Source organism: Gorilla gorilla, chromosome 7 (genome assembly GCF_029281585.2).
Source record: "Gorilla gorilla gorilla isolate KB3781 chromosome 7, NHGRI_mGorGor1-v2.1_pri, whole genome shotgun sequence".
Taxonomy (NCBI): domain Eukaryota; kingdom Metazoa; phylum Chordata; class Mammalia; order Primates; family Hominidae; genus Gorilla; species Gorilla gorilla.
Window position 1 is genome coordinate 125,243,100 of NC_073231.2, and position 57,919 is coordinate 125,301,018.

A 57,919-nucleotide genomic window follows, 5' to 3' on the forward strand; every position below is an offset into this window, starting at 1 on the left:
AGAGACAACAAAAAAAGAAAATTTCAGCCCAATATCCCTGATGAACATCAATGCGAAAATCCTCGATAAAATACTGGCAAACTGAATCCAGCAGCACATCAAAAAGCTTATCCACCACGATCAAGTCGGCTTCATCCCTGGGATGCAAGGCTGGTTCCACATATGCAAATCAATAAATGTAATCCATCACATGAACAGAACCACATGACAAAAACCACATGATTATCTGAATAGATGCAGAAAAGGCCTTTGATAAAATTCAACACCCCTTCATGCCAAAAACTCTCAATAAACTAGATATTGATGGAACAGATCTCAAAATAATAAGAGCTATTTATGACAAACCCACAGCCAATATTATACTGAATGGGCAAAAACTGGAATCATTCCCTTTGAAAACCGGCACAAGACAAGGATACCCTCTCTCACCACTCTGATTCAACATAGTATTGGAAGTTCCAGCCAGGGCAATCAGGCAAGAGAAAGAAATAAAAGGTATTCAAATAGGAAGAGAGGAACTCAAGTTGTCTCTGTTTGCAGATCACATGATTGTATATTTAGAAAACCCCATCATCTCAGCCCAAAATCTCCTTAAGCTGATAAGCAACTTCAGCAAAGTCTCAGGATACAAAATCAATAAGAAAAAAATCAGAAGCATTCCTATACACCAATAACAGACAAACAGAGAGCCAAGTCACGAGTGAACTCCCATTCACAATTGCTACAAAGAGAATAAAATACCTAGGAATACAACTTACAAGGGATATGAAGAATCTCTCTAAGAAGAACTACAAACCACTGCTCAAGGAAATAAGAGAAGACACAAACAAATGAAAAAACATTCCATGCTCATGGAAAGGAAGAATCAATATTATGAAAATGGCCATACTGCCCAAAGTAATTTACAGATTCAATGCTATCCCCATCAAGCTACCACTGACTTTCTTCTCAGAATTGGAAAAAAACTACTTTAAACTTCATATGCAACCACAAAAGAGCCTGCATAGCCAAGACAACCCTGGGCAAGAAGAACAAAGCTGGAGGCATCACGCTGACTTCAAACAATACCACAAGGCTACAGTAACCAAAACAGCATGGTACTGGTACCAAAACGGAGATACAGACCAATGGAACAGAACAAAGGCCTCAGAAATAACACTACACATCTACAACTATCTGATCTTTGACAAACTGGACACAAACAAGCAATGGGGAAAAGATTACCTATTTAATAAATGGTGTTGGGAGAACTGGCTAGCCATAAGCAGAAAACTGAAACTGGACCCCTTTCTTATACCTTATACAAAAATCAACTCAAGATGGATCAAAGACTTAATCATAAGACCTAGGACCAAAAAAATCCTAGAAGAAAACCTGGGCAATACCATTCAGGACATAGGCATGGGCAAAGACTTCATGTCTAAAACACCAAAAGCAATGGCAACAAAAGCCAAAATTGACAAATGGGATCTAATTAAGCTAAAAAGCTTCTGCACAGCAAAAGAAACTACCATCAGAGTGAACAGGCAACCTGCAGAATGGGAGAAAATTTTTGCAATCTAGCCACCTGACAGAGGGCTAATATCCAGAACCTACAAAGAACTTAAACAAATTTACAAGAAAAAAACAAACAATCAGCCGGGTGTGGTGGCTCATGCCTGTAATCCCAGCACTTTGGGAGGCCAAGGCAGGTGGATCGCGAGGTCAGCAGATCGAGACCATCCTGGCTAATGCGGTGAAACCCCATCTCTACTAAAAATAAAAATAAAAATAAAAATCCATTAAAAAGTGGTCAAAGGATACGAACAGACACTTCTCAAAAGAAGACATTTATGCAGCCAACGGACATATGAAAAAATGCTCATCATCACTGTTCATTAGAGAAATGCAAATCAAAACAACAATGAGATACCATCTCATGCCAGTCAGACTGGCGATCATTAAAAAGTCAGGAAACAACAGATGCTGGAGAGGATGTGGAGAAATAAGAACGCTTTTACACTGTTGGTGGGAGTATAAATTAGTTCAACCGTTGTGGAAGACAGTGTGGTGATTTCTCAATCAGAACTGGAAATACCATTTGACCAAGCAATCTCATTACTGGGCATATACCCAAAGGATTATAAATCATGCTACTATAAAGACACATGCACACATATGTTTATCGCAGCACTATTCACACTAGCAAAGACTTGGAACCAACCCAAATGTCCATCAATAATAGACTGGATAAATAAACTGTGGCTCATATACACCATGGAATACTGTGCAGCCATGAAAAATGATGAGTCCATGTCCTTTGCAGGGACATGGATGAAACTGGAAACCATCATTCTCAGTAAACTATCACAAGAACAGAAAACCAAACACCGCATATTCTCATTCATAAGTGGGAGTTGAACAATGAGAACGCATGGACACAGGGAAGGGAACATCACACACTGGTGCCTGTCAGGGGGTGGGGGGCTAGGGGAGGCATAACATTAGGAGAAATACCCAACATAGATGATGGGTTGATGGGTGCAGCAAACCACCATGGCCCATGTATACCTATGTAACAAAATTGCGCATTCTGCACATGTACCCCAGAACTTAAAGTATAATATACATATGTTGTAAATTTTTTTGCAATGTGTTTAAAAATATAGACTAGTTACAAACTCTTACAAATGAAGATTTTATATATATCTTTTATGTACATAAAAGATATATGTGTACGTATATATATATCATATATATATCTTATATATCATATATAAAGATATATGTGTGTGTGCATATATATATATATAATGTCTTGGAAGCACGAAAGATTTGGCAAAACTGAACCATTTTCCTCCATGGCAATAATCTTCCAGTGTTAACTCTCCCCAGTTCCCACCTAGCCAGCCTCACACTTTTGATACCTGTCTACCCCCATGATTCCAAATTGTAGCAATGAGTACTCATAACCTCTGCACAGCATGATTAATTTCTACATTCTAAAATTTTATCATTATTTTGTATCAACAGTCAGAGTCAAGAGTAATGCCACTTATGTTGCAGTAAGTAGAATTCAAAAATGCAATCCCCTGCCCAAGATTTTCTACCCTAATTCCCAGGACTGTGAAAATGATTATGTAAAGAGATTTTGCAAATGTAGTCAGAGGTTACCAATCAGCTGACTCTGAGTTAGTTGAAGGAAAAATTATTCTAGCAGGCCCAATCTAATCACACAAGTCTTTTTAAATCGGAGTATTTATCTGACTGGTAGTAGAAAGTAAAAAGATTCCACATAGGGAAAGGATTTGTTGTGCTGTTGCTGGCTTTGAAGATGAATAGGGGCACTGCAAGGACCAGCCTTGAGGAGCTGAGAGTGACCTTGGCAGAGAGTCAAAAAAGAAAGGGACCTCAATCACTCAGCTGTAAGGAACTGCATTCTGCCAACAGCCTGAATGCCTTTGGAAATGGATTCTTCCTCACAGCCTCCATATAAGAGCCCAGCATTGATGACACTTTGATTTCTGCCTTTTGGGACGTTAAGGAGGAAGCCCAGCTGAGCTCCCCTAGACTCTTGACCTGCAGAGATGAGCTAATACGTGGGTGTTGGTATAAGCTGCTAAGTTTATGGTAACATGTTCTAATAGCAATAGAAAATTGATATATACTGTAGAAGATACAATCGAGAAAAATTTTATCCTTGCTGCCAAGATGGAGAAGTAGAGGAATCTGTCATCTGGGGGAATCTGGCTGTCTCCTAAGAGGTCTCTCTAAGTGGAATCTATTACACAAGAAAATTTGCCATAATTCAGCATCTGCAGTCTGAGACTTGTAGGCTCAGAAACATGTTTACTTTCAATAAACTGAGATATATCTCAGGGGAAGACTCAAATTATCCAAGCTCTTGGTGCTGAGGTATAAAACCAAAATATCTTGTAATGATTCACAGTGACCTTAGTAAGACCCAAGATAACTAAAATACAAATGGCATCATGACCACCACAGTCATTTGGGAAATAGAATTGTAATTCCACTTACAAACCACACTTTGATTAAGGTTCTTACAGTTAAAACTTTGGGTACAAATTATAAATTCCTTGAATTGAAATTCCTGGGATAAAGCATAAGTACACATTTTTGGTTTTTGATGAATACTGTCAAATTGCTTTCCAGAAAGTGGTACCCATGTATAACCTGTGGTACATAGAGGTGTCGCTTCCAAAACTTTATCAACACTGGTGATCTTTTCCCCAGATTTATGGAAATATAATTGACAAATAAAAGCTGTATATATATATATAAGTGTACAGCATGATGGTTTGATATATGTATACATTGTGAAATGATTACCACAATCAAGCTAATTAACATATCTGTCACCTCATATAGTTACATTCTTTTTATTGTGGTAAGAATACTTAAGATATACTCTTTTAGCAAATTTCAAGCATACAATACATTACTATTAACCATAGCCACCATGCTGTACATGAGGTTTCCAGAGCCTACTCAGCTTATAACAAAGTGTGCACCCTGGAAATGAAAAATTGCTGGTGATTTTTTTAATGTTTGTCAACTTAAAAAGCAAAAATTATATTTTAATAGACAATTTTTAAATTATTGATTGTAACTTTTTTCATATTTGTATTGGTGATTTGTCCTTCTTTTTTGAAATGGATATCTATGCCCTTGATCCATTTTTTGATTGGTTTCTCTATGTTTTTCTTCCTAACTTACTGGACTATCTCACATGTTAAGAATATTAACACCTAGTAAAGAGAAAAGGAAAAAAGAATATATTTTGCAAGTAGCATTACAAGTTGTTTTTCTCTTTCGTTCATTAATATTTTTAAATAGGGCAGGTTTTTTCTTATTTTTGTAAGAGTAAGTCTTTTATCAATTCCCTTTTTTGAGTGGCGTGCTTAGAAAATGTTGCTCCAGGCCGGGCGCGGTGGCTCACGCCTGTAATCCCAGCACTTTGGGAGGCCAAGGTGGGCGGATCACGAGGTCAGGAGATTGAGACCATCCTGGCTAACACGGTGCAACCCCATCTTTGCTAAAAATACAAAAAATTAGCTGGGCGTGGTGGCAGGCGCCTGTAGTCCCAGCTACTCGGGAGGCTGAGGCAGGAGAATGGGGTGAACCCGGGAGGCGGAGCTTGCAGTGAGCCAAGCTCGCACCACTGCACTCCAGTCTGGGCAACAGAGCTAGACTCTGTCTCAAAAAAAAAAAAAAAAGAAAGAAAGAAAGAAAAACAAAATGTTGCTCCAAGGTCACACATTCATCCCTCCCTATTTTCCTTTAAAATTTGATGGTTGTATTTTTTCCATTTACACATTTAATCTATCTGGAATCCATTTTACTATATGATGTTTAATAGGGATATACTCTATTTTTCCAAATTATTAGCAAACTGTACCAATACCGTGTACAGAATAAATCAAAAGCATCTTAAGATCTAATATCTGAGTTCATGCACACAATATGGTAGACATTTGGCTATTTTTCTCCCAGTGGTGGTGCCCCCTTCATTCTCATGTACCCAGTCTCCTCATCCATTCCCTCTCCTTCTACTAAAAACTGCTCCCAGGAAAGTGTCTTATAAACTCATTTTCAATAAGGCACTGATACTTATAATTCATTTAAATCCCCAACTATTGAATACCTTCTATTGGTCAGGCTCTAAGCTAGGCTTTCGGGGATATAGGACTGAATCAGCCACAGAGTTTATCTGAGAAAGGCGTATTAGTTTAGTGGTAAGATACACAATCAAAAGCAGTAAGAGTTTGTAGGTGCAACAATAATAATATTTGCAACAATTCATTAAGTACTTAACTATGTGCCTCTCAGTGAACAAAGCGCTTCATAATCATCTCATTTCACCTTCAGAACAATGTAAGCACTACGTTCTCATGTTTCACCACTCACGCTCCATTTATGAGTGGTTAAAGGAGCATATGTTTCAGATGTTGAAACTAGCATGGTGCCATTTTTAGTCTAAGCCACAGTCCAATATAGTATATAAAACTGAGCCACACAAATAAATTGCTTGGAGTCAATAGGGTGAGGGAAGAGATCTGTAGGTCATCTCTGCTAGTAAGCCCCAACCTTGGATGACCTGCAGATGTTAAATGCTGCATGCAAAACAACTACACAGAATTCAGAGAATAGGGAGTGCTGGATGGGACCCTGACTGTTGATGTACTGAAACCTTTTCTTCAGCTGACTCATATGGTATCATTTAGAAATAAATCCTTTTGTTGGTGGTAGAAAGAATCTCTTGCTTAAGTGGCAAATGATTGGAGCTGTTCATTTTGGGGCTTTCGACCAAAACGCAAAAGACAATGATCAACCTAAATAATCTAGGAAGAAGCGAATGCACAATTCTAAGACTGGGATCTAACTCCTTGATAGCCAGTCAATGACATGATAGGATAAATGTTCTATGAGTTTGGATTGAGTCTGTGGTTCCAGTATGAACCCATTGTTGGATGACTGGATGATCAATGGAACAGCCATAAAAATGGGAAAATAGAAAAAGGAGCAGAGGAAAAATAATGAATGTACTTTTGTAAATGCTGTTTGTAGGGTATCTGTGGTCACTGAGGTAAAAGTATCTAGGGGGCACAAATAGGAATGGCTTTCAAAAGACAGAGCTAGACTAGAGATGTAAATCATAGTAGTAATATTTATCTAGAATGAGCATATAAGGAGAGAAAGAAGGAGTAAGAGTAAACCACAGAAATTGCAAAAATTTAAAAAGCAAAGGAAAGACTCTTTTGAACAGATGGAAACAGACACAACACAGAAATATTTTTAAAATAATAATGAGAAAAAGGGCTGTCAAGGAAATAAATGGAAATGAAAATTTCAAAAAGGATGAAAATAACCATTAATTTGTTCTCAAGATATTTTATTATTCATATCTTAAAAATCCGATTTATACTTTATTACATACAAAAAAAATAAATTTCAGGTTGATGAAAAACTAAAATATGAAAGGCACTGATATGGTTTGGCTCTGTGTCTCCACCCAAACCTAATCTCAAATTGTAATCCCCACATGTTGGAGGAAGGTCCTGGTGGGAGATAATTGGATCACGGGGGTGGATTTCTTCCTTGCTGTTCTTGTGATAGTGAGTGAGTTCTCACAAGAGCTGATGGTTTTAATGTGTGCCACTACCTGCCCCCCTCCTGCCACCATGTAAGATGTACTTTGCTTCCCTTTCACCTTCCGCCATGATTATAAGTTTCCTGAGGCCCCCCAAGCCATGCAGAACTGTGATTCAATTAAACCTCTTTTCTTTAGAAATGACCAAATCTCAGGTAGTTTTTCATAGCAGTGTGAAAATGAAGTAATAACAGGCACTACTTAAGAAACTTTACAAAGAAAACAGCTTTATAAATTGTAGATACAAGATACAAGAAATCACAAGCTACACGGATTAATTGATTTGTCACAATAAAGTTTAAAATACATTTTCAAAAAAATAGAAAACAAAAGCATAAATAAAAAGACAAGCCCAAGACTTGGAAAACATACATTTAATGCATGTATCCAAAAAACTGAGTATTTAAAATATATAAAGAACTCACACACACACACGCACACACACAAACACAATCAAAAACAAAATAATCAATAGAAAAGTAGTCAAAAGATATGAGCAGAAAATCCATAAGAAAATCTGAATCGCTAATATAAACACTTGAAAAACACTTTAAACTTCAATGAAATGAACAATTTAAGCATTTAGATATTATTTCACACTCATCAGATTGGCCAAACTATAAAACAATGACAGTGCCCACTGCAAAGAGGTAAAGCAGTGTTTCCCAAGCTGGACACTTGTCACTGGGGGCCAGATAATTCTGTAGTGTGGTGGATGTCCCACACATTGTAAGATGTTTAGCAAATGGTAATTACCAAGATTTTTAGAATGCAGTTTCTCATTTGCCATGGACATGACCATAAAATAATTTCCCACTAGATTTTTTTTTATCTGTTACCTTGCTAGCAAGCAGTCTATTGGGAACATTTTATTAACCCTTTATTAAACTGCTACTTGTTTTGCTTCCATTACCTAGATGAGCAGTATCCAATAGAAATACAACAGAAGCCACAGGTGATTTTCTAATAGCTATTTCATTGATAATCAATGAGATTTTACAACAGCTACATTTCAAATTCTCCCTGACAAGAGTACATGCATAGATCTCTTGAGCCTTGCAAATGTGCTTTGCCTGGTGAATACACATTGTAACCCTTCTGGGTTGCTAATAACCAAGTGGTTTGTATATAGTGGAGCTAACTTAGGGAGGCTGGTTCCAAGACTCATTCATATTCATTATATGAACATCTCTGGAAATGTAAACTTATGTTTATATGATCGTTATCTAGAAATTTAAAAAGAAAGAAAAGGATGTTTAGCAGTATATTCCTTGCCTTTTCCCACTAGATGCCAATAGAATGACCCCACCCCCACTGGTTGTGACAACTAAAAATATCTCTACACATTACCAAATGTCACCTAGAGGGCAAAATCACCCCCCACCTCCATTGAGAAGCACCAGTGTCAAACACTGCTGGTGAAAGTGTAAATTGTTACAATTTTCAGAAGTAAACTGGCAATAACTAGTAAAACTGAAGAGGTACAGAATCTATGATCAAATAAGGTATTTTTAATTCTATAGCTTGGAGAAATCTCACCTAAGTGCTCCAAAAGACATGTCCAAAAATGTTGCAGCATTGATTGACTATTGAAAATTTGAGAACAATCTAAATATTGATCAAGGAGAATAGAGAAACTGTGCCAAATTCTTCAATGCAATACTATGCAAAATAAAACAACACAAATAACAACAATAATTATCAACATAGTTAAACTTCACAAACATAACATGAAAGGGGAAAATGTTACAGTAGGACAGATAGATGATGCCATTAATGGAAAGCTTGAAAACATGAAATACAATTTCACATATTGTTTATGGATGCATATACATGTAGTAAGTCACGGTTGATGGCAGGTGATATTCCAAATGCTTTGAAAGGCAAAAGAGAAGAAACAGACTTATTGCTCCAAAGGTCAGTGTAAAAGTGTACACTCCAAAGATCAGTGAAAAAAGAAGCCACTACATCTCATTCACGTTGTTGTGACTGTTGCTGGCCTTGTTGGCATAGAGCAGCAGCCTGGCCTGCAGCTTCTCCAGGCGTGCAGCTTCTCTAGGTGTACAGCTTTTCCGGGTCCACAGATCCTCCAACAGCTTCTCTGAGTACAATGCCAAGTGTGTGTGCTGCTCCATGGCAAAGGGTACCCAGCTTCTTTTACATTACCTTCATCATTGAGGTTGGAGGCAGTGAAATACTGACTTATGTTCCATTTTATTCTCACTCTGCCCCACTTCATGTCTATCTTGTCTTCTTCACTACTGACCTTACTAAACTATAGTAATTTCAGGCCCACGACCAGAGGCAGAGGCAATAGTCTTTCACTTCTTCGACAGCTTCTACAATCGTGTAAAACCTAATCTCCATCACACATCCCTTATTTCATATCACTCAAAGTGGTTCTGCTTTCCTGCTGGAACACTAACTGGTACAATATGTTTGAATGTTAAATAACATACATAGATTAGCAGTAGCCTCTGGGGATGGAGGGAGGAGAATGGATTAGCTGTGGCTCACCAAGGTCTTCAACATTATTTATATACTAAATTATAAATGTGTCCATAGTTTATTCTTTATAGTAAATTATAAAATTGTATATGTTATAATGAACTTTCACGTGTGAATTTCTTAAGCCAGTTGCTAAGTGCCCAATAACTGAATGGACAAATGAGCGAAATTGGGCAATTAACTGAACCTCTCATTTTTTATTTCCTTATCTGCAAAATAATAGAATTAAATTATGTTTATGTGCCATCCAGGTCTAAAAGTTCTTGAGCTCCATTAGTACAATCTATTGATATATAACATGTCAAGAAATAAAATACCTGTTTTCAAATATTTGAACGCCATCATGGAAGATGGTGATTTTTTCTACCCTATATTGTTTTTAAGAGTACTACAAGAAACAATTGCCTACCAATTAAAATTGCCCGCCAAAGGCAGAAGAGAACTTTAAAAGTAATGTGTTCACTCATCCTGGGACAATACAGGCAAAAGACAGATGAGGACTTATCATGGGGATACAGAAGAACTTACCATCTTGGGAAAGTGATAAAGCTGGATGGTCTCTAACATTTCCCTAAACTTGAATTGGCTATTTTTTGTACATACATTTTCCATTTCAACTATTAGCTTAGAAGGTTACAAAAGAACAGTCCAGTTTTTTTTTTCTATTATAACAGATACAGCATTACCATTTGCAATCATTGATCAAGGCATAAGCAATTTCTTGCTTGTCAATTTGAACATCTAGCCAGGAATAAATAGCACACAGTATGTGTAATGCAATCTTCAAAGCGTTTTATTGGAACGGTTCTTAGACCTCATACAAGGAAATAAAAAAATAAGAAATGTAAATGAATGTGATGTCAGACTGAGGAAGCAAGTCTCTAGAGATCCCTGGAAGTTAGAATGGATTTTAAAATTCATTATGATTGAATTATAAAATAAATGAAAACCAGCAGGGTTAAATATGAGGTTGATGGGAGCGAGAAAAGAAAGTTATTTGGATACCCATGGCAGGGAGCTTGCAAGTTCAGGTTCACCTCTAGGGCAAGGAAGAATTTTCTTCAAGGTTCTTCTCTTTCAGTGTTTACTCTGTAGCAGGCACTGTGACTGTGCGAGTCACTTGAAATGCAAAGTCTGAGAAAATAGGGTATTGACTGTTCAGAAGCTCATGCTTTTGGAGTGGGGGTTGGGGGGAGCAGACATATGCAACTGAGAGCAAATAATAATAGTAAAGTAATAGCTAAAATCTGCTAGACACTAACCATGTGCCATATACTATCCTATGTATTTTACATACATTAGCGCATTTCATTCTCACATCAACCCTATAAGATAGGTACTGTTATTATTCCTGTTTTATAGTTACTAAACATGAGGAACAGATGAGTTAAGGATCTTATTTAGGTCACACAGCTTGTAAGTGGCAGAGCCAGGATTCAGACCGAAGTAGATCTAGATCCAGAGTCTGTGCTCCTGACAAAATAACGTATTGTCTCTTTCAATATTATAATGTTTGAGGGCTAAGAAGTCTGAAGATTGGTACTTCAAAAATCTTTACACGTATTCTTATTGTTTTAATAATATATTCTTTAATAGCCCTGAAATACAGATTTTTAGTCCTAAGTGGAAATAAGACAGAGACATTGCATAAAATTTAGCACAGATTAAGGCAGAGACATATATTTATCTGATAGTTCAGGCCCCAAGACGCTTATTAATGCCAAACAGGGCCTGTATTAGGCCATTCTTGCATTGCTATAAAGAAATACCTGAGACTGAGTAATTTGTAAAGAAAAGAGGTTTAATTGGCTTACAGTTCTGCAGCCTGTACAAGCACATCATGGACATTTCCCAACTTCTGAGGAGCAATGCAGACAGAAAGCCAGCACATCACATGGCGGAAGCAGGAGCGAGAGAGAGAGACAGTGGGGAGTGATATGTCACACACTTTTAAACCACCAAATCGCTCAAGAATTCAATCACTATCACACGAACAGCACCAAAGGGATGGTGCTAAACCATTTATGAGAAATCCAGCCCCATGATTCAATTACCTCCCACCAGGCCCCACTTCCAACATTGGGGATTACAATTCAACATGATATCTGGGTGGTGAAAATATCCAAACTATATCAAGGCCCATGACCTGTTTCCATTTTATGTTGGAAATACTTATTGAATGTCAAAACTATAGCACGCACTTCTATAAAAGAGGGGAGGAGAGACATGAGAGACTTTTCCTGAACTTAAGAAGCTTAAACCCTAATAGGTGAGATAAGCTAAGTACACAAATAACCACAGTAGAGGGCAGGTTGTGACAAGAGCCTTAAAAGGGGTGCAAAGTGTTAGATGAGTTGAGAAAAGGAAATTTTCATTCAGTGAGAGAATCAGGAAAGTCTTTCTGGAGGTGGTGACATCTTGAGTGCTTATGTAGGATTTTGATAGAGGAGGATGAATAAAGGGTTAAAGTATCCTAACAAAGGAAAGAGGAGAATGACAAACAGAAAAGAAACCAAAGAAGCATCCTTAGTAATGATTAATTATGCTGATTGATTGAGCAGAGTTGAAGTCGTGGATGAAAAAGTGGGTTGGGTCACTGTGGAATGGCCCCTAACGAGACAACAACTCAGAACTTTCATGATAAAAGGTCTCGTTTATTGGAGCCAGTTCATATTTATGCCCATGCTAGTTTATCATTTTTCTACCATTTTTGTTTAATCTTACTTTTGTCTCTCTTTTTCTCTCTCTCGCTTTTCTCTCGTTCCTCCTCTTTCTTCTTTCTCTCTTTTTTCTTCCTTTCAGAGCCTAGAGTGCCTAGATAACAGGGTCACTATCTCAATTGAAATCTTGCACGATTACAATGCTTCTTTATTTTTTCTGTAGAACTCACATAAACATCTCTGTGACTAGAGAAAAAAACAAAACTGTAAAAATGTACTTATGCATAATTGTGTAAGATATTAAAATCTGTGCATAACTTAAAATAGTCATCTTATGATTTGATTATTCATTTAATAAATCTTCCCTAGGAACAACTACACACCCACTATACAAAAAGTTCAGAAAATTCTGAAGTGAATAAATAAAAATTCATGCTTTCCAGATGTTCACAAAGTATGGGGTAAATAGGCAAGAGTGAGTCATACACCATAGAGGTACGACACAGGGCTGTGAAGGAAAGGCCAGCTGCCTGGGTGACCTGTGAGTTCAGAGAAATTTGCCAGGTTGACTAAGGGAAAACAGCCTCTTTGCAAACAGAACAGCTTGTACAGAAACACATGAAGGAAGGCCTAGCTTATTTGAGGAATGGCAAGAAGTAACTGGGACATAAGATGCAGAAAGGGCCTGGCGCGGTGGCTCACGCCTGTAATCCCAGCATTTTGGGAGGTCGAGGTGGGTGGATCACCTGAGGTCACAAGTTTGAGACCAACCTGGCCAACATGGTGAAACCCTGTCTCTACTAAAAATACAAAAAGTAGCTGGGCGTAGTGGTGCATGCCTGTAGTCCCAACTACTCAGGAGGCTGAGGCAGGAGAATGGCATGAACCTGGGAGGCAGAGCTTGCCATGAGCCGAGATAGCGCCACTGCACTCCAGCCTGGGTGACAGAGCAAGACAATGTCAAAAAAAAAAAAAAAAAAAAAAGGAAGGAAGATAGATGCAGAAAGGAAAGTGACAAGAATGTGACTGTGAATGTAAATTGGAACCAGTTATAAAAGGCCTGGAATAGCCAGTGAAGGATATTGAACTTTGAGCTTGAAGCCATTGAAAGCCAGCGGAGGCAAGGACAGACTTATTTCAGTTTTCAGGTAGATAACTGTGTTGGCAACATAAAGGGTGAGTTGAACTGGGAAAAATGCTATCAGTATAAAATCTAGTTAGAAGGTTATTGGAATAGTCCAGACCATAGATGGCAATGTCTAGGATTTTAAAATGCAAGTGAACAAATATTTACGTAAAAATAGTAAATGTCAAGCAGAGTGCTAAAGAACCAATATCAACAAAAATGTGACCACTGCTCTCAAGAAAATGAATAGTAAGCCTTGAACTAAGCTGTGGGTGATAGGGAATCAAAGTGAAGATTCTAGGATGGGAAAGCAGGGAAAATTCTGAGGTTTCTAGGGTGGTAGAATGGCCTTCTGCAGGTACCACTTACCAAGACAGGGAAAACAGAGGTTAGTCTGGGAGAAAGATGATAGCTTCAGCTCTGCATACGTGCCTGCCAAATTTTTAGTGTATAATTGAGAAACACTTTTTAAATTAATTAAGATGAGACAGAATTAAGTGGCACAGGTATTCAGTAGAACAGAAAATCCCTTGGGAATATTCAAACATCACCATTTCCTCAAAATTATCATCTGACCTTTTGAATATCACATTTCAATAATCAGCAGCCTTAGATTTCATCTTATGGTAAAATTTATCAAACAACCAGATGCCAACTTACCACACTCTTTTCACATTATGTTAGAGATTCTCCTTATATAGGTTTCTTTTTCTCCAATAATTCAATGTTCTTCAGTTACCTTTGTATTACTTCCTAACTTCACAATATAAATTGTGTTAATAATGCAAGCAAAATATGGGAACAATGAAAACTAAGGACAAGGGCTCCTGGTATGAAGAAAAGGATAGAGTTAAGTCATTTAAAAGCTTGATCAATTGGTCTTGGGAACCAATGAGAAATACTAGGAGTTGTGGAGAAGAAAGACTAGTATGTTTTCAAAGTTTCTGACTTAGGCGAGCATATTGATGATAGAATTATACATGTAAATAAGGATTATTGAGAAGTATCTTTGGAGGGGGAAGAAAAATAATAAGTTTTAGATTGGGTCATATTGACCTTGAGATTTTTATGGGGCACCATGGTATCTAAGAGACAGAAATATAAACAACTAGGTCATAAATTAAGACAATTTAGGTATTACTTGAAATTTTTGGCTTGGATAAAATTAATGAAGAGCAAGTATAACAGTGTGTTCAAGAAACAAATTCTGAATAATGTGATAATTGAAAACATAACTGCAAAAAAGGATATCTGAAAAGATTAAGAAGTACATAGAGATGCAGGAAAAGGTAGAAATAAGGAAACCAAGGGAGAGGAAGAGCTTCAGGAAGAAAAGAAAAGCAAACATGGCCTGATGGTCTGAAGCATCAATCAGTCAAAACTAAGAAGGATTTGTTGGGGTTTTTAGCGGTTCAGGCTTTCAAATGGCTTCCACAAAACAGCTGCAGAGAAACAGTGAAATGAGGTGATGGTGAATCCAGGAGAAAACTGTAGGTGGTAAGTTGTAACCTCAAGTAGACACGATTCTTTCAAGAACCTTGGTTAAGAAAGAGGTAAGGAGAGAATGGGAATAGCTCAAGTGGGCTTCAGATTTAATTTTCGGGGAAATAACAAAAGCACTGCTTTGGAAATCAAATGCATTTGTCGCTTTTTCCTTTAGGCCATATATGTAAAGTATACTTTTTTCTGTGCTTATGAAGAAATTTCTGAAGTGAAGATTCCTGAAAAATTTGTGTGTGATCTAACCATCATAATTCCAATTAATATATATCATTATAAAATATCTTCTCCCTGATTTCCACTTGATCAAATTTACTAGAACCCTAAAATTATGTTTACCTGGTATTTCATCAACATAATTTGAATTTATTTATTTGAAATATCTGTTAAATGATATCTGTTAATATCATTAAATTAAATACCCAGAGACACAATACAAACCAAAGCTTACATGCTTACATTTTTGAGCATTTACACTATGACAGGCACTGTTATAAGTGCTATTATCTTATTTATGTTTACCTCTCTTTAGAAGAGCCCATGAAGTAGGTCCTGTTTGTTTTCTCCACTTCACAGAGGCACAGAGGCTTTCCAATATCACACAGCTAATAGGTGGCAGATCTCGATTCAAACCCAGAAGACACAAGAGCCCATGATTTTAACCACCATGCCCCCTTGACTCTTGGTAACAAATTGTGACTATCTTTCCATATAAAGGGATATCTCAGATGACTTTGGGTAATATCTTGTTTCCCTACTTCTGTCTTCACTAACTTTCAGGGCATTATTTCTCCCTCCTGAATTCAACTTAGTAAAAAGGATAGCTAAGTCATTCATGTAATTATACTAGTATTCAGACAAATTCAAATGTGGATATGTTTATCCTTCTGTTTGAGAAGGTTTCTTAGCTACTCCAGCTCACCCTCCAGCTGGGAACTGAGGAAGTATCCAACTGGCATGAAAAGGTCATGGCCATCAGGCCACTGGGCAAGGTATGTAATTGGAAGGTTTCAAAATGGTTTCTGATTGTCAAAGTTAGGACTGAGATCCAGGGGAAGAGCAAAATTTATTTTACATGAAAATCATTCAAGACATTGATACCAAAAAAATTGTGAAGAACAAAACTCTTCCCTCAGACATGGGATCCAAATGTTAAGAAGCCTTCAAAAATAAGAATAAAACTAATGGGGAGCTGCTTCTGTCTCAGCTCACATTAAATGGATGGGTCACAGTTTGCAGTATGATTGCACACATATTTTTTCAATTTTCTTATTATGAGCTAACAGCAACACAAAATAAAATGAAGTTAAAAAATAAATGAAGCTCTCCAGCTAAAACTAGAAAAATATACAAGTAAATGGATGTATGGATATTATGGTAAGGAGAGGGATTCGATAGCTTTCTATACTCCTCATAATTGTAAATGCATAGTGTGGTAAGAAATATGGGTATTCCTACAACCATTCATAGATACACTATTTGAAGTAATTCATAAACCTGACATCAAATTAGCATTGAACAAGATCTAATCTAAATACAATTAGCCCCTTCCCACGGAGTGTTTAGAATCTAGTAAATAAAGAAAAACATTATATATATGTACAGAGAGAATGAGAGAGAGAAAGAGAGAGACATGGAGTTTCACTCTTGTCGCCCAGGCTGGAGTGCAATGGCACAATCTCAGCTCACTGCAACCTCTGCCCCCCAGGTTAAAGTGATTCTCCTGCCTCAGCCTCCTGAGTAGCTGGGATTACAGGTGCAAACCACCATGCTCGGCTAATTTTTGTATTTTTAGTAGAGACAGGGTTTTGCCATGTTGGCCAGGCTGGTCTTGAACTCTTGACCTCAGGTGATCCACCTACCTCAGCCTCCCAAAGTGCTGGGATTACAAGTGTCAGCCACCCCGCCCAACCAAACATTTAATATTTTTAATGCAAAGAACAATATATCTGCTTGGCAGGTCTTCACAGTAAACATTTTGGGGGACAAATCTAAATGTACTAATTAGAAAAGAAAAGAAAATACAGGTTATGGGCTTTTAGATGCCTTAGTATAAAAGCTTTAAGTATGCTGTCTCAGTATTCCTCACTGCATGTCTCTCTGGAAGATTATAGTATCACTCCCTATTTGAAAATAATAAGTAAATAAACTGAGGCTCAGAGTTAAATAACTAGTCTGAGTTCACTGAGCTAGTTAGTAAGCAGCAGAACTGAGATTGGAACCCAGTCGTAACTGATTCAAAATTCCTTCCACCTCAAATGTTCCCTCTGTGAGTAATAAAAATTATGATCTCTCAAAATTTGAATATAATGGGAATATAAAAATTAAATATTAGATATTAAATAGCAAAGTGTTGAACTCAGCTTTCTGAAGTGAATAAAATAGATTTCTGTAATGTTCTTATTTTACATTAAAAGGGAAATAAACTGTAGAATAAAAACTAATTTGTATGTAGAAATAATTCACCCAGAAATAGCCAATGAGAATCACAACCTAATTATTAAAAGAGAGACAATGATTTTTCAAAAGACTATATTGTCGTAGAGTTTGACTTACACTGAAATAAATGAATATATTTAGTACTTACTGGCATAATATCCATTGATTAGCCTAGCAAAGGAATTTCTAAATAAGAATATTGAAAGAGTAATTCTATTTCTGCCAATGTATACTTCACATAAGATAAATCACATTCTTGATGAAAATTGTATATCAACTAGGATTTGTATTACAAATAACAAAATCCCAACTTGAACTCATTTAAACAATGAATGAAATGTACTAGCTCACATAATGGAAAATATCTAGAACATAACTAGTTTCAGACAGGTTTTATCCAGGAGCTCAAAAAATATCACCGAGAAGTCAGTTCTTAAGCATCTCTTCCCTTGGTACTCTGCTTGATGGCTCAGTCTTCCCATAAAGGCTCTCTCAGCTCCTCCTGTAGCAACAGTGTCTTTCACAAATACAAATCTCACAGCCTCACCTCACACTATTGCAGGGGAAAGTGATCGTGTCCTGATGTAGTTTCCACAGAGGAAAGACAAAGCTATTTTTCTTTTCCAAAAACTCTCAAATTATTGTGCATTTAATTAGCCCTGGTTGGACTTCCTGGCCCAATATAATCAGGAAGGATGAAACATGAGTATTCACACGAGCCTCTAAGGTGGCTACCCTGCCACTGGACTAGGCAACTCACTCAAAACACTTAGATTCAGAATTGGGAAGGGCTAGCTTCTCAAAGGACTTGGATACAATTAAGATGGGTGCTTGGTGTCCTTCAAGCTGTCAATGCCCCATACAAATGGAAATATTTCTGGCCAAGACAATAACATGAAGACATGTAATCTCAAGGCTGAAAATAATGACTGTAACAATAAAATTAGTGATTACATTAAATAATAGGTACTAATTAATGACTAAGACAGCCACCAAAGTGCTTTATGTGTGTGTGTGTGTGTGTGTGTGTGTGTGTGTGTGTGTGTGTGTGTGTGTGTGTGTGTTCGTTTTTTGAGACAGAGCCTGGCTCTGTCACCCAGGCTGGAGTACAGAGGCACAGTCATGGCTCACTGTGGCCTCAACCTCCCAGGCCCAAGCCATCCTCCCACCTCAGCCTCCTGAGTAGCTGGGACTGTAGGCATGCACCACCATGCTCAGCTAATTTTTTGTAGAGATGTGGTTTTGCCATGTTTCCCAGGCTGGTCTCAAACTCCTGGGATCAAGCAATCCAACTGCCTTGGCCTCCCCAGCGCTAGGATTACAGGCGTGAGCCACTGTACTTGGCCTACATGTTTTATTTGATTGATATCTCACACTATCTGATAGAGTTTGGATATTTGTCCCCACACAAATCTCATGTTGAATTGTAATCCCCAATGCTGGACATGAGTCCTGGTCAGAGGTGTTTTGATCATGGGGGCAGATCTCTCATGGCTTAATGCTGTCTTTGTGATAGTTTTAGCAAGATCTGGTCATTTCAAAGTGTGTGGCACCTTCTCACCAGCTCTCTCTCTCTCTTGCTCCTGCTTTTACCAAATGAGATACCTGCTCCCCCTTCACCTACCACCATGAGTAAAAAATCTTTTTGAGAACCCCTCACCCCAGAAGGAGATGCTGTCACTATGTTTCCTATACAGCCTGCAGAACCATGAGCCAATTAAACCTCTTTTCTCATAAATTATTTGGTCTCAGATAGTTATTTATAGCAAGGCAAGAATGGCCTAATATAGAAAATTAGAACCAAGAGGTGGGGCATTGCTATAAAGATACCTGAAAATGTGAAAGCAGCTTTGGAACTGGGTAACAAGCAGAGATTGGAAGAGTTTGGAGGGCTCAGAAGAAGACAGGAAGATGAGGGAATGTTTGGAATTTCTTAGAGACTGGTTAAATTGTTGTGGCCAAAATGCTGACAGTGAAATGGGCAGTTGCAGTCCAGGCTGCTGGGGTCTCAGATGGAAATGTGGAACTTACTGGTAACTGAAGCAAAGTTCATAAATGTAATGCCATAGTAAAGAGCCTGACTGCATTGTGCCCCTGCCCTAGGGCTCTGTGGAAGCTGGAACTTTATAGTGATGATTAAGGGTATCTGGCAGAAAAACTTTCTAAGCAGCAAAGTGTTTAAGATGTTGCCTGGCTGCTTCAAACAGCCTATTCTCAGATGCAGGAGCAAAGGAATGACTTAAAGTTGGAACTTCTGTTGAAAAGGAAAGCAGAGCAGAAAAGTTTAGAGATTTTGCAGCCTGGCCATGTGACAGAGAAAGAAAAAGCTTTTGGGGGGAAGAAATTCAAGCTTGCTGTGTAGCAATCACTTGCTAGAAATATTTGCATAATTAAAAGGGAGCCACATGCTGATAGCCAAGGTACCAGGGAAAAAGCCTCAGAGGAATTTCAGAGATCTTCTAGGCAGCCCCTCCCATCACACTTCCAGAGGCACAGGAGGGGAGAATGGTTTCATGTGCCAGGCCCAGGACCTTGCTGCCCTGTGCAGCCTCAGGACACTGCTCCCTGCATCCCACCCACTCCAGCTCCAGCTGTGGCTCAAAGGGCCCTAGGTTTTGGTTATGTCACCACTCTGGAGACTGCAAGCTGCTGTATGCGTAGGCTGCTTATATGTGGTGTTAGGCCTGCAGGTGTGTAGAGTACAAGAGTGAAAAATGCTTGGCAGCCCCTGCCTAGATTTTGGAGGTTGTATGAGAAATCCCAGGTGCCCAGGCAGGGGCCTGCTTCAGGGTCAGAGTCCCTACAGAAAATCTCTACTAGGGCAGTGAGGGGTGGGGGCGGGAAATGTGGGATTGGAGGCCCCACACAGAGTGGGGGAATGTGAGAAGGAGGCGACCATCCTTCAGACTCCAGAATGGTAAATCCACCAGCAGCTTGCACCCTGCATCTGGAAAAGCCACAGGCACTTAACCTGTGAGAGCAGTTGAGGGGGTTTACACTGCAAAGCCACAGGGGCAGAGCTGCCCAAGGCCTTCAGAGCCCACCTCTTGCACCAGTGTGCCCTGGGTGTGGGACATGGAATCAAAGGATATTATCTCAGAGTTTTAAGATTTAATGACTACCCTGCTGAATTTCAGACTTGTGTGGGGCCTATAGCCCCCTTTCTTTTGGCAAATTTCTCTCTTTTGGAACAGGAATGTTTACCCAGTGCCTATACCCCCATTGTATCTTGGAAGTAACTAACTTGCTTTTTATTTTACAGGCTCATAGGCAGAAGGGATTTGCTTTGTCTCAGATGAGACTTTGAACATTTGAGTTAACACTGGAATGAGTTAAGACTTTGAGGGATTGATGAGAAAGCATGATTGTATTTTGCAATGTGATAAGGACATGAGATTTGGGAGGGGCCAAGGGTAGAATGATATAGTTTGGGTATTTATCCTCACTCAAATCTCATGTTGAATTGTAATCCCCAATGCTGGGGGTGGGACCTGGTGGGAGGTGTTTTGATGATGGGGGCAGATCCCCCATGGCTTGGTGCTTTCTTCGTGATAGGGAGTTCTCACAAGATCTGGTCATTTACAAGTGGTGGCACCTTCCCCCTCTCTCTTTCTTGCTCCTGCTCTCATCATGTGAGATGCTTGCTCCCTCTTCACCTTCCACCATGAGTAAAGGCTTCCTGAGGCCTCCCCAGAAGCAGATACGGGCACGATGTTTCCTGCACAGCCTGAAAAACCATGAGCAAATTAAACCTCTTTTCTTGTAAATTACCTACTCTCAGGTATATCTTTATAGCAATGCAAGAACATCCTAATATACTACCTATGAGACAGATCTTACTAATAAACCCATATTTTACAGATGAGGAAATTGAGACCCAGAACGTTCATGTAAAATTTCAGTATGAGATAAAAACCCATGTCACCTCTGTAAATTAAGGAAGGATGCCATCTACAGGACAGAAACTTTGAAGGAAAATTGCTAGATATAACACAGATAAGGCTAGATTCATTCAACAAATATTTATTGAGCACTTACTATATGCAAAAATTAAGTTGGGTGCTAGAAGCACTGTACAAGGTGCTAAATTTTTAAAAAGCCAACTGGTGACTCCAACCTGCAAACACAGTGTGCCCACTCCTAGACTTCTCATAGAACCTCAAACCTACCAAAGCCCTCCTACCTCAGGGCATTTACACGTGCTGTTCTTCCTACTTTCACTCTACCCATGAGTGTCTTCTCTTCACACATCTTCTCATTCTTAATATCCATGTTCCATCATTGTCATCACCTGATACTTAAACTTTCTGTATCTGTCAATTTGCAGATTAGTACCACCACAAATTGAAAGTTGTTAATCCCAGCAGAGCTCTCAATGTTACCTGTGGTCACACTAAGACCTTCTACTCAGTTTCTCTCTTTCTGCAATTGTAATTTCAGTTATTTACCAGTATCCTCAAATCTTTGACTCCACCACCTTCTCTTAATATCAGCAGTCTACTTCTTCATGAGAAAATAGAAATTTTTAGAGAGTAACTTTCTCATGTGTATTCCTAACTCCAACCATATCTCTATCCAATGTGATAGGTCCCCAGAATCTAATTGTAACCATAAAACTTCCTCCTGAATCCACTTATAAAGATTGACCTCGGACCAACCTCATTCACCTTCTTGAGAAATTAGAATTAAAACTAATAAATTATATATTCAATTTTACATGTTTTCTTTTAAACAGAAAAGATGTCAAAAATTGGAGATGTATTATGGCTATCTTTCACCCTATGTACATATCATAGATTAAATCAGTATGCTTAGTTAGAGAAGGCCATGAAAATTTAGAAAAAGAGATGAGAGATAAAGGAAAGTTTCTGCATGAGTTTCCTAAGACTTTCCATTTTCTTGGTTCCAGGTCTTTTCTAAGTCTCAGCTATATCCCTACATTTCTTTGGAAGCAGTCCTGTAATCTTATGATTAGGCTTGCTTTGCTAGTATTGGTTTGTTTCTGTCACTTCAACTAAAAATCATAAATACAAAATATTTACTTTGCAATTATTTCTAAAATGTTTTCTCCCCATCTCCACTGCCAGATTCTGGCCCACACCATCATTATCTCTTAGCTGAGTAATTGGAATGGCCTTCTAACTGGTCTCCTTACATGCCCTCATGCTCCATGCAGTTACTCATCAAGTTGGGTTATTTGGAAATCATTTTATTCTACTATATAAAAATTGTCAATGGCTTCCCTTTGTTAAAAAGCAAAAGCCTAAACATGGACTACACAACCTTAACATATTATCGACTGGACACAGTGGCTCATGACTGTAATCTCAGCACTGTGGGAGGCTGAGACAGGTGGATCACATGAGGTCAAGAGTTCGAGATCAGTCAGGCCAACATGGTGAAACCCTGTCTCTACTAAAAATACAAAAATTAGCTGGGTGTGGTGGCAGGTGCCTGTAATCCCAGCTACTCGGGAGGCTGAGGCATGAGAATCACTTGAACCCGGGAGGCTGAGGTTGCAGCAAGCCAAGATTGTGCCAATGCACTCCAGCCTGGGTAACAGAGCAAGACTCCACCTCAAAAAAAAAAAAAAGAAAAAAGAAAAAGAAAAAGGAAAAAAAACCATTTTATAAAGTGCTGGTATGTGTACATGTGAACATGCATTTACGCATATTGGTTCATAGCCAAAAATGCTTGAAAGCCACTGTTCTAGTTGGTTTGCAGAAGACCTGGACACACAGGGTAGCTCCAGCAAGAAAGAATTCTTCTGAAACTTCAGCTCTACTCTGGAAAGTTCTGGAAGACAATGGAAAAGAGTAGAAGTTTGATTAGTACACTCTATAATCATGCCTGATGTTGATAAAAATAAAGACATCGTACAACCACAAAAATGACCAAACTCCCATTCCAGCTAACACAAGAAACTATTGCCTCTTCTCCAAACACAAAATCTGTGGTTACTTTATCCTGCCTCTGCAATAAAGATAATTAAGATAATCAATCATCAACTTACTTTTGTTTCTTGTCAGTACTCAATTCAGGACAGAACCCAACTTCCATGAAATATCCTCAAAATCACCTAACCCAAGCCCAAATCTTATAACAAGCCCCTCCTAACTTTTTCTTTCTGAGACGTTCCATAGTTCCCTATGGTGTGTGTTACATGCAAGTACCACTAAAGTTGCAGGAAAGAGAAATGAATTTATTGCAGTGGATTCGTCAAAGCATTAGGACTTCATTCTCTCACAGGACCCAATTCAGAAGGGCTACAGGACTTTCTGTGTATATTTTATTTAGCCTAACAATCCTAGGAAGAAAGAATTATTAGCACTTCCATCCTACAGACAGAAAAACAAACTGACGCACAAATTGGTAAGGTAAAGAATCTAAGATCTAAGGATTTGGGCCCAGGCAGTCTGATGGCAGAGATGTTTCATCACAGAAGCTGTCTGGCTTCCAGCAAAATGCTACCACAATCTATTTAGTTACCCAGAGTCAAAATCTGGTGTTATGTTTATATCTGCACTACCCTGCCCTTTCATATCTAGCCAGAGCACCAACGAGGGTAATATATCCTCTACCTCCAACCTCCTACCTCCTCTTTCCATTCTTATTGCCACTCTGCTAGTTCAAGTCCTCATTATCTCTCCTTAAACTGCTGCAAAATATGTCAACTGCAATGTTTACCTCCAGTCACCTCCTCCTGTAATCAAACATAAATTCCTAAAGAATAATGTTCCTAAACACAGCCTTGATCACGCAATTCCTTGCCAGAAGATACGTGATAGACAGATAGATAGACAGATGATAGATAGATAGATAGATAGATAGATAGATAGATAGATAGATAGATAGATGAAAAGCCACTAAACTGTACAGTTTGTCCTTTAGACTCCTCTAACAGTTGACAGCTGCAGTCTATTTTCATATCATTTCTCCCATTATCTTCCTCCCTCCAGATGAATTAAACTCCTTATCATTTCCTGAACAAGTCCTCAATTGTCTCATTCTTATGCCTTTGTTCACATTGTCTCTGTTCAGCCTACATTTCTAGGTTTCAAAATTCTATACATGAATGGGGGACTTCAACACCCCACTGACAGCATAAGACAGATCATGAAGGCAGAAAACTAACAAAGAAATTCTGGACTTAAATTCTACACTTGACCAGTTGGACCTAACAGACATCTTCAGAATATCCTACCCATCAACTACAGAATATATATGCACATTCTTTTCATCTGCACACAGAACATACTCCAAGACTGAACACGTTTGGCCATAACACAAGTCTCGATAAATGCAAAAAAGTCAAAATTATACCAAGCATACTCTCAGATCACAGCTGAATAAAAATAGAAATCAATACCAGGAATATCTCTCAAAACCACACAATTACATGGAAATTAAACAACTTGTTCCTGAATGACTTTTAGGCAAACAACTAAATTTAGGCCAAAATAAAAAAAAAATTCTTGAAATAAATGAAAACAGAGACAAAACACCAAAATCTCTGGGATGCAGCAAAGGCAGTGTTAAGAGGAAAGTTCATAACACTAAATGCTTACCTCAAAAAATTAGAAGATCTCTAATTAATGATCTAACATCACACCTAGAGGATCTAGAATAATAAGAACAAACTAACCCTAAAGACAACAAAGGAAAAGAAACAATTAAAATCAGAGCAGAAATGAATGAAATTGAGACCCAAAAATCCAATCAAAGAATCAGTGAAACTAGAAGTCAGTTCCTTGAAAGAATAAATGAGATTAGTAGACTGCCAGATAGACTAACAAGGAAAAAAAGAAAGAAGATCCAAATAAACATGATCAGAAATAACAAAGATGACATTACAAGTGATCCCACAGAAATACAAAGGATCCTCAGAGACTTATATGAACACCTCTAGGCACACCCTCTAGAAAATCTACAGGAAATGGATAAACTCCTGGAAACACACGATCTATCAAGATTAAATCAGGAGGAAATTAAAACCCTGAACAGACTAGTATTAAGTACTCAAATTGATTTAGTAATAAAAAATCTACCAACCAAAACAAGCTCCAGACCAGATGGATTCACAGAATAACTCTACTGGACATAGAAAGAAGAGCTGATACCAATTTTACTGAAACCATTACAAAAAATTGAAGAGGAGGGACTCCTCCCAAACACATTCTACAAAGCCAGCATCATCCTGATACCAAAACCTGGCAAAGACACAATGGAAAAAGAAAACTATAGGCCAATATCCCTTACAGTCATAGACAAAAAAAATCCTCAACAAAATCCTAGCAAACCAAATCTAGCAGCACATCAAAAGTTAATTCTGATCAAGCAGGCTTCATTTCTGAGATGCAAGGTTGGTTCAAGCTATGCAAATCATTAAATGTGATTCACCAGATAAGCAGAATTGAAAACAGAAACTATATGATCATCTCAACAAATGCAGAAAAGGCTTTTGATAAAATTCAACATCTTTTATGATAAAATCCCTCAACAGACTAGGCATCAAAGGGACATACTTCAAAATAATAAGAGTCATCTATGACAAACCCAAAGCCAACATCATATGGAAGAGCCAAAAGCTGGAAGCATTCTCTTTGATAAATGGAACAAGACAAGGATGCCATCTCTCACCACTCCTATTAAACATAGTACTGAAAGTCCTAGTCAGAGCAATTACACAAGAGAAAGAAATAAAGGGAACCCAGATAGAAAAAGAAGTCAAACTATCTCTCTTCACTGATGATATGATTCTATACCTAGAAAAAACCTAAAGACTCTGCAAAAAGTCTCCTGGAACTGATAAACAACTTCAGTAAAGTTTCAGAATACTAAATCAATGTACAAAAATCACTAGAATTTCTATACACCAATAACATTCAAACTGAGAGTCAAATCAAGAATGTAATCCCATTTACAGTAGCCACACACACAAAAAAAACCCCACTAGAACTGCATCTAACCATAGAAGTAAAAGAAGGACTCTACAAAAAGAACTACAAAATGCTGCTGAAAGAAATAATAGATGACACAAACAAATAGAAAAATATTCCATGCTTATGAGTTGGAAGAATCAATATTGTTAAAATGGTCATACTGCCTAAAGCAATATACAGATTCAATGCTATTCCTATCAAACTACCAAAATCATTTTTCACAGAATTAGAAAAAATCTATTCTAAAATTCATATGGAACAAAAAAAGCCTAGATTGACAAAGCAATATTAAGCAAAAAGAACAAAGCCAGAGGAATCACCTTACCTAACTTCAAACAATACTATAAGGTTACAGTTACCAAAACAGCATAGTACTGGTACAAAAACAGACAAATAAATTAATGGAACATAAATAGAAAACCCAGAAGTAAAGCTGCACACCTATAGCCATCTGATCTTCAACAAAGTTGAGAAAAATAAGCAATGGAGAAAGGACTCTCTATTCAATAAATGGTGCTGGGATAGCTGGCTAGCCATATGCAGAAGAATAAAACTATACCCTTACCTTTGACCATATACAAAAATTAACTCAAGATTGATTAAAGATTTAAATGTAAGACTTCAAACTACAAGAATCCTAAAAGAAAACCTAGGAAACACCATTCTGGACATGGCCTTAGGGAATAATTTATGACTAAATTCTCAAAAGCAATTGCAACAAAAAACAAAATTGACAAGTGGGACCTAATTAAACCAAAGAGCTTCTTCACAGCTAAAGAAACTATCAACAGAGTAAACAAACAACCTACAGAATGGAAGAAAATATTTGCAAACCATGCATCTGACAAAGGTTTAATATCCAGAATCTATAAGGAACTTAAACAATTCAACAAGCAAAGAAGCAAGTAACCCCATTAAAAAGTGGGCAAAGGACACGAACAGACACTTCTCAAAAGACAACATACAAGCAACCAAGAAACATGAAAAAAATATTCCACATCACTAATCCTCAGAGAAATGGAGATCAAAAGTGCAATGAGATACCATCTCACACCAGTCAGCATTCTGACTTTTAAAAAGTCAGGAAACGACAGATGCTGGTACAGCTGCAGAGAAAATGGAATGCTTATATACTGCTGATGGGAATGTAAATTAGTTCAGTCACTGTGAAAAGCCGTTTGGAGATTTCTCAAGAAAACTTTAAAAAAGAACTACCATTTGACCCAGCAACCCCATTACTGGGTATATATCCAAAAGAAAATAAATCATTCTACCAAAAAGACACATGCACTCATATGTTCATCACCATACTATTCACTATAGCAAAGACATGGAATCAGCCTAGGTGTTCATCAACAGTGGACTGGATTAAAAAAAAAAAAAAGTGGTACATATACACAATGGAATACTGTGCGGCCATAAAAAAGAATGACATCATGTCCTTTGCAGGAATGTGGATGCAGCTGGAGGCCATTATCCTAAAAAAAATAAAGCAAGAACAGAAAACCAAATATTTCATGTACTCACTTATAAGTAGGAGCTAACCATTGAGTATTCACGGACATAAAGGTGGCAACAATAGATACTGAAAGACTACCAGAGGGAGAAGGGAGGCAGGGAGCAAGGGTTAAAAAGCTAACTGTTGGGTACCATGCTCATGACCTGTGTGATAAGATCAATTATACCTCAAACCTCAGTATGACACAATATAACCATGAAACAAACATGTACATGTATCCCCTGATTCTAAAAGAAAACTTGAAATTATTGTTTTTAAATCTTAAATCATTTTTAGTAATCACACAAAAAAATCTATCTATACTTGATCCAACTCAATGTCATTTAGTCTCCAAGGCAATGTGGTTTAGTAAAAAGACAAACAATGAAACATGGAATTAGAGTCTTTCTCAACATTCCCTCTGCAGACTCCACCACACTCAAATTCTCACAGCAAAGAAATTAATTTCATCCTCCTCTAAGCTTCTCTTCTACTTCGGTCATGTTTATTTGTAGGAATTATCACATTCTGCCTCATGTGGTAGTTATTATTTACTTCATTTTCTTATGAGGTTAAAAAATCCTTGAGAATACAAAGCATCTTATTCATCTTACATTTATGCCATGAAGTATTAAGTAGTTATCAATAAGTTAATAGGACATTGTGAACATTCACATCGTTAAATGCAACAAAGTTCTGTGGTCATGCCTCTCCAAAAGTCTAAGTTAAAAGGTGCTACAAATCCAGAAACTGGGTGGGAGAGGTTGTATTTCTTGGCTCTAAGATATCATTTGGGAATATGAACTCTCTCAAAAAAGAGCCTAAATTTTTTTCTTCTTTCTCGAGGGACAATAATTTGAAAATTTTCAGGACCTCTCCTGTATTTAAGTGATGCTGCCTTCCTTGCTCTTTGTATACTCAGCCACCAGCATTTGTGAGTTGGGTCTACCATCATCCAATATGGAGCACTCTCGACAAGCTATTGGTTAATCTGATGTTCAGTCCATATGTATGTGCCTTTGTCTCTGGCACCAATTCCTAGTCTAAAGAGTTCTGGTCAAGGGAGCAGGACTGAGTTTACCCTACCATGCTGTTACAATGGAATTCAATGAAGAATTCATATTTTTTCTTTAAAAAAAAAAACTGCTCAGGACCACTTTGTTTAGCTGAGCATGGAAGTGGCCAATGTTGGTGCCCAGAAGCTGGGAATGCTGCATGCATAGAAGTTTGATGCACTCCTCTCCAGTTCAGAAAACATTTAAATACTTATTTGATTTCCACAGAGCCTACTTCCCTATAAGAAAGACCTTATCTAATGGAAGGAATTAACTTATTTCTCTCATTCCTAGCAAATTGCTAGCTTGAATGACTTTTTGCTTAACCTCCTGGGTTTTTTCTTTAAGAAATTCACTTAAGAATAAAAAATGTCTTAAATACAGGCAGTAGGAAAATGTTTCCAAAGAAACATTTAACTTTTATGTTTAACTTTTCACCTCCCATCACAGCTTCTTCTCTGCTCCTCGTTGTTGTTGGAAAAGCAAGAAGTCAAGGGATCTGTCAGAAAAGCAAGAGGGTGTGATTGAAATTAGCCATATAACTGGACATCACTTAGGCCTGGCCTGCCTAACATATAATGGAAATTACCTTGTGTTCTATCAACTCCCTGGGGCCCCAGAAAAGGGACATATGAATGAAATTCAGAAAAGAGCAACAAAATTATTAAAGAGCTGTGGGGTTGATTTATGAGGCACATTATGAAAGCTAAGTACATGTGGCTTGGCTAAACAATGACTAAATGAAGACACGATGAATGCCTTTGAGTTTACGGAGAATACAATCACTGAGACAAAAAGAGGCAGGGAGTTGTCTTGAAGGTGATAACATCACTATCACCACTTTTGTTTCTTTTTTTTATAGTTGTATGTTGTTTTTAAACTGATACATCATAATTCTACGTACTTAAGGGGTACAGAGTGATTTTTCAAGACACGTATGATTACATAATGATCAAATCGGGGTAATAGCATAGCCATCACCTCAAATGCTCTTGATTTCTCTGTGGTAGGAACATTAAAAATCCTGTCTTCTAGCTATTCTGAAGTATTTGAAACTTGTTTTTATTATACTTTAAGTTCTAGGGTACATGTGCACAACGTGCACGTTTGTTACATATGTATACATGTGCCAGGTTGGTGTGCTGCACCCATTAACTCGTCACTTACATTAGGTATATCTCCTAATGCTAACCTTCCCCCCTCCCCCAACCCCATGACAGGCCCCGGTGTGTGATGTTCCCCATCCTGTGTCCAAATGTTCTCATTGTTCAATTCTCACCTATGAGTGAGAACATGCGGTGTTTGGTTTTCTGTCCTTGCGATAGTTTGCCCAGAATGATGGTTTCTAGCTTCATCCATGTCCCTACAAAGGACATGAACTCATCCTTTTTTATGGCTGCATAGTATTCCATGGTGTATATGTGCCACATTTTCTTAATCCAGTCTATCATTGATGGACATTTGGGTTGGTTCCAAGTCTTTGCTACTGTGAATAGTGCCACAGTAAACATACGTGTGCATGTGTCCTTATAGCAGCATGATTTATAATCCTTTGAGTATATACCCAGTAATGGGATGGCTGGGTCAAATGGTATTTCTAGTTCTAGATCCTTTAGGAATTTCCACACTATCTTCCACAATGGTTGAACTAGTTTACGGTCCCACCAACTGTGAAAAAGCGTTCCTATTTCTCCACATCCTTTCCAGCACCTGTTGTTTCCTGACTTTTTAATGATCGCCATTCTAACTGGCATGAGATGGTATCTCATTGTGGTTTTGATTTTCATTTCTCTGATGGCCAGTGATGATGAGCATTTTTAGTATTTGAAATATTATTGTTGACTATAGTCACCCTATGGTGCAATTTAACAGGATAACTTATTCCTCCTAACTGTAGCTTTGTACCCACTGACTGACTCCTCATGTCCTCCCCTCCTGACTTCCCCCAGCTTCTGGTAACCACTATTCTACTCTCTACTTCTATGAGGTTGTTTCATTTTTTTAATATGGGGGCAGGGGCTGTGCTATTTCAACTACCTGCTACAGAACTTAGCACCAATTTTTTAAATTTTTCATAATAATAAGAAAGATAACACAATAGCACTGAAAACAACATTGTACCTTTAGAAAATGTAGGCAATTCTCTAAATGTGTTCTGGATAAGAGTACTGACTGAGAAGCAATAAGAATATAAATCAATTAACAGGCAATGTGAAAAAGAAAAGGCAAAAATGAGCCCCTGATGTCACATCTGTGATGAGGGGATAAAAGGAAAGGACAAAATGAAGGGGGGAAAAGTAAATTGGCCAAAGTCCTTGCAGTTCATAACCCCATGGTTCGCTGCCAAGCCCAGCAATTCAAAAAAGAATCTCTAATAAGGTATCCCCTGACTTCTCCCAGAGACCTCAACTGCCACATGGATTATTTCAAACAGGAGAAGATCACCAGCCTGTATTCCATCCTTTTAGTGCCAAGCAAGACCCAGAGAAGTTTCATGTCACAGGCTGATGGGTGGTGGCTGATAGGACCAATTTAGCTGCTGCTGAAGAGCAAACAGCCTCCAGTTTGTTTCTTATATCGTCTTATGCAGAGCAATGAAAAGTGGCAAAACTTAAAGTGGAGTTTGCAGTATCTCAAAAGGTCCAAGAACTGACCACTTGTCTGACCCTAAGGTGGATGTTGGGGATGTTACTGTAAATACGACATGCTCTGTGTCCTCAAGGACTCCCAGGCAGGACAGGGAGGCAGTCACCAAAACAGACAAGTATAGTCACATCTTACATAACAATATTTTGGTCACCTACGGACGGCATGTACAATGGTGGTCCCATAAGACTATAATGGAGCTGAAAAATTCCTATAGCCTAGTGACATCATAGCTGTCATGACATTGTAGCACACTCATGTGTCTATGGTAATGCTAGTGTAAGCAAACTTACTGCACTTTCAGGCATATAAAAGTATAGCACATATAATTATGTATAGTCCATGTTTGATGATGATAATAAGTGACTATGTCACTGGTTTATGTATTTACCATACTTTTCATCATTATTTTAGAGCATACTTCTTCTACTCATAAAAAAAAGTTAACTATAAAACAGTCTCAGGCAGATCCTTCAGAAAGTATTTCAGAAGAAGACATTGTTATCTGAGGAGATGACAGCTCCATGTGTGTTATTACCCCCGACAACCTTCCAGTGGGACAGGATGTGGAGTGGAAGACAGTGACACTGATGATCCTGACCTTGCGTAGACCTAGGCTAATATGTATGTTTGTGTGTTATTTTTCACAAAAACAAAAAAAAATAAAAATATTAAAACTAGAAAAAAGCTTATAGAGGCCAGGCACAGTGGCTCATGCCTGTAATCCCAGCACTTTGGGAGGCCGAGGCAGGTGGATCACGAGGTCAAGAGATTGAGACCACCCTGGCCAACATGGTGAAACCCTGTCTCTACTAAAAATACAAAAATTAGCTGGGCGTGGTTGTGTGCGCCTATAGTCCCAGCTACTTGGGAGGCTGAGGCAGGAGAATTGCTTGAACCAGGGAGGCAGAGGTTGCAGTGAGCCAAGATTGCACCACTGTACTCCAGCCTGGTGACAGAGAGGGACTCCATCTCAAAAAACAAAACAAAAAAAAAGCCTGTAGAATAAGGATATAAAGAAAATATTTTTGTACATCTGTACAATGTATCTGTGTTTTAAGGTAAGTGTTATTACAAAAGGGTCGAAAAGTTAAAAAATTAAAAGTTTATACAGTAAAAAGTTACAATAAGCTAAAGTTAATTTATCATTGAAAAAGGAAATTTTTGAATAAATTTAGCTTAGCCTAAGTGTAGTGTTTATAAAGGCTATAGCAGTGTGCAGTTATGTCCAAGGCCTTCACATTCACCCACCACTGACTCACTGACACCCACCGCAAGCTCCACTCACGGTAAGTGCCCTATACAGGTGGACAATTTTTTATCTTTTATACCATATTTTTACTGCACCTTTTCTAAGTTTAGATATGTTTAAACCACAAATACTTACCATTGTATTACAGTTGCCTACAGTATTCAGTACAGTATATTCTGTACTGTTTGTACTCCTAGGTTTGTAGCCTAGGAGTAATAGGCTATATCATACAGCCTAGGTGTGTAGTAGGCTACACCATCTGCATCTGTGTAACTACACTCTATGATGTTCACACAACAATGAAATCACCCAAGGACACATTTCTCCAACAATATCCCCATCATTAAATGGTGTGACTATAATGATTATCCAGTGAGTTATGAGATAAAAGAGATAAGCTCGGCATCCCAGGCCTGCACTGCGGATAACATCTATCCCGGCATGAAGGATTTCAGAGACTATGTCCTGGAGGCAGTGAAGCATGACATGACATGATTATCATCAGGTGGTATCACTTCAATTTACAATTGTTTTAAGATGAAGATCCTCATCCCAGAGCATTTATAGCAGATGATGGAGTGGATGTGTATTATTTTGCTCACCAAGCTTGCTTTCTTTTTAAGGAACAGTCCTTTCTTCCCAAGAGAACTGCTCTTTCTCTCCATTCCAACCATGAGGTTCTAACTAATCCCCATACTTCACCTTCCTTGTCCCCATTGATTAGTCCAGGGTGAACCCATCCAATTTCATTCCTGAAACTTTTAAAGTTGGGCCTAAGAGACAGGGACACTCCTTCTGTGGTGATAAGGTCATAAAGTAAGATTGGAAGGATCATTTTTCCCTTATGTGGAAGTAGTCCTGTTGGCCCTCCTCTCTCTAGATCCCAGTTGCCTCTGAGGACTCCCTGTACCATTCCTGTGCTGTCACTATGTGAAACATCACAGCATCCTTCCAGTAAAGTCCTCTTTTCGCAAAAACTAGTTCAAGTTTGGTTTCCATCTCTTGCAATCAAAACTGAGTAGCAGTTTTACACTTGCAGTGACCTCTTGACATGTTAATCCTTGTCTTAAAGTTACATTTTCCCTATCACCACTCCCACCCCACACTTTCCAAGAAGAGCTAGCCCAATCTCCATGCTGCCAATTTCTCCTTGTTCTATCTCAGTCTATTCATGCTTGGAACACTTGGCCGATGCTCTTTGCCTCCCCGTTAGCAGTGCTTCCAGTTGCTCCATTTCAAAGTACATTAAAATGCTGTCTACCAAGAGCCACCACCAGAGAATCCTACTGAGTGGGTCAAGAGTGGGGCTCAGGAATCTGTATTTTTAACAAAATACATGCTGGTTGATTCGATCTGCAGCCAGATGGAGGCATCATTAGGCCAAATGGCTCATAAAACCTATCAGTTTTTTTGTTTTTTGTTTTATCTTTTTCTTAAACTTTTATTTCAAGTTCAGGGGTAAATGTGCAGGTTTGTTTACACAGGTAAGTGTGTGTCATGGACATTTGTTGTGCAGATTATTTCATCGCCCGGGTATTAAGCCTGGTACCCATTAGTTATTTTTCCTGATCTTCTACCTGCTCCCACCCTCCACCCTCCAAAGCCTATCAATTTGAAGAGTATGTAAATGTCCTACTCAAGAGTGCAAATGAACTGTTTCATCTCTAGTTAAGTTTGAGTACCACTCAGTCTCATTTACCTCAAAGAAAGCAGAACTATTAGAGGCTTGGAAGTGTGTCATAGTGGTTTCAGGCTGCCGAGAGAATTATCTAGAAGGTGCTTGAGGTGACCTCATCATCTGCGGGTGTTGCAGAGGCAGACCTGGCCCCTTCCGCAAGCTGCCTTTGATTTCCTTCATGCTGGGGACGGATGAGGTAGAGGCCATTTGTTTCCTTTTAAACTCTAGAATTACATCACAGGCCTGTATAATTTTCCTTAAAAAGTGTTTTTTGTTTTTTTCCAAAGCAACTATCCTCAAAAGAGCTGGGCATAGTTCTCCTAGGGGCAGCAGCAGTGCTGAAGTATGGGGGGGGAAACTGTTCTAAATCCTTCAAACAATGTCACCTTTGGAGCAGTAAAACTGCTCTCTTTTTCCCATGAGAGATTACAAGCATGCCCCAGCAATCATTTCTTGAAAGCGATGCTGGGTGAGAGAAGGATTTGATTTCCTGAAGGGTCAGCCAAGTTAAGCCAGTTTCTTCCTCATTTCTTCCCTGGCTGGAGGTTTTGATGGTGGTGATGGTGGCTGAACTGAACCCACTTAGAAAACTGTCAAAGATTTCTGGACTTTCAGGTGTGCCGTCTCACATTTGGTCTGCTACAGCAGGTGCTTCAAGGCTTTCTTCTGCCAAGATTTCTTTGTTTTATTTTATGATGTTTTCTTTGTGTGTGTGTGTGTGTGTGTGTGTGTGTGTGTGTGTGTTTTACTTTTATTTCTAACAAACCTGTGGACCTTGGGGTTTAAGACTGAGTGAAGCTAGAAGGATTAGAGTCAAAAGAATTTTGCCATTTGGCCAATAGCATCCCCCACCTTCTGACATATCGATTTTTTTTCTAGATTCCCTTCCCCCTGCCACTCCCCTCCCCCCAACACACACACACACACACACACACACACACACACACTTTTCTCTTTCTCCTCTTTCTCTCCTTTCCTCCCTTGCTTCTCTCCCCTCCCTCTCAACACATTCAATGAGTGCCCTAAACGGTGACAAACTTGCATGTGCTTCCCTCATGACTAAACCCCTGGGCCTTCTGCCAATCCCCTGCAGATGGCCCCAAACTGCAGGCATCCCGTAAGGGGACCCCACGCTTGCAGCCCTGGTTGGAACGGTCAGGGTGGAGGAGGATGGTGGGGAGTGGTGGTGTCTTCGTCCTGGGAGAAGGCGAAGCAACTTCCAGGAGGAAACGGGCGTTTCCTTCCCACGCGCTCGAGCGAGCCCTGGGTCCTGGCCTCGGAACTCCACCCAGCCCCTCCCCACCCTCTGGGAAAAGCCAGTCGCCACACACAGGCACACGCAGGCCCCGGCGCCGCGCCCTAAGGAGAGCAGCACCCACGGCCAATTGCCATGGCAACCCTGGGGTTCGTTCCACTTCCCCACCCAGCCGATCTCCCCCCTCCTCCGTGCACTGCAGCCAACCGGCTTGTGCGCGTCCCAGGAGCGTGCTATAAAACCTGTGCTGGGCGTGATCGGCAAGCACCGGACCAGGGGGAAGGCGAGCAGTGCCAATCTACAGCGAAGAAAGTCTCGTTTGGTAAAAGCGAGAGGGGAAAGCCTGAGCATGCAGAGTGTGCAGAGCACGAGCTTTTGTCTCCGAAAGCAGTGCCTTTGCCTGACCTTCCTGCTTCTCCATCTCCTGGGACAGGTAAGTGGCACACCCTTAAGATGCCCCCAAGTTACTTTGCCCGCCTTGGTGGCCCCCATTTGGTCACCGGGCTCACTGCGTCTTCTGTCCCAGCTGAGTGGTTTCTCCTTGTCTCGCCTGCCTTCAGGTCGCTGCGACTCAGCGCTGCCCTCCCCAGTGCCCGGGCCAGTGCCCTGCGACGACGCCGACCTGCGCCCCCGGGGTGCGCGCGGTGCTGGACGGCTGCTCATGCTGTCTGGTGTGTGCCCGCCAGCGTGGCGAGAACTGCTCAGATCTGGAGCCATGCGACGAGAGCAGTGGCCTCTACTGTGATCGCAGCGCGGACCCCAGCAACCAGACTGGCATCTGCATGGGTAATCCTGCTCCCTCTGCTGTTTGACCTCTTCTCCTGCAGCTAAGTGAAGCTGCTTCCTCCCTTCTCTTTTTTATTCCCCTTCCCAGAGGGCGATAAGCAAATAATAATAATGCAATAAGTGACATGTATAGAGCACTTACTGTGTGTCAGGCATGGTTTGGGGAGCACTTGGGGCTTTGGGGAGCGCCAGAGCCAGAAAGGAAACCTGCCCTGGGGGTGAAAGGCATTCCTCCCTTGGCTTCCTAGACAAGAATCTAAGCAAAGGGGGAGCCACGCAGAGTTAAGGGCCAGTGAAGTCATTTCCTTCGGACACTTCTAGGGGGCCACCTGGGGCTGATGGAAGCTCGGGTTTACTCACACGCTCACAGTTTCCCAAACTGCAGTTGGGGAAAACCCAGCAGATTTGTTTTCACACCTGTAATTGTCCCATTTGAACCAAAGCAGCTGCTAGTCTCCTGGGATAACTGTGTAACCCTTCTCTGGCTGCAAGTAAAATAAAATGCAGGCAACTAGCCAATCCGGGCTTCTAAAACGTAATCAATCGGGGATCAATTTTTCACATGGTACAACATTGTAGTTGAAGATTGTCTCTTCCTTTCTGGACAGGAGGGCTTTTACTTTTTTCTCTAAGCTACTGATGATTTTATTATGCTTGAGTGTCAAGGACTCTTAATGCCCTTCCCAATTTGATCAGCTAACCTGTTGGAAAACATAAAGTAGACTTTTTCTCTTTTTAAGTCTAAGCTGCTGGAGTAGGAAACTCTAAGGAGGTTCTCGCAAAATGACTGAACATTGGGAACAATGGCCAGGGGACCTTGGGGACATCACTTCACAGTTGCACACCTCTTTCCTCATCCATAAAATGAGGGGCAAGACTAGATGATCTTGAAGGTTTCTTCTTGCTCTGAGAGGCCTCCATGAGGACATCACTCTACAGTAGATACATGAGAAACCAGATCGCCTGAACTAGAAAAGGACTTGGGTTTTGGAACATGCCCTCCAAATCTTACATAGCTTCTTCACTGTATTGTGTTCTTGTTTTTCCTCTTCCTCTTTGCTTTTCACTTTGCTTCCCCAATATTCTAGCGGTAGAGGGAGATAACTGTGTGTTCGATGGGGTCATCTACCGCAGTGGAGAGAAATTTCAGCCAAGCTGCAAATTCCAGTGCACCTGCAGAGATGGGCAGATTGGCTGTGTGCCCCGCTGTCAGCTGGATGTGCTACTGCCTGAGCCTAACTGCCCAGCTCCAAGAAAAGTTGAGGTGCCTGGAGAGTGCTGTGAAAAGTGGATCTGTGGCCCAGATGAGGAGGATTCACTGGGAGGCCTTACCCTTGCAGGTGAGAAACTCAGTATACCTAGGGCTGGTCATAGTAGAGGGTAAATACAAACATGAAGAATTTGCAATCTCTTGGATTTGAAAAGAGAAACTGGCCTCAGTTTCTGGTCATTCAGTTGTGGATTTCAGGTTACCCACTGAGATCAAACACATGAGATCAAACACATTTGTAGACATTAGATCAAACATATTTATAAACTCAAACTAAGTTATAGAAGGTTGCTGCAATTTCTCCTGAAGAGGACCTCCCAAATTCACTCTTTTGTCTTATTTTTGTCTTATTGGATGAATACTACGTGTATTTTAATCCATCCCACTTGACCCTCATTAGCACTACAAAGACAAAATTTTAAATTCTCTTTCTTTTCTGGATTCTGTACACTACCTAGGCTGTCTCATGATTAACCTCCTTAAAGAAGGCTACTCATCCCTGCACAGGTCACTGAAAAGTGTCATCTTTCTAGATGCTGTAGTAAGGCTCAGATGGCACTTCAGGACCTTTTTTTAATTCTTCTTTTTGTTTTCTCTTATCAATGAAATAGTTTAAATAAAAAATCTCAAGAGACAGTAGAGGATTATTTTAGAAGCCATTAATTAGCCAGATTACTTATATTAGCAGTATCCGGAATTGTATACTATTTCTGAGGGCAGACATTATCAGCCATGCCAGAAATAAATAAATAAATAAATTCAGTTCTGTGTCCTGGTAGCATGGGTGTTTAGTAGGTACAGAGTCGAATGAGACCCACTTTCTAATAATGGCTGAAAAGGACCACTTTCCAATCCTCACATTTTACCCAATATGGCTGTCTTTATTTACACATCCCATAGCTTACAGGCCAGAAGCCACTCTAGGAGTAGAAGTCTCTGACTCAAGTGTCAACTGCATTGAACAGACCACAGAGTGGACAGCATGCTCCAAGAGCTGTGGTATGGGGTTCTCCACCCGGGTCACCAATAGGAACCGTCAATGTGAGATGCTGAAACAGACTCGGCTCTGCATGGTACGGCCCTGTGAACAAGAGCCAGAGCAGCCAACAGATAAGGTAGGAGCCTGGAGGAAACCTCCCATCCTGAAGGTAATGGCCTTGTGTCCTTGGAGCCCAGGCTTCAGAAAGTCACTGTGTCACTCTGTGACGGAGAGAGCAGCTATAGCTGGGAGTTAACCCCAGAGAAAAGGCAGTGGGGTTCCTGAAGCCAGCCTATCTTCTTTTTTCTCTTTAACATATTGAAATACTCTAAGCAACTCACAGTACACCCTCAGGTAAAGAGGGAGAGGGACCGGAAAACTATAATGCTTTTCCCAATAGAGAACGGTCTAGCAAATCCCATTCCATTCCTGGAGAAAACTGGCTACAGTTGTCAAGCACAGCTGATTCTAGAGAGGTCACTTCCGACCTCAGTTCTCTTTACTCGTCAGGTTCTGTATATATGGGTAGAGGCCATGTGGGTCTTACCTCTCAGTCCTCAGCTTTCTACCTGGCACATATTGTGTGCGTGATAAACAACTGTTGATAAATAAGCGAGTGACTGTCTGGGAATTATTGTTGGTATTTTTAAAAACCTAGTGGAAATAATACATTTGCCAGCATAAAGCAATATGGGCCAAATAAAACAGCACATATCTTTTTATTTTTTTTTTGTTGTTGGAATTACATCAACTCAGTATGTTAACACTGAATGTGAGACGCGCAGTTCAGAAGCTCTGATTGGTTGCTGATGACATCACAGGCCTTGTTACCAGAGCCCTATATCAGAAAAATGCAATACCCAATTTGAACCATTATATGGATCCTTATACAAACCTAAGACTAAAATAAAACAGCGCTTAGCAATTCAAGATTTACATATCTTGACACTGAAGCAATATCATCTAATGCGTAAGAGGACAACCGTGGAGCCAGACAGCTTGGCTTCAAATTCTGTCTTTCCACATGAACCAGCTATGTAATCTTGGGCAATTTTCTTAACCTCTCAGCCTCAATTCCTTCTCCCACATAATGGGGTGGCCGAAAGTACCTACCTTAACTTGTCATGATGATTAAATAGAATGAATTTGCAAAATGCTGGGTATAGATTAAGTACTCTGTTAACAGTAGCCACCATTACTTATGATTTCTATTTACAGGTAAAATAAGAGTCCCTAGTGGTTGCATTAGTTATATGGCTGCTTAGCTATATAATTTTTTGAAGTCCATCCTAACTTTACGTTTCTTCCACCAGTTTAGAAAGAACACCTAGAAACACCTTATCCCTAAAATTAAATCCTAGGAGATGCACTTCCCCACACTCAGGGGAATTCAAACATATAGCTAACATAGTCATATAGGTTCACCCACATAAGCAGTCTCACATACAAACACATACACACACATAGGAATGTTGTTATCCTGTACCATTTTGTGGGTGTTGACAAGAATACACGCTAAATATTAAATTGGAAAAGTAAGAAGAAGTCCTTAAATATTTTCAATAGCACAGCAACTTCTTTATTAAAGAAGATGTTTCCATTTAGTGCCTCTAAGATGCGGCTTTTTCTATTGTGTCATTTTGCAAAATTTGTATTTTTTCTTGTAACTTGAATCTTCTTTAATATTTGGATATGTTATTTTAAAGATGTTTATTTATAGTATACATATTTTATAAGAATTGTACTAGTATAACAATCATTACTTCCTTGTCTCCAAGAGATTCTTAAATCTAAGACAGTGGTTCTTTTTTTTTTTTTTTTTTTTTTGAGACGGAGTCTTGCTCTGTCGCCCAAGCTGGAGTGCAGTGGCGCAATCTTGGCTCACCGCAAGCTCCGCCTCCCGGGTTCACGCTATTCTCCTGCCTCAGCCTCCTCAGTAGCTGGGATTACAGACGCCCTCCACCATTTTTTTGTATTTTTTAGTAGAGACGGGGTTTCACCATGTTAGCCAGGATGATCTTGATCTCCTGACCTTGTGATCCGCCCGCCTCGGCCTCCCAAAGTGCTGGGATTACAGGCGTGAGCCACTGCGCCCGGCCGGCAGTGGTTCTTAAAGGGTGGTCCCCAAACCAGCAGCATCATCTAAGAAGTTGTTAAAATGTAAATTTGTGGTGTGGGTCCCACATCGGATGTACTGAATCCAAAACTCGGTGTGAGGTCTGACAGCTTGTTTTAAGAAATCCTCTAGATGATTTTGATGTGCACTGAAGTTTGAGAGCCACTGATTTAAGATAATTCCAAGTCTAATCACCCCACAAGCTGTGGGTCATGCCTATGAAGGTGAACAGTGGATAACTGTAGGAAATTAGTAGATGAAGAAATATAAGTAAGAAATAAAATATAGCCAATTATTTGCTGAATTATCAACATCGGGCCTCTTCATTTATCGTTACTAATACAATCTTGAAAACATTCTCCACTTTATTTGCATCCATGCAAATTCCATGTCTTGGAATTTCCTGGGGTCATCATGTAATAGAAAGAATGGGCTTTGTACAGACAAATTCAAATATTAGATGTTTTCTGATCCCCTTAGGTCTTTGAGACTCAGTTTCTTCATCTGTAAAACTTGGGCAATTGTTCTTTCTATGAATGATTATTTCTTGTATGAATGAATACTGTTAATAAGGTTGAGTTAATGTTTGAAGAGTATTTGAGACATAAAATAATGCCAGATTTATACACATTCTTTTTATAACATGTTGTATTAGTCCATTTTCACACTGCTATGAAGAACTACCCAAGACTGAGTAATTTATAAAGAAAAGATGTGTAATTGCCTTACAGTTACACATGGCTGGGGAAGCCTCAGGAAACTTACAATCATGGCAGTAGGTGAAGGGGAAACAAAATACATCTTACATGGCAGCAGGACAGAGAGAGACAGAGAGAGACAGAGAGAGAGAGAGAGAGAGAGAGAGAGAGAAAGGCAGCAAGAGAGAGAGAGAGACAGTGAGAGGGGAAGTGCCACACTTTTAAACCATCAGATCTTGTGAGAACTCACTATCACGAGAACAGCAAGGGAAAAATCTGCCCCCATGATCTAATTACCTCCCACCAGGCCCCTCCTCTGACACGTGGTGATTACGATATGAGAAGAGATTTGGGTGTGAACACAGAGAACCAAACTGTATCACGTGTAAAAATCCATTTGGCTAAAAATGACACCAAAGCATGTTACAGTGTCTTAAAAGATAGGTTTTGTTATGCTTTCACCTCATGCTCATCTCCTCAATGTCAAAAGACCATTATGTACAATTAGGCAAGGTGTTTACATTCCAGGAAGAAAGGAAAATGAATACAGGAACAATAAAGAATTGTACCTACTCAAAGGGCAAAGAATTTCCCAGATTCCCTTGGCCAGAACTTTGCCACAAGGTTATCCCAAGTCCCACATAGTCTGTGGAAGCAAATACTTTTAGCTGACTACATTGCTCAAGCAAAATTAATGTTCTGATAGCAAAGAAGAAAGACCAATAGATATTGGGTGGGCAACTAGCAGGTAATTCCATACTCTAAAATTGTCCCTCAGGGGAATGGTAGCCATTCAATACATCACTTCTTTTTTCTTTCTTAGAAAGGAAAAAAGTGTCTCCGCACCAAGAAGTCACTCAAAGCCATCCACCTGCAGTTCAAGAACTGCACCAGCCTGCACACCTACAAGCCCAGGTTCTGTGGGGTCTGCAGTGATGGCCGCTGCTGCACTCCCCACAATACCAAAACCATCCAGGCAGAGTTTCAGTGCTCCCCAGGGCAAATAGTCAAGAAGCCTGTGATGGTCATTGGGACCTGCACCTGTCACACCAACTGTCCTAAGAACAATGAGGCCTTCCTCCAGGAGCTGGAGCTGAAGACAACCAGAGGGAAAATGTAACCTGTCACTCAAGAAGCACACCTACAGAGCACCTGTAGCTGCTGCGCCACCCACCATCAAAGGAATATAAGAAAAGTATTCAAGGATTTCATCCTTGAATCCTATGTATTTTCCTAATGTGATCATATGAGGACCTTTATATCTGTCTTTTATTTAACAAAAAATGTAATTAACTGTAAACTTGGAATCAAGGTAAGCTCAGGATATGGCTTAGGAATGATTTACTTTCCTGTGGTTTTATTACAAACGCAAATTTCTATAAATTTAAGAAAACAAGTATATAATTTACTTTGTAGACTGTTTCACATTGCACTCATCATATTTTGTTGTGCACTAGTGCAATTCCAAGAAAGTGTCATTGTAATGAGTCAGTGAAGTCTAGAATCATACTGAACATTTCATTGTACAAGTATTTCAACCATATATTGAGGTTTATTGGGAAGATTCTCTATTGGCTCCCTTTTTGGGTAAACCAGCTCTGAACTTCCAAGCTCCAAATCCAAGGAAACATGCAGCTCTTCAACATGACGTCCAGAGATGACTATTACTTTTCTGTTTAGTTTTACACTAGGAAACGTGTTGTATCTACAGTAATGAAATGTTTACTAAGTGGACTGGTGTCATAAACTTTCTCCATTTAAGACACATTGACTCCTTTCCAATAGAAAGAAGCTAAACAGAAAACTCCCAGTACAAAGATGACTGGTCCCTCATAGCCCTCAGACATTTATATATTGGAAGCTGCTGAGGCCCCCAAGTTTTTTAATTAAGCAGAAACAGCATATTAGCAGGGATTCTCTCATCTAACTGATGAGTAAACTGAGGCCCACAGCACTTGCTTACATCCTCTGATGGCTGTTTCAAATGTGCATTTTGTGGAATTTTGAGAAAAAAAAGAGCAAAATCAACTTGACTGGTGGTGAGAGACCACACATTTTATGAGAGTTTGGAATTATTGTAGACATGCCCAAAACTTATCCTTGGGCCATAATTATGAAAACTCATGATCAAGATATATGTGTATACATACATGTATCTGGTTTGTCAGGCTACAAGGTAGGCTGCAAAATTAAATCTAGAATTCTTTTAATGCCACCACACGTGTTCCGCTTCTCTCTTTTAAAGTATTTATAAAAATATAAATTGTACATTTTGTAAAATATTATGTTTGATTTCTCTACTTGTCATATCACTAAATAAACACGATTTTATTGCTGTGTGACTCTGTATTACTTTGGTGCATAAAAGTTGAACATTGTTGTTTACTGAAAATAAAATTAAAATTTATGAATTAAATGAGACATCAATCAATAGCATCTATTGAAAGCAACATGAGTATTTCTGGATGAGCTTACAACTTCTTATCAGAAGGGAAACAAAAGACAACTCAGTATTCCTGAGTTAGATGTTCCTCACCATCACAGCCTCAGCTAGCCTCCACACTACTTACTCAGACCCTCATCTCAAGCCCTGATCTTTTTTTTTCTGGACGGTCCACTAGACACCTCTGTATATTGAAATTTAAACTTGTTATCTGACCAAACAAAATTCAGCTCTGTGGCTTCCTTATCTAATCAAAGGGCATCCCATCCTCCCAATTGCACGGCTTAAATGGCCAGCACTTTCTTGATCAGTATTATCTTGCCAAGTACCCAGAAAAGCATATTTCCATTGATCATGGGGAATTGCGTGACAAACTGGGCTGCACACTGGACAGAGTCACAGTTAATAGAAGTTTTGTGTTTGGAAGCTTCTTGCTGATGCAGTGTGGCTCTCAAGTTCTATAATTTGTAAGGAAAAATCTTTTCAAAAGAGTTTTACTATTACCAACTTCACTTCCTGGGTCTGCCCCCTCCTTTCTGCGCCTCTCTTTAGCTAGTTTCTGTTTGTCCTTTAAGATGGATTAGAAAGCAACTTTGCCTTCTAGGAGTTTATTTACATGAAATTATCAAGGACAGCAAACATTTATTGCACAATAGCATTGTGCTGAGAGCTGTACTTGCATTATATTGTTTAATTGGCACAATAGTCCTATGAAGTAGGCATTCTTCATGTACCCATGTTATGGATGAGGAAACCAAAAAAAAAAAAAAATGTTAAAAGAAACGGGTGGATCTAGAATTCAAACCAAAGTCCTTTTACTTTCTACTTGCTAACATATGGATCCTGGCAAAGATGATCTGTCTTCAGACTGTTCTACCATGTGTTGTTCATAAAGGCAAAAAAAAAAAAAATAGAAACAAAGATTCCACAGTGTAGATTTGGCTACATTAATTATAGTATACCCGTTAGGATGAAAAACAAAGCAATCTTCAAACTGAGAATATAAGAAAAGATATCTGAAAATATACCCCAGAATGGCATGAAACTAGGAAAAGAGTGATTTGGTTTTGTTCAAAAGTATCTATGAACATGAATCAAAAGAGACCTAGGACAGAACGTGTAACAAAATCTGATTAGTGATTTAGACTAACGTCAGGCTAGTCTCATTTTTGTTCTTTTCTGTCATTTCTTTACCAACTTTTTTTTAAAACTGTGAATAGACTACCTTTATCACCAGAAAAACAAAAATTAAGGCTGACTTATGTCCCTTCTGGCATAGTTCTTGCACTGCTACTTACTCATATAGAGATGGCTGCTCCTTCCAGCAGCTAAAGCATTTGTTAAGTCATTCACTTTGTTCATTCAAAAACTACTTACTGATTGCTTCTATGTGCCTAGCATTGTTTTAGATCCTGGGAACACAGCCATGAGTAAAATAAACAATAAAAATAAACACGTTCTCTCTTCTTCCTGAAATTTACATAACGCTGTTGGGAAAGGCAGGCAAAAAAGCAGCAAACAAAGAAGGTGAATTTCAAATAATGTGTAAATAAATCTGTGAGGATCATCAAAACAGGGTGATAACATAGAAAACTTCTGGATGGCTAATTTAGCTTGAGGCAAGGAAATTCTTTCTAAAGAGGTGACATTTCATCAGAATGACAAAGAGATCACGAGGTCGGGAGATCGAGACCATCCGGGTTAACAAGGTGAAACCCCGTCTCTACTAAAAACACACAAAAAAATTAGCTGGGCGCGGTGGTGGGCGCCTGTAATCCCAGCTACTCGGGAGGCTGAGGCAGGAGAATGGCGTGAACCCAGGAGGCGGAGCTTGCGGTGAGCCGAGATCGCGCCACTGCACTCCAGCCTGGGCGAAAAGTAAGACTCTGTCTCAAAAAAAAAAAAAAAAAACAAAACAAAACAAGACAAAGAGAAAGAATCTTCCAGTGAGAGGTAACATCTATTGTAAAACAAAACGAAACAAAACAAAAACAATGTCAGGGAGTATTGAAGATCCATGAGGCTAGAGTACAGAATGGGAGGAGAGGTGGGAGATGATGTATCTGCAGGGGCAAGAGTATCAGGACTTGCCTCTGTCATCATAGTTCTCACAGTATTTTACAACCAATTCTCTATACCCCCATTATGAGCATCTTGAGGCCAGCATTTTAGTCCTCTGTATCTGCCCAACTCCCTGACACACAGTAATACCTCACTGTGCATACCTGTTGAATGAATGAATAAATATATGAATGAATGGTCTCTGCATTGGCAGAAGAATGTTCTTTGAAATAAATGTTAGACTATCATTTTCGTTATCACCATCACCTGGAGAGCTCTCCAACATACATAAACACACATGTATGCATTCCCAAAGTTATAATTAAAGGCAGTCAGAAAATGTGATCTGATGTACAAATATTTGCAAATTTCGGAACATTCTAGTAATACAGCAAGGAAGGAAACATTGACTGAGAAGAGTTTAGGGCTGCAGAAAGAGCACAGGCTTGAGAATTATCCAAGCCTGGGTCTGAATGCCAGGCCTACTCTTTCCCAGCTATGGGATACTGGGCACTCTGCACAGTCTCTGGAGCTCAATTTTCACATCTGTAAGATGAGACCATGTATGGATAGGGTGACCAACTGCTCCAGTTTATCTCGTTTTAGGAGTCAGGACTTTTCAGTTATAAAATCAGACAGTCCCAGGCAAACTGGGAGAAGTTGGTCACCCTAAATATCAACCTCATAGTATTACAATATATATTCACAAGCGCTTGACTGTGCCTGGCACATAGTAGGTCTGCAAATGGCAGCTGTTGATATAAGTGTTTAGTAGAGCCAAGCATTGCCCCTTATTCTACACATTTAATGTTCAAAGGTAGACATTATTGACCTCATTTTTACATGGAAAGATGAAGAAACTCAAAGAAGTTAATGACCTATTAAGGACACAGTAAATGAAGGAGCTAGGATTCAAACTCAGGGTCTGTCTGAGCTCAGAGCCAAAGCTCTTTCCTTTACACAGTGCCACAGACGCTGAGGCCAAGTATATTTTCAGCAACCAAAACAATTCCAACAGTTTCATTTTTGTGCTATTTTCCCAAACTATAAATGTTCTCTTTTAGTAACAGCATTGCAAAGTAGTGAGACTGTTGAGATCATTCTATGAATGTCACATTTTGAAAGCACTTAATTGCTGGTGTAGTGATAACTCACATTTCATTGAAAATTATTTGGGGATTTTTCTTTTCTTTTTCCACACAAAGATTCAATTCAACAATGAGGTAAGAACATCTTTAACTATACAAAGAGCTAATTTGTTACATACATATCTGTACTTGATGAGATTATCAGTGAAGCTTTGGTGGAGATTTCTGGGCAGTACTAGATTTCTCTCACAATGTCTTCCTTGTAGGTACATGTTGTCATCCTTCCAAATGGGTTTCACTCCAAAATGTTCAACATCACAAGTCAAATCATCAAAACAGTATGTCCTTTTGGCTATGGGCTATAGGGCTTAGTTTGACGATCCAATATTGTTGGAAATGTATTCATCTTAACCACACTGCACAGTTCTTGCAGGCATTCTTATGCTGTCTGGACCACAGAGGGTTCACAAAATTCAATTACTACTTCAATAACACCGCTGGCACTTGCTGAACTCTGAATAATGAAGGATTATCTGCAGCCTTCCAGCTGAGGACCATGAATTACTGTTACATTAAGCCAGCTGTTCTGGGGATAATCAGGAGGTGCAAAGGGTAAAGATGGCAATGTTGTACCAGTCTTCCTAAAGAATGTGTGTCTTTCTCCTTAGGACAAAAAAAAATGGTCTGAATTTCAGCCCAGTATACAATTCCATTCAAATGACAAGGTTTCACAGAATGAACAGCCCACAGGTCCTACTGGAAGGAACTTGGCAACAAATATTTTATAATCCAAGCAGAAAATGTGGCTTGGACTTACATTTTATTAGCAAAACCTGAGAACCAGACTCTGCTTGTAGCATAGAATCAGAAGTTTGGAAGAAGTTATAAAGTTCTTAGCTTGGGTTAAATATGGGTCAGTATGCTCCAAGCTGACCCAAGTTTGTCCTGCTGAAGCAAGGCCACTTAGAAGATCCTGGGAGGATTTTGATACAGGAGATGCTAGTAAGTGGGCATTCTAGCTCCTCTGAAAGTTGAGCAGTGAGAATCTTCCCCAATAATTTGTAGAAAATCATGGCCCCCAGAAAAGAGAATAAAGACCACAAGGATCCTGTTAAGTGTACCATGTTATCTCCCCAAATTCCATTTCATGGTTCAAGAATCCACTCTAAGTTCACCTTCTCTAAGAAGCCTTCTTCACCAGCACTCTTTTGACTACAACGGGCCTGACCCACCCTCTTTTGTGCCCAACTGCTCTTTGTAACAATTACTATCATAGCAGCTGAAACACCATATCTCTGTTACTTGTTTGCATGTGTGTTTCCCACGAAACCCTAAGCTCCATGAGAGCAAGGACCTTGTCTGGTTTTCTCACGGCTGTTTTACACAGTGATTCTCAAGGTTGTTCAGCACAGTATTCCAAACAGCTGAACAGACTGAACACTTATTATCTAACCATCTAGCAGCAAAAACCCAACATTTCAGGCCAAAATTTCTATAGCTTCTCACATTTTCTCCTAAAAATGCAAGTACTTTTTGACTTCTCCTTAATCTTCAAGTAAAATTGATGCTCCAGAAAAATGAACCATGTTTACACTGAGACCTCTTGCATCTTCTTGCATATTTCGTGTAGTCAAATTAGCAGTAATAATAAAAAAGATTCCAAATTCTATCTCAATTTAGGTGCCATCAATTTTAAGGTATACTATTAATGTACATATCAAAAAGAAATTTTAAAATTCTGTCAATTGGCTCAGGACACATCATCAATTGGAACACTCATATCACTTTCAGAAATGAAAAAAAAATCCAATGTTTATTTTAGAATATATGAAATTTAGAAAAAAAATGAAAAAGGAGGAAGTGGAGGAAGAGGAAAAAACTGACATTTATCAAGCTTATTAGGTTCTAGACACTATGCAAAGTGCTTTACGTAGATTACTTTATTTGCTTTAATTCTTATAACAGTCCTTTGAGGTCAGTACTATTTTATCTCAAAATTACAGATGAGAAAAATGAAGCTTTAGAAAGAAAAATAGCTTGCATGGCATCACAAACCTATTATGTGGTAAAGCCAGAATCTGAATCCTCACATTCTGAATCCAAAATGTGTATATTTACTCTGCCTTATTGCCTATATTCTGGGTTTCATGTACTCCATTTGGAGAAACAAGTAATGGTTGCACAAGAAACTTGAAAGAATGAGTGAATGAATGACCAGCTACTAAGCTGTAAAGGATTTGTGCCTGGATATTGGTCATCACCTGAGGAACTTCCCCGACAGGATGCATGGGGGCCATATGCAGATCTTTGCCAAGGAAAACAGTTGACTTTGGCCAACAATTTTGTGACCAAGAACTGTTAGGAATATGGTCCCGAGCTTTTCACTGGCCCCTGAAATTAAGGTAGTGGTCTTTCTTTTCTGGATTAATTAAGTAATTGATCAAGTCAACAAAAACGTAGTGATCATCTACCATACTCCAAGTCATTTGCTGGAACTGGGAATAAAGCAGTGAACAAGGCAAATACAGTCCTTGCCCTCCTAAAGCTTATAGTCTGGTGGGTTGTATGAGTTTTTCTTTAAACCCTGATTCCCCGGACTAAATTATCTAGATTTGTTTGTTTGTTTGTTTGCCTTTCCTTTTCTGCTTACCACTTTATGCTCATAGGAGAGGACTCCTTAGAACTGAGCCCCACGATTGGTGCCTCCCAAATTCCAGAGAAGATCCCTAGAGCTGAGTCTGAAGCATTTCAGACCCCTCCCTGTAAGCCAGCTCCTCAGCTGAAGCCTCCTCAGATGCCAATTTCTCATGTGAAGGTCAGATAATTATGCAGGTCTCTCTGCAACAACCATGGGGAAGGAGAATCTCTTGTACCTACTAAATACACACCTGGACAATTCCAGAAGCACACAGAAAGTTAGGGGTTTCAGAGATCTCCTCTGTAAGACCTCATTCATTAGGAGAACCATCTAATCCCCAAGCCTATGTTCAATAGTGTATTCAGAAACATCATGTAGTGCTCTTTTTCCCTTTGACAGAAAGGCTCAAGTTATATTGTGCCCATACCCTTCTTGGTGCTATATTATCTACCTAGAGTGCCCTCCTTCCTTTAACTTCATCTTTTGAAATCACTTTTATTGTTCAAGACCCAGCCACCATAAAATGCTATTTATATTTACTAAGTTTTTCCCAATCCCCACCCTACCTCTTCAACCAAGGCAAAACATGGTAGCAGAACATACTGGCAAACACTGAACTTGGAGTCAAAAAACCAAGCCATGTCCTAGTTGCCTAGCTTCTGGGCTTCTATGTCCACAAAATGAGGATGGTGAATTCAGCAACTTCTGTGGTCCCATCTATATTAACACTTATAGGGTACATACTATGTGTCATATCATTTTTATAAGCTTATTTTTCCTACAAGTACAAGATGAGTACTATTACCTCATTTATTGACGAGACTGGAACAGATTCCAACCCAGGGGTGCCTGATTTTACAGCCCAGTCTCTTAGCAGCAATGACACACCACAGCCCCCAAGAGCTTGTGGTGCCCTTCCTCCTCTTTTTCTCTTTTATTATAATGATCATTCTAAAGGCTCACCTCATTGAATAGTACTGCTTCTGGTTTTTGGATTAGAAAATAACCACCATAGCCTTCAGATTCATCCTGGTCTCTCTAGGCAAGGAGTGACAAGATCAGCAATGAAAATAATAATTAAAATTGCATCTACACAACATCCCAGAAAATGGTAGAGATATAGAAAAGCCAACTATGAAACCAGCTGTTAAAACCATGTCCAGCCAGGTGCGATGGCTCACTCCTCTAATCCCAACGCTTTGGGAGGCTGAGGCAGGCAGATCATTTGAGGCCAGGAGTTCAAGACCAGCCTGGCCAAAATGGTGAAAGCCCGTCTCTACCAAAAATACAAAAATTAGCTGGGCGTGGTGGCATGCACCTTTAACCTGAGCTACTTGGGAGGCTGAGACATAAGAATTGCTTGAACCCAGGAGGTGGAGGTTGCAGTGAGCCGAGATCATGCCACTGCACCACTGCACTCCAGCCTGGGCAATAGAGCGAGACTTTGTCTCAAAAAAAAAAAAAAGAAAAGAAAAAAGAAATCCAATGAACAATTTTATTTCTCTTTTTATGGGACCACTTGCTTTGGCAGTCTGCTCAGATGAGATATCGAGGTGCATCTAGAAATATAAAGCATAGACTGATTCATTGAATTGGTCAGATTATTTTTTGAAATGGGTCATTTCAGTCAAACAATTTGTTTGTAACCCAAGTTACTAACTAGTTATTGCCCATTTGATCTATTAAAAACAATTCATCCATTTGATAAAGCCTCACTAACATTTTTGAAATCAATCTGTACAATGTACCTGAGAAAAATATATTAATTAGTTAATACCTTCACTCAATTAAAACTTGGGCATGTCCAAAGTCTGACCACACACCTCTTGTCATATTGGATTGGCCATCACAGGTAAATTCTTACAATGTTGGACATAGATTCTTTAACAAAACAGTTGAACTTCAGTACACACCAAGATGGTTAATGCAATACAGACTGCTCAAGGTTAGACTAAACACAAGGTCCAAGAATTATTTTCTATGGCCCTCCTTAATGACACAAAGCCATACCTTTTAACGGGCATTTTTTTTTCTCACAAAACTTTGTATTGATTTATACATTTCTTCAATTCTATGTAAGTGGGCTGTGAATTTACAAGATCCTCAAATCTCATAAGAGTCACACACCTTTTTCTTCAGTTTCCATCTACTTGTTAGTTCTGTGTTTTCTCTTATTTGAAGACTAACTTTGCAAATGTGCAGAGAAGGTATTCTATTGTATTCTGAGGGGGAAAAAATGGCATTTTTTGACTTGGATGTCCCTGGACTTTACAGTTTCACTCCAAATAATATAGTAACAGCCAAGGCCCCCTGATTTCTGCTACGAGCCCTCAACCCCACATTGGCTAGCTAGGTGTATATAGCATTTTGTACATGGGTTTCTAGTAAACCTAGAAAAGAACGTGCTTCTATTAGTCATCTGGAGATTTTTATAGGCACTTGGCCAGATTCTAAATTGCTCAGGATTTGCATCTTCTAAAGAATAAAAGCCTATTTACACATTCTCACTATTTCAGATTTCCCGGCTAGCTACATGAGAATGTTTTAAAGGGCTGGTAACAATACAACTCACCATGGACCACCTAGATTAATATTAAAAAGGTGATTCTTTGTTTCCAAGATTTTCATGTTTGCCTTCCCCTCTCTTCTCTCTCTCCAATGTATCAATGCCTTGCTTTCTTTTCCTCAAAGGCTTTTGGAAAGCGTAGGCACTCCCCAGGCCATTGGTCCACTGAGTGATATTGAACTTGCTCTGTGTGCTCACTGATGGCCTCTTTTCTAGGATAAACCATCACAACTGCCTTCATCAAGCTTAGAAAATCATCTTTGGGATCGTCCTTAAACTTGAGAGGTAGAAGGCAAACATAGGAGGAATCTCTAGATAAGGACAACTAAGAAAGAACCTTGATCCATCAATAATAGAGTACATCAAGCAGCTTCATGCTCAATCTGAAATTACCATAGTCATCATTATAGGTCACAGATAATACCTTATGGGGTGTGTTTAACCCTTCACATCTCTACAAAATGTCTGCACAAAACAGACATTTTGTGCACAAAATGTGTGCACAAAAAACAAAAAATGTGTTGCACAAAAAACAATATTCTGCACAAAATGAGCACTCAACAAACATTAGATTAAAAAGAGGAATAAATGGATGAAAAACTAGAAGGATATTAAATGGAGACATTAGAAGGGTGGATAAAGGTATTAATTAGATGAACAAATGAGAACTAGAACTTTATGACTATTATTTCCTCCTTTTTCTAAAAAAAAGCCTTTGTAAAGTTGATGCTAGAAGTGTAAAAAGTTCCATTAACAATCATCTCAGAAATCTGTACAGAGTTCATACTTCCTCCCATCAAGGACTCCACGTTCCCTTTCCTGGCTCTCAGCACTTCTCCTTTTAGTTCTGTGCCTCAGTGTACATTGTTTCTATTGATTCCTATTCCTAGTCTTACCCTGGCACAATTTCTGATGTATATCTTCCAGCCATGATCTCCCCAGTTTGCCCCTTCCATCTTTGTGAGCTTGGCCAGCTAGGTTGACCCTCTTTCTTCCAACTTGTCCATCAAGTTGTAAGAATTGGATCATTTACTTGAGTTGTTAAACTTAAGACCAGCATTATTCTAATTGATATTGTTTATTCTCTTTGCCTTTGCCTGAACAACAAAGGACTCTCACATCATTGTGAATTACAGATCTGTCTTTGCCATCAGATTTTTAATTTTGTTCAGGATTAAACCCATAGTAGTTTAAGGAAGATAGTAACCTCTTCAACTCTAGGGGAAAATGTTGTAAAAGCAGTCTGCAAATTCTAAATCCTCATTTGAAGTAAGTTACTATTTGGGGTCACAAGCTGTCTACACAACCGTAAGATGTTTGAATATAAATTTAAAATTTTGATCATCCAGATGGTTGCTATTTGAAAAAGCCCATTAGGCATTCTAGACCTAACCCCCTGAATGATTAAAGAAGCAATAATCAGGAAGAGTCAATATTTGTTATCTTGTAGACATTTTCTCTATAATGCTTAAGTACCCTAACTGTGATGCAGAGACTAAAATATTATAGCTAGATTTTTAAAAATTTGACCATATGCAAAAATGAGCAAGCAATGTGAATCATTTAAGTAAAGAATAAATGACAAGTGGCTGATAAGACAATTATCTTGGTTTTGGATATGTTTCTGTTCTTTGTAGATCATATCAAATGTTTCAGAGAGTAACTCCTCTTACAAGTATTCTTTATGATGCTAATAAGGTAAAAGTTTCTATGGGCAAACTTCTCTCTATCCTGATTTAATTTTAAAAGACAATATTTATTAGGCAACCAGCATGTGTAAGGTTATTCCCATAAAGGTGATATGCAAAATGCCCAAAGATCTTGATGTCTAAGATCCTCATACTTAATTACACGAAGATGTAGTATATCACCTGAGAATTAATAACCTAACATTACGGAGCAGTTTTGAAACTCAAACATGGCAACATCCTCCTTTCCTATCACAGAAGATAGTCATTGTTAAATTCTGAAGGATATTGGAAGAATTCAATTGTATTTTTCCTCCAGCCTAGAGAGAACTCCTCTGCTGCCATTTTCAGCTTCTGGGTCTCTAACCTGCTGCCATTAGCCCAATACTTGTGATACCTTCATTTGGCAATTTACAGTGGAGTGAAAGAGAAAATAGGGGAACTTAGCTGTCCCAATTCTATCACCACAGGAGTGACATAACACACTATATCTCCCTTGAGAACCACCTTACCTTTCTTTCTCAAGCCAAATATCTCCTGGACTATGATGGGAACAAGTGAAGTAGGGTAGATCTCAAAAGAAGAGTATGTGGTAGTAGGAGGAGAGGTTAACTTTGTCCAACTTACTCATTCCTTTGTGGCTCACGAGGAAAGGAAATCCTTAAAAGAAACGTGTCCTATATGAATTCTATATATTTCCTTAATATTCTTTTATTTGATTCACACAACCCTCTTTCAAGTCCTCCACTCCAATGTCCAATCCATTTTCTCAGATAATTCTGCCTTCCCCATAAAGCCTTAACCTCTGCATACTCAGGTGTCTCAGGCATTGGCCCGAGTTAATGAAGGTTCCACTCTACTTGGTTCTGTTTGACTTATGAGGACAGGGCTAGAGCAGATTCCTGCGGATGAAGCAGAAAGTAAATGTTTTGAGTTTCATCTTTTGTCATCAAGAGGGTCAGCTGATTTCAAAAGTTTACCTAAAAAGAGAGAGCACTTCAGGGCAAGGATTGACTTTTCCTCGAAAAACAAACCGAAACCGAAAAATACAATCTGGTATTCTGGTATCATGAAAAATGAAATGTCTCCTTTCAGCATGATTTTGACCTCACCTTCTGGGGAAACAAGGATCCTAGAATTATTGAAGGAGGAGCACATGACCCTTTCTTAGGCCTGATTGATTCTCCTCCATTTTGATAGGGTAGCTCAAGTTCTAACTAGGTTAAGTTCCATTTCAAACATTTTTACATACTTTATCTCATTCAATGTTCAAAACTACCCACTGAGGCATGTATATTTCTGCCCATTTTATTTGTTAAGGTACCTTAAAAATGCTTACATTTTAGTTAATGATTCTGGCATTTGAGAGAAAAACATGCAATCTGTAAGCTCAAAAGAGATAACATAAAATAAGTTTATTTGAACCATCGGTCATGTTTCCCACAAACAACTTAAACCTTTCACTGTCTTACTTTTTCAAAGGAATAGAAAGGCATCTTTCTGGTTGTGTGGCATTTGCCCTTTTCTAGAAAGCTCTTAAGCAGTCTTCATTAGATAACTTATAGAATATAATATTCATTAAATAGACATCAATCCGTCATCATGGACTGAGAGTATACCCTCTTCTCTGTATTATAAGGCATAGAAAATATGTTATATAACACACTTTCACAGACTTTACAAATGATAACCCATGTTGCAGATGACTGACCTACCCAAGAAAAATTAAGAAATGAGGGTGAGCGTTCTATTCTCTCTAAATCATGTTTCATTTCAATTTATTCTCAATATCCAGAAGGATAACTGATGCTTTTTGGATGAGCTCATTTAAACATGTCAAACTCTTTTTACAAAGATTAATTAGAATGTGTCAGCTATGCTGGTGGCAAAGCTATCTTGTTTAAAGTCTTCAAGAAGTAATATATAAAGCAAGATTACAACTGCTCAATCTTTAGCATGACATGCATAAAATCAATATTTCAAGTTCCTTTGGGAGTTACAGCCCAACATGCTGCTTATAAATCGTCATAATGACCTCAGCCAGCCCCTCCTGTCCAGTGGGGAAAGTGGAATTACTCAGACTTCGAGGGGAGACTTAAAGACTGGGCAGTTCACAAGGGCTGTGAATAGGCTGATGGTTTTCTAGAAGAAAAATGTCAGATGTAGAAGTTTCCTAGATGCCATACCATAATCAGTCCCATCTGCTCCAAACTCAGAGAGCCAAAGTCACTCATTGAAAAAGCTTTGGAACAGCAAAGCATGGGCATGTTCAGAGACAATAGTGAATGACTTCTCACTATACAAGAGATTCCAAGTAGCAGGATTTCTAAACGTTCCATGCAGAAGAGGACACCAAAATATCCTCTGGGAGATCTTCTTTTATATCTCACTTAATGAAAGCAGTTTCTGTTAACTGATCTCTCTGGATTAATCAATATCTTTAATTTCTGGACTGCTCAACTTTGTGAAAAACTGAGGTTCTCCTTTACAATTTGGACAAGTCTAATTTTTCAGTTTCTCTCACTGGTGTTTTGAAACCCTAGCTCTACTTGAGGATATTTTAAGGATAATCTGAAGAATAGGAGCTTTAGAATTTACTAGTATAGTGTTCTCAACCAGAGATAATTTTAGTCCCCATACAACATTTAGTAATATCTGGAGACATTTTTGATCATGGCAAACTGAGGGAGGACTGCCACTGGCATCTGGTGGGTAAAGGCTAGGGATAATTCTAAATATCCTACACAAGACAGCCTTCCACAGCAAGAAATTATCTGCCCCCAAATGTCAATAATGCCATGGTTGGAAAGCCTTGCACTAGCAAAATGGCAAAAACCCAAGTTTAACCAATGGCCAAAGCTCAGTTTTAACCACAGATAAAAATTCCCTCATACCATGTTGCAGGAAGCAGAGAAAGAAAGCAGTCTAATCATTTCAGTGGTGAATAAGAAATCTCTGAAAAGAGATGTTACAGAGACCACTTTTATGACACAATCAACCAAGACAAAAAAAAAAAAAAAGGCCTTCCAGTTGGGTCTTACAATACAATTTGGAAAAGTAAATGCCAGAGACAACTGGAAAAAAGAGTTGATGCCCAAACAGATTTCCCCGTTGTGATGCATGTTAGCTGACTTAAGAGCCTCCAAGTCCCCAGAGTGTTAATTTCCAGAAAAATTGAAAGAGGAGGGGTTAAGTTAAACATCCACTGTGAGTTGTTCTTACGCTACAGTTGAAGAGAGATCTTAAAATATATTTTTCATTCATTTTCTCTCTTTGTGTCTCCCCTATGCGAGAAATATGGCATGCACAATTGGCGCCTATATTATCCTCTAGCCAATACTTTATCCCAGTTGCCTTAGCAACTGTCAATATTTGTCTGGTATGTCACAGCCCCAGTTGGCTGATGGCTGGTTGAACATCTCCATCTACTTGTAAAGTTTAGGAAAGAGAGACACCCAGTGGTCTAAATTAACTGAGTTGCTGAAAGCCTGCTTCATTTTATTTTCACTTCAGAAATGTTTATTAATTTTTAAATCTGATCTTCTGTTAATCATCAACAATCCCCACAGTTAAACTTATGAAGGCAGAAAAGAACGCGAGTTGGCACACTTACTTTTTCTGTAAAGTCCCAGACAGTAAATATTTTAGGCTTTGTGGGCCATATGGTCTCTGTTGAAACTATTCAATTCTTCCGTTATAGCACAAAAGCAGCATTAAACAATATGTAAACAAATGAGAATGGCTGCATTCCAATAAAATTGTACTTACAAAAGCAGACAGCAAGCCAAATTCAGCCCATAGGCAACAGTTTCCTAACCCCTGCAAGAGAAGATAGAATGTATGTGCTTTTTCAATCTGTATATGCAACTGCCCCTTT

At 39.1% G+C, this 57,919-nt stretch overlaps 1 protein-coding gene and 1 non-coding gene across 2 annotated transcripts; both read left to right on the top strand.

The window, feature by feature from the left end:
• The first annotated feature begins 7,896 nt into the window (after nt 1-7,896).
• Nucleotides 7,897-8,020, top strand: LOC115935695 (small nucleolar RNA SNORA32). The gene has a single exon (XR_004071314.1). It is a non-coding gene; the product is annotated as a small nucleolar RNA SNORA32 (small nucleolar RNA).
• A 27,357-nt stretch (nt 8,021-35,377) lies between these two features.
• On the top strand, nt 35,378-43,893 carry CCN3 (cellular communication network factor 3). Its single transcript, XM_004047466.5, has 5 exons — nt 35,378-36,142; nt 36,270-36,495; nt 37,584-37,835; nt 38,666-38,880; nt 42,382-43,893. Exons 1-5 carry the CDS (start codon nt 36,059-36,061, stop codon nt 42,676-42,678), a joined length of 1,074 nt encoding a protein of 357 aa, XP_004047514.2. The 5' UTR covers nt 35,378-36,058; the 3' UTR covers nt 42,679-43,893.
• Nucleotides 43,894-57,919: the final 14,026 nt, after the last annotated feature.

What these genes read in the sequence shown, in the direction of transcription:
- CCN3 (XM_004047466.5), top strand. Translation starts at nt 36,059, where the DNA reads ATGCAGAGTGTGCAGAGCACGAGCTTTTGTCTCCGAAAGCAGTGCCTT. An exon ending in CCAGACTGGCATCTGCATGG is followed by an intron (nt 36,496 to 37,583) that starts GTAATCCTGCTC and finishes CCAATATTCTAG; the next exon opens with CGGTAGAGGGAGATAACTGT. An exon ending in GGGAGGCCTTACCCTTGCAG is followed by an intron (nt 37,836 to 38,665) that starts GTGAGAAACTCA and finishes CACATCCCATAG; the next exon opens with CTTACAGGCCAGAAGCCACT.